The 60,948-nt window shown below is 42.5% G+C and overlaps 2 protein-coding genes across 2 annotated transcripts in view; both read left to right on the top strand.

Annotated features, from left to right (window-relative positions):
- The window catches only part of LOC126236802 (protein snakeskin-like), a 24,106-nt gene extending 7,508 nt beyond the window's left edge, over window positions 1-16,598 (top strand). Inside the window, exons 2-3 of the mRNA XM_049946392.1 lie at window positions 9,925-10,122; window positions 15,463-16,598. Coding sequence (XP_049802349.1) covers window positions 9,925-10,122; window positions 15,463-15,684 — 420 coding nt within the window. The 3' untranslated portion in view covers window positions 15,685-16,598. The remainder of the gene's footprint in view (window positions 1-9,924; window positions 10,123-15,462) is intronic.
- A 17,592-nt stretch (window positions 16,599-34,190) lies between these two features.
- On the top strand, window positions 34,191-59,626 carry LOC126236800 (uncharacterized). Its single transcript, XM_049946390.1, has 4 exons — window positions 34,191-34,288; window positions 47,968-48,109; window positions 54,032-54,199; window positions 59,167-59,626. The coding sequence occupies exons 1-4, from the start codon at window positions 34,191-34,193 to the stop codon at window positions 59,389-59,391; spliced, it is 633 nt and encodes a 210-aa protein (XP_049802347.1). The 3' UTR covers window positions 59,392-59,626.
- The last annotated feature ends 1,322 nt before the right edge of the window (window positions 59,627-60,948 follow it).

The raw sequence follows: 60,948 nt of genomic DNA on the forward strand, positions 1-60,948 counted from the left end.
GACAGCGGAGATATATGCTGCACCTTGATGTAGGTTTTAGATTTTGGAGAGCTTTCCATATTGATGAGAAGTGGCATCACTTTCAGTACACTTTCCTAGACCAGAAACGGCTGCTGCCGTAATTCCTGCAGAATCTTCTGTTGAAACCGCGGCTGAAGTTTCTGCTTAAACTGCTGATGAATCTGCTGCTGCAAAGTCGTTATCATCAAAAACATTGCTTTTAACATGCTCAACTCCAGTCCTTTTGAACCCGTTTACAGCAAACTGTTGCAAATAACCCATACGAATAGTCGAGCATTTCATTTATCTGGAATTGCGTAACAGACTACACAGGATGTTTTCTCTCATCCATGAGTCACAAGATAGATTGTGGATCACACAGAGCTTAAAAAGGCCACATCAAAACGTTGCAGGCGTTGGATAGTATGTGCAGGAAGTGATCTCTTGCCAAGTTGCTGCGACAATTCTGCGGTTAGTCTGTGTAGTGTGCCTATCCAAAAGCAAAACTTTTAATGTGTTTGCCGGCCGCGGTGGTCTAGCGGTTCTAGGCGCTCAGTCAGCAACCGCGCGACTGCTGCGGTCGCAGGTTCGAATCCTGCCTCGGGCATCGATGTGTGTGATGTCCTTAGGTTAGTTAGGTTTAAGTAGTTCTAAGTTCTAGGGGACGTATGACCACAGATGTTGAGTCCCATAGTGCTCAGAGCCATTTGAACCATTTTTTTAAAGTGTTTGGTCGGTTTAATAGTGTTATAAAGTGTTCGAGCCTCTGCACAAAAATTTCACTTGTGATCCAGCCACTTTGTGAGTATGCAAATTAAGTTTCTGGAGGAGCTCTTGCAGATAGCTCAAATTTAAACCGGAGCCTCTGAAACACAAACATAAACATCCCGGCAACACTCATGCAACAAAATGCCGTAGTGTTGCTTCCTCTTTCGCCACTTGTCATCGCACCAACGTGATGTTTTCCCTTACGTGCTAATATTTTATGAGGTTTCTATCAAAACAGGCTGGCATTGTGATATTCAAGGGTGACGAGAGAGAAATTTGTAATACCACTTGCCACCAGCCACCTTCAACTCCCGGTTGAATCTATGGGGTAAGCTGTTCGCTTCCGTTGTTTCAGGTGCTTGGCGTAGAAGATCACGCCTCGTTAGAGCAAAAAAATCTTTCTTCCAACGTTAACAGGTAAATTACCAAGTTTCCCTCTTCTTTTTCAGGAAGATCACCATTTCTTCCAAAAGACTATTTTCTACCGCGTTAATATTAACACCATCAATACGCCTTTTCAAAGCGGCTTTCGGAGCAATGCAAGAGCGAATTGCACAATTCAACCCCATACACCATTTCTGTAGGCAGCCACGGCTCCTTCCATCATTTTTTCCGCCCAGACACCGTTTTTACCCGGTTCAGACATTATCTATAAAACAAGAAAGATAATAACTAGTACCAGCTTCATTGATTACGAAATTGAAGTATAGTTTCAATACTCATAGTAAAAAGTGATTTCAGTATTATTTAGAAAAACGCCAAGTTTGGTTTTAATTTATTTTCCTAAACTGGATCACTCCAAATAAGCAGCCTAATATAGGAAAATACCAGTTAGGACAACAGGCGATTTTTATTTCCACTAAGGACGTACGGATAACAGAGTAGAGTCACAAGGATAAATATGGTATTGCTGTCACTATTAAACACTTTTTACAAAGCGTACAGTACAATTTACCCAATCTGAAGTATACTCGTCTGTTGGCTTAGAAGTAAGGACGAAAATCTATAAAACACAGCTACTTAAAAGAAAAGCATAGAAACAGCACAGCATACGCGTATAATATTGCGGAACGTCCTCCTCGTAACGAAGAGAGTGCAAGCTTCGGTTTAACGGCGCTAGAGGGTTCCATTATTATTCCTACCCCTTTTTTACTGATCAGTTCAATTTAAGAAGGGGTCCAATATAAGAGGTGTTAACCTATGTAAGCGTGAAATGTTTGAAAATGGTGCACTTCACACTAAAATGCAACTCCAGCTTATTTTAGCATCATTGCAAAACTTGGCACGCGTGTTAGTTGACACTTTTTGCTGGCTTGTCAGTACAACTGAAGATGAAATTTAAATGCAGAACGTTAACGACGACTAAAAACAACTTGAAGAGAGCCTATCATTCACTCTTCGGTTATTAACAACTGGAGATGTTTAAGTTAGCAACTGTTTCGCATTTCAATAGCCGCTCTAACTCCAGTAGTTTCTGATATCTGCAGTGATATATGACAAGCACATCGGGGATTTTATTAAAGTACGTATAAGGAAGATAATGTCAATAAAAGTATGATTAATGAAATGTTAAATATACATACAACCTGTCACACAGGCTACTTGATAAAATCTGCTACGTAGTTTGTTATTCGGCAGAAAGCGCGAACCCTGTTAAACGATTTTCATGTATCATCAAAAATCTCTACCGTGACATTGATACACATAATCCACCTAACTGTAACCACAACGAAAGTAAACAACGACAATGACCACATCTCTCGTATATTTTTAATTTCAATCAGGATCACAGAACCATATTTGCATCTATTTATTTTCATGTAAAAATATTGTGCTTTTTTTTCAATAAAAAGAAATCAAGGCTTGTATTTGTTCACGACGTTCCCACCTGATGTAAGCATCTAATGAATTTATCGTCTTTCTCACGCCCCAGTTGGACCTTTGAGTGCTTCGGCAGTTTTCTACCAAGCATATATCGGTTCTTCGGAATTTGTGCTGCGGATCTTTCGGATCCCAACCTGCCTATGACATCTATACCCTTATATTTCCAAACATTACATTCTCTCCAGGCCACTCCATTGCTCATGAAACAAACGGCGGACAAAAGCATTCTGTGCTGCCAGCGTCCAAGCGTAGAGGACGAGAACTTGCTTCAATTACCGAGCGAGGTGGCGCCGTGGTTAGCGCACTGGACGCGCATTCGGGAGGACGACGGTTCAAATCCGCGTCCAGCCATCCTGATTTAAGTTTTCCGTGATTTCCCTAAATCACTTCAGGCAAATGCCGGGATGGTTCCTTTGAAAGGGCACGGTCGACTTCCTTCCCCATCCTTCCCTAATCCGATGGGACCGATAACCTCGCTGTTTGGTCCCCTCCCCCAAATCAACCAAACACGACGAACTGCAATTCGCTCGCGCTCTTTGCCAGTTTTCTCCAGCGCAAACCAGGCTTAACGGGAACTGGGCCGCTTGACAACAATTTCGTACATTAGCGACAATGTTTCCACCTCGGTCATGGCACTGGACTGACGTGTTAGCATGAAGTTACAGCGGTTCGTGATATCACCAATTCAACTTCCTGCTGGAAAAAAATTTATAGCGATATGATTCCGCATCATTAATGAGGTTGCAGGCTGCCTAAAAAGCCTCAACTGAATCATAAATAAGAACCTTGAAAGCCTTGTATTTGATAAAAGGTCTCAAACTTTGCAAGTTAAATGCAAAGGCAAAAGTGCAGTCTCACATTTGAATCTAGCCACTGTTATGGTGGATCAGCTCTGCATGCACACCCGCTTATCTATAAAGATGAACATTAAGCAGAGATAATAGGTAATAATCTAAATAATGGCAAGAAAGATAATCGCGTCTTCTGCAGATTTTGCTTCAAATTCTGGTGCTATTTCACGCGCTTTCTCACGTCGTCTGCACAGTGATACACTGTATAACCAGAGACCGCTGTTGTGACTCCCACTGACTTACATCCACCAAAGTGACACATTGCAATGATTTGTTGCATTTTGTGGTTATGAGCAGCAGCAGCGGGTAGGACGAAGTTCTTATACTGTACGCAATTCAATAACGCAAGAATACACGCCACATATCTCGAGGGGGATCATCACATGGTAACAGTGTGTAACGAGATGGTGGAAGGATATGGTTGACTTTCGGCTAGTACAGTAAGTAGTGTGCGTCAACTTATCCCCCAAAAAATATTAGATACAGGCTCCCAGGTAGATGCCATTTTCCTTTACTTCCGGAAGGCATTCGATACAGTTCTGCAGTGTCGCCTGACAAACAAAGTAAGAGCCTACGGAATATCAGACCAGCTGTGTCGCTGGATTGAAGAGTTTTTAGCAAACAGAACACAGCATGTTGTTCTCAATGGAGAGACGTCTACAGACGTTAAAGTAACCTCTGGCGTGCCACAGGGGAGTGTTATGGGACCATTGCTTTTCACAATATATATAAATGACGTAGTAGATAGTATCGGAAGTTCCATGCGGCTTTTCGCGGATGATGCTGTAATATACAGAGAAGTTACAGCATTAGAAAATTGCAGCGAAATGCAGGAAGATCTGCAGCGGATAGGCACTTATTGCAGGGAGTGGCAACTGACCCTTAACATAGACAAATGTAATGTATTACGAATACATAGAAAGAAGGAGCCTTTATTGTATGATTATATGACAGCGGAACAAACACTGGTAGCAGTTACTTCTGTAACATATCTGGGAGTATGCGTACGGAACGATTTGAAGTGGAATGATCATATAAAATTAATCGTTGGTAAGGCGGGTGCCAGGTTGAGATTCATTGGGAGAGTCCTTAGAAAATGTAGTCCATCAACAAAGGAGGTGGCTTACAAAACACTCGTTCGACCTATACTTGAGTATTGCTCATAAGTGTGGGATCCATACCAGGTCGGGTTGACAGAGGTATCTCCAAAGAAGAGCGGCGCGTTTCGTCACAGGGTTATTTAGTAAGCGTGATAGCGTCACAGAGATGTTTAGCAAACTCAAGTGTCAGACTCTGCAAAAGAGGCGCTCTGCATCGCGGTGTAGCTTGCTGTCCAGGTTTCGAGAGGGTGCGTTTCTGGATGAGGTATCGAATATATTGCTACTTATACCTCCCGAGGAGATCACGAATGAAAAATTAGAGAGATTCGAGCGCGCACGGAGGCTTTCCGGCAGTCGGCAGTCGTTATTCCCGCGAACCATACGCGACTGGAACAGGAAAGGGAGGTAATGACAGTGGCACGTAAAGTGCCCTCCGCCACACACCGTTGGGTGGGTTGCGGAGTATAAATGTAGATTGTAGATGTAGATGAAGAGAGAGAGAGAGAGAGAAAGAGAGACCGTGGCGGATTCTTCAAGAGCGATCTTTACCTGAGTGTGGTATTGCGACAGTGAAATTTGTTTGGCATTCTGCGAGTGTCTGTGGCTACTTTTCCAAGTTAGCGATCTCATTGTTAGTTTTGGACGGTTGGGTAGCTGATGGTGGTGTCGAAACCGTGTTAGTAATAGCGCGCTTCGAACAATGAGCTAACAATTTGCGATTAAGTGTTTTCTTTCTCATCATGATAATGCCTCTGGCAAACAATTACGCACAAATATAGCTCTGTTTTTGTCTAATTGTAATCCCGTTTTTGACTCCTATAAAATATAGTAATGATTTTATAAATTATAATCCTGATTTGTTCCCGCATTTTGTTTCTTACAAAAGCTGTTTACTGTTCTACACATATTCTCAACTTACGTAAGTTAGGATTAATTTATAAGTGGTGCCTCAGTCTACATAATCACAAAGCCTAACTTGTTTTATTGTTAAATTATCATTTTCAAGTTTTATGAGATGCCCACCGACAACTGACATAGTGTTTGTGTTCTTTTGGATGACAAACTGGGCTACCACGGGGTCAAATCTTTCGCCTTCACACACTCATCTGAGCAATAATATGAAGCAGTATCGTATAAGAGCGTCTTAACAAGTAACAAGATGCAGTGCCAGTAAAGCGGCTTACAAAATTATATGTAACAAATACACTTCGCCACCAGTCGATAAAATTTACATTTATTGCACCTGACGCCCTTAGGAGACTTAACGCCCTCTTGAGGTAACAGTGTTTGACTTCTAACTGAGCTCATCTGCTGCAGATGCCTGCTAATTTCATCAAGATAACACACTACATAAACGGGACAAAACTTCAGATATTTCGGCAGCAAGTATCCAAAAGAATCCTATTGTTAATTTATTGTTATTCTACGTTTTTCATTGGGATATCTTTCGCCGACGTGTTAATGGAAGCTACGCTGACGAACTGAAGTCCACGATTGCTAACTGTAAATGAAGCTGTCTTCGAAACACGCCGTGACTGAAACACGTAAGTTTTTGTGACTGGTTACGGAGCGTCCAGTATATGAAAAGTTTCAGCTACAAGCAGCACACCTGCCTACGCGATTTTGCTCAGTCGATGTCTCTTCTACTACCAATTCGCCTCGACTCCGTGCCGAGCGAGATAGTGCAGCGGGTATGGTATTAGACTCGAATGTGGGAGGACTGAGTTTCACATCCCTGTCTGGCGTCCAGATGTGGGTTTTCGGCGGTTTCTCTAAAATACCGGGATGTTTCTTTCGAAAAGGACACGGCTCATTTCCTTCACTATCTATATCCGATCCGTGTGTCAGCTGTCTACAACGATCTTCTCACCTCCATCTAACCGTCCATTTATTGTACATTGCACATCGACAACCTTTTTACAGACTTTTCTGGTATTGCCGCAACTGATGTCACGAACGCGTGCAGTCTTCCTTGTAATCTCAAAGACGCTGAGTAGCCCGTTCTTGAAATTGGCAGCAATGTTAGGGGTCTGCACGACTTCCGCGATAAAATATTAGTGCTGCTGCTGAGTCATAAATGCTGTGTTATCTGCCTTTATTTCACGGGTGACCAGTAGAACTATAGGAGTAAATGTGAAACATTCGGTAACGGTGTGGCATCAATTGTAATGCAGACAACCCACATTATTAGACTCTCTCTTTCAGGTCAACCCTTTTTTATTTTCCCAATGCTTTGTTCTGCAATTTCTTCATGCAGCTGTTACTGTCGGCAATGTAACAAAACGCTTTCCTGGAAATGACTGTCGTGTGTTAAGGCTACACGCCCATGACGTGAAAAAGGCACTTTACACTTTTATGTCTGAAACAGACGACCTTCCCATAGCATTTAAAACCATTACTAACAATAATCTTTCTTTCTGCGGGATAAACGAGGCGTACGAATCTCTCGTAAATAATTCGTAGAAAAAAATGGTCAGACTTCTCTCCCTCACCCTTTAATACTACTCATGTTCAGTGTTCTTTCGCCTCATTTCATTAGACGTTTTAGTTTTCTACAACCGCGTACTCGGCAAGCTATCTTACGGTGTTGAGCGTAATGTATTTCGAAAATCACTATCGCCCACTTCCATTTTCCTCTTCCATTCCTAAACGGTTTTCAGGAAGGACTGCCGGTGAGCGTCTGTGAGAACTCTTATTTCTCTAATTGTCCTGCCATAGTGAGACGCGTTAAAGCGTCACATTGTCACTATTGCCAGGGCTCTCCGACATTAGAAAATCACCCCACGTTGAACGTATAGGGAAAGTCCAGTATTACATGTGATCGTATAGATCTTATACTTAAATTAATCTTATAGTTTAATTATAAGGATAGTGCTCTTGCACATGCAGCAAAGCCTACGCGAGGCGACGCTGTAGTAAGGCACTGGGCTCTCACTTGGGAGGACAACTGTTCAGATCTCGATCCGGCCATTTAGATATACGTTTTACATGGCTTCCATAAGCCGCTTACTGCCAATTCCGGGATAGTTCCCCCACGTCCTTCTCCTACCTGTGCACGTGCTCCGTCTCTAATGACCTCATCGCCGACGAGGCATTAAACGCCAATCTTCCTTCCTTCTTCCTTCTTTGAAATTAACAACATATCACTGAGAAGTTAAATGAAACTGAATCATCACGACTGGTGGTTACTTGAAACTTATGAAACTTATGAACCACTAACATTTTTTTTTTTCGAGATTGCTCAATACGGAACGGCTAACACAAGCTAAAGAAATACACAGAAACACATTTTGACTGTGTTTTGTACAATACGGTGTAACAGTCACTATCTTTGGCCGTGCATCGATGTCGCGTGACTCACTTTAGTTTCGACAGCCACATGAGATTAGCGCAATCAACTACAGATTAGATAAAGTGTGCTGCGTGGATGTCTCAGATAGCTGATAAGCGGAGTTCACCGGGAAACGCGGAATGTCAGTCAAATTCTGCCAAAACACAAATGATTTCCGTGCCGCAGAAGGTTGCACGTGACAACTTCAGTTCGAGTGTCTACGGCTTCTCTCAACCATTTCACACTAATTTTGAAAAAGACGTTCCAAGAAGACGACGACAAATTCCTTGCACAGTCATGGCATCAATTTCTCAGGATTTCTTCTGCCATAGCGTCGTTGCAGTTCAGTAGAATATAAATTATTTTCACTGTGAAGAAGAACAAATTCTCCCTAACGATTTTTTTAATTAGTGTTTGAAAAAAGAGACAGATAATTTGGTACAATTTTATTTCACAGAACGATAATCAGTTTACAGCATTTCTGCTCTCTTACGTAATGGCTCAATAATTTTAAATAGAGAGTATGTTTGGTTAAGCTACTGAAGTTACGTGAAATACCCAAATTATTATGAAGTAGCTCATGAGAAATTTTAAATCAAGAAATTTTAGTTTGATTTCCTTGTTGTACTGGTATCTTGAATGTTTATTAATGTCACCCGCGCCGAGGTATATAAGAATGGTAAATACTTTTATGATTATTATTTTTGGCCTCTAGCGAGTCATTTCTCAATAATTACGATGGTTCTCAAATTTCCTAATTTAAGGAGATGAAGCGATCGTACATACGATCCAAAATATGGAACCGTTGCATAAAATATTTTTTCCTGCACAACCATATGAAGACGTGGACGTATACTTGAACGAGAAGACACTTTCGTCATTGAAATCTGATTGAGGTAAACAGTGTCATTTGGAAGAGATGACAAAATTCTCTCTGCCGTAGTTGTTATTCACAAATTAGGGTTAAACGCTGTCCTTCTCAGAGAGAAGAAAGGGAAGGTCTCCGCTGTTTTGACACAGCTTATCTTCGTGGCTCTTGGAGATATTTTAAATTCGTAGAGTCTACATGGTATTACAGAATGGCGTAAGGCGGCAGCATTCAGCGCAAGTAGTTGTGTGAGAATCTGGAGCGTTTGTCGCCGACTCCGTTGGGCTAGGGTTTGTAACGCAATAACAATGCTGATTCCGAAAAAATTCGCCATTTATTACAATAAATAGTGGCTGAAAAGTGCAAATATGCTACTGCCAAAATACATGTGTGTAGATTACATAAAAAATCTGAAATCAGATGTTTGAGTAAGACTCTATAGCCAATATCATCTCTACTCATTTGATTTTGTCTCCTTAAGATTAAGTCTTTAGTGAGAGAGAGATTCACAAATGCAGTCGCCTAACAGGAAACTCTTCAAGAACAGTGCCGAGTGAGGCAAAAGTATTGGCATAAGAGAAGATAGCTGGTTGCAAAATAACTACTTCATTCACTTCTACCGCTCTACCAGTACTCATGGCGTAGCTCTGCTTTTAATGATGTACAAAATATTTTAAGACATAGTTGTCACATCATACGTGATTGGGTCCTAAAATAGAAAAATTAAATTATAATATATTAGTCACCAAAACTATAATTCTTCTAAAGCTCTTGAAATACGTCTTGATGAAAAGAGACTCCGGAAGTGAAGGAACAAGAGAAAGGAACGCTTAACGTCTTGTTGACGTCGTGGTCGCTGGAGACTGACCTCCGCTCAGCCGTGTAAGAGTAGCTAAATTTATAAAACCAACCAGCATTAGCCTTAATGCTGGCGAGTTAACCAGGGTCACAGAACGGAGATTTGAGCCCCAAATATTTTAGTGACAGTATGACCTCTTCCTAGCAGACACATATCATGAACCGTTAACACTGTCAGTGTCGTTTTTAGATGAACGGACCAGGCCAGGTCAGTTGAGTGGACACAGTCATCGATAGCACTGACGTCACATCTGTCGTTTCCAGGCGCTGAACATCGTGGCGCTGATCCTGTACCGCTCGGGCAACAACGGCGACTTCCTGGGCGTGGGCGGCAGCTGGAACATCAACGACGAGAAGGACCCTGACGCCGAGATGGTCGCCTCTGGGGTGATGGTGGGCTTCTTCATCTACACCTTCTCCGCGCTCGTCGCCAGCTGCCTCGGCCAGAGGAGGACGCTCACGGTGAGCAAATGCGCACAGTACTAGCAAGCTAGCGCCGACTCCCCCTCAGGTGGGACCACGGTCTGTGTGGAAAATGTATCCCTTCACGTAAAAATCCACAACTTTCTCATGTACTTCTTTTGTTACCATCGAAGCATATACTCAACGGGTCAAAGATATGTGCATGAATGTACCATCGATACGTGCGTCAATGTATCGATAAATAACTCTTCCTTTCACCATTATTCCTCACTGTACCTCGATTATAGTCATGAAATTACCACAATGACCGTTTTGAAAGAAACGTGATACATTCTAGCAATACGAGTGTTTGGTGAAAAACTAGGCAAAAAAGAAAAGAAAACGACGAGAAAGGGCAGACTTGCTTCCTGCACTCCTATCAGGCTTGCGCTAACGCCGCTGCTCGACGTCTAGCGCTCTCGCATGCTGTTCAACTAGTTAGGAAAACTTTGAATAATAATTTCTCGAAAAGGTTTGCAAAGTGCATGATACTAGAGCAGCGTTTGTTGCATCTAAGTATGTACCAGAACCACGCGAAATATGAGAAAAATCCATGACCTGGCCCGTGGGATGTATGCTTTCCCTGTCAGTTTTGCTTCTTCCATCTTCCATGTTTGACTCGTCAGCAGCACATCACTAGTCCTGTCTTAAACATCGAGAGTAGTTCATATCGAAGTCCTATTTCCACGTCCCCCTGTATTTAATCAATGCTTCCATTAATTACCAAAACTCCATGTCATAGTCTGGTTACACATACCAGGTATCTTGACCCAAAATGCCACAAAGTCGACAAACGTAGTTTGCTGTTAGTCAGAAAGACTAACAGACTTGTCCTCCACTACTCGTAACAATCAAATGTGGGCCCAATTCGTAGCAGAGTGGTTGCCGGCAACATACATACACTCATGCTCATAAATTAAGGATAATGCTGATACATGCTGAAACAACGCTCTGGTGGGCGGTTTGAGGCTTTAAACCACCTCGGGGTATGACCATGTGGTGTATCTGACCTGCGGTCGTTGCACAGTGGCGCTGGCAGAAGTCCACATATGCACAGGTGTGTTGATGCATGTCAGAGTGCGGTGCAGCGAGTAAGTGTGCAGACGTTTTCAGACATGCTAATGGAGACTGTGTATTGAAAATGGCTCAAAGAACACATATTGATGACGTTATGAGGGGTAGAATACTAGGGAGACTGGAGGCTGGTCAAACACAGCAGGTCGAAACACGGGCCCTCCGTGTGCCACAAAGTCTGATCTCAAGATTATAGCAACCATTCCAGCAGACAGGAAACGTGTCCAGGCGCTACAGTACGGGACGTCCACAGTGTACAACACCACAAGAAGACCGATATCTCACCATCAGTGCCCGCAACGGCCACGGAGTACTGCAGGGAGCCTTGCTCGGGACCTTACTGCAGCCACTGGAACAGTTTTCTCCAGACATACAGTTCAGAGACGACTGAACAGACATGGTTTATTCGCCCGGAGACCCGCAAGGTGCATTTCACTGACCCTGGTCACAGGAGAGCCCGTAAAGCCTAGTGTCAAGAACACAGTACATGGTCATTGAAACAGTGGTCCCAGGTTATATTCACGGACGAGTCCAGGTATAGTCTGAACAGTGATTCTCGCCGGGTTTTCATCTGGCGTGAACCACGAACCAGATACCAACCCCTTAATGTCCTTGAAAGGGACCTGTATGGAGATGGTGGGTTGATGGCGTTGGGGTGGGATTATGACTGGTGCACGTACACCCCTGTATGTCTTTGACAGAGGAACTGTAACAGGTCAAGAGTATTGGGACGTCATTTTGCACCAGTATGTCCGCCTTTTCATGAGTGCAGTGAGTCTCATGTTCCTCCTGATGGATGATAACACACGGCCCCACCGAGCTGCCATCGTCGAGGAGTACCTTGAAACAGAAGATACCAGGCGAATGGAGTGGCCTTCCTGTTCTCCAGACCTAAATCCCATCGAGCACATCTGGGATGCTCTCGGTCGACGTATCGCTGCACGTCTTCAACCCCAACGACACTTCAGGTGCTCCGACAGACAATGGTGCAAGAAAGGGAGGCTACACCCCAGCAGCTGCTCGACCACCTGATCCAGAGCATGCGAACTCGTTGTCCGGCCTGTGTACGTGTGCATGGTGATCATATCCCATATTGATGTCCGGGTACATGCGCAGTAAACAGTGGCGTTTTGTAGCACATGTGTTTCGGGACGGTTTTCTCAACATATCACCAATACTGTGGACTTACAGATCTGTGTCGTGTATGTTCCCTATGTGCCTATGCTATTAGCGCCATTTTTGTGGCACCACATTCTGCAATTATCCTTAATTTACGAGCATGAGTGTATATATACATGACACACACAAAAACATTCAGACGTACTGAATATTCAAGATGAAATCGTGATCTATTTGATCCAAGTTATGGTAGCATCAAAATCTGATTTCGTGACATTGCTTTGACAGGACCGATATTTCAGTGATTTAATTATATCCCAATTATTCATATATGCCCTCAATCGAAACTGCTCTTAGATTATCCCTCGCTGAGCTGCATTATTTTATCCAGTCGTACAATACCGCGAGTGAATAAATCAGTTACTTCACTATATAGAACTTAGATAAACTTACTGATCTGAAACATTTTTACAGCTCAACAGAATCTTCCTTTACATTATGGCATTTGTCGAGTAATGAGAAAGCAGGCGAGAATAATCAGCATCTTTGGGCTGCCTTCGAAACCAGGTCGTGAGTTTCTTTTCTACAGTTGCATCGTCGAAGAAATGTTCACACAAAGTGCAATGTTTCTTTATCTGACACCGCCATTAATTCACAAAAATTTTGGTCAAATACTTTTATGATTGCATACTTTGCTCCTTCCTGTGCGTACGTAACGCTAAGTTGTGAACAGTGGAGGCTATTTTGGTTGGTAGTGTTTTGTAAAGCATGTGTAACCTGTTATCTGTGGCTAACCGTGTGAAGTGCAGTAATATTAAGGTTCACTGGAAAATATTTATTATGTTTTCCAGAAAACAGTGTGCAGCGGCAACCAGCCAACGGAAACCAATAACTGTACATGACTCCCACACCTGTAAATTATCAATAAATATGTACCATCTGATGGACTGTCGAGAGAAACAAGAACAGTTAACGGACCATGGAGTTCGTCCCATCGATCTCCTTGGCGTGCGCAGCAGATGCAACAGCGGGCAGTTAATACTAACAAGGGAAATTCCCCACCGCAACCCCCTCAGATTTAGTGGTAAGATGGTCCACTGGATAGCCCGTCAAAAACTGGACACAGATCAAGCATGAAAACAGGAAGAAGGTGTACTGAACTGTGACAAAAGAAGAAAAACAGAAACAGCGAGTGGTCCAAGCTCAACGTGTGCAACATCGGGCGACTAGCAAAAACCACGACGTCGTGGTTGTGTGGACACAGCGTTGGACTGCAAAGCACGCGATCCGTGTTCAAATTTCCCCTGTGCCCTTTTTTCTCACATATTTATGAACTGTCCGTCCGGTCACTGATGTGTCTGTTCTCCTTCTGTAAACAGTCGTACTATACATTGGTTACATAATATGAGTCATATGGTAAGAACATATTACCGTCGCAAGTAAATGTGATGAATAGTGAGAGCAGGCGAGGTGTCTCATAGAGCTGTCACAGAAACGAGGAAAAAAATAAATAAATAAATTGTCAATATCAGTGAAATTCTCCAACAGCTGTGCAAGTAACATGTTACTTTATTTTATTTTGACGACAACCAGTTCCGTCATTCCACTATGCCATCTTCAAGCGCCATAAGCATCTCTCAAAATAAACGATAATGCCTTACAGTGCCATATAGGCCTATACCTGGATTTCGTGGATTCAAACCGTTTCACAAGTGCTTCATTCGATAATGCCTTACAGTGCCATATAGGCCTATACCTGGATTTCGTGGATTCAAACCGTTTCACAAGTGCTTCATTCGAAGACCTGGTAGCAATGAAACACTTGTGAAACGGTCTGAATTCACGAAATCCAGGGATATATGGCACTGTATGACATTATCGTTTATTTAGAGAGATGATTATAGGGCCTGAAGATGACCTAGTGGAATGCCGAAACTGGTTGTCGTCAAAATAAAATAAAATAACATCTCCGTTGCACAGTTGTTGCAGAATTTCATTGATACTGATAATGACTTAACCAGCTGATGTTCTCTGTCCATGATGGATCAACAGAGATTGAATGTACGACAAATAAAGTTGTGAACTATGTTACAACGAAGGAGTTCAAGAGTCAAAACTTCCAAAACGGAACGCATTAAATGCGGTACTCGTGCAGAACAAATAGGAGGTACGTACCGGTACGTTTGGAGTTCCCTTCGTTAGACGTCGCTCTCGCGAAAGGACGTTACACCACGATACAGACACAAATTTGAATACAGCGAACAGACACCTCTATGGCCGGAAGGGCAGTTCATAATTTTGTTAAAAAAAAAAAAGGATGTCCCCCTTCGCAGTCGAACACTGTGACCACATGACTACGACGCCACGGTCATTCGAAGTCGCTCAATATTGCACATGTTAATCTTGGACCGGTCAGTGTTTCTATTTGGGTTCTTTCTTCCACACGCACAGTACACATACTTCCTGTTTTCATGCTTGATCTGTATTCAGTTTTTGACATGCTCTCCAATGCGCCAGCTTACTACGAAATCTGAACGGAGCGAGGTGGCGCACTGAGCACTGGACTGGTCGAGGGTTCAAACCCGCGTCGGCCATCCTGATTTAAGTTTTCCGTGATTTCCCTAAATGGCTTCAGGCAAATTCCGGGATGGTTCCTCTGAAAGTGCACGGCCGACTTCCTTCCCCATCCTTCCCTTATCCGATGGGATCGATGACCTCGCTGTTTGGCCCCTTCTCCAAACCAAACAACCAACCAACCAAATCTGAGGATAGCGCGATGGGGAGCTTCCCTCGTTAATATCTGACGTGATTTTGAACCTGACACATCAGCCTGTTTCTGAGAAAAAGAGGTCGTGACAGACGGACGGACGGACAGACAAGAGGGCGACAAACCGATCCTCATAAAGATTCCGTTCTAACCGATTGAGGTACGGAACAAACAAATAACTTAAGAGACTCTACAGAGAGAAATACCGTACATGAATTTCAGATTTTTCATACGATTTTTGTGGGAGAGCTATTTTCTGTCACCGTGGAGGGCAGCACGTTGTGGTGGCTGGCTGCAGACTATTTGTGGCGACCTTAAACGTCAGACTGCGGCTGACAAATCAGACTAGAGACACGCGTGTGCATGGGTGTGTGTTGCAGGACGCGCTGCTCAACTTCGCGGGCACGTTCCTGTGGGTGGCGGTGGGCGCGACGGCGCTGCACTACTGGGTGCGTTACCAGAGCGAGTACCAGTACCAGTTCCTGGAGGTCAGCGCCGAGAAGAAGGTGGGGATCGCCCTGGGCGCGCTCTGCGTCTTCAACGGCGTCGGCTACCTGCTCGACACCGGCGTCGAGTCCTACGTCTACTTCAAGGAGATGTAGCTGCTCCAGAGAGTCTAAACCAAAGCCTCCCAGAGGGAATAAGCGTGTCAACGCGACTACTTACTGACTGCTAACAAGCATACTGTGTCAGACAAATGCAGGCAACACTGTTGCTCTTTCTCTAACACGTGTGTGTGTGTGTGTGTGTGTGTGTGTGTGTGTGTGTGTGTGTGTGAGTGAGTGAGTGAGTGTGTGTGTCTGTCTGTCCAAAATTTCATTTCATTAGCATTAGATTAGGAACATATTAAATGCAACAAATTCCAGTGGTTGGAGATTTTGCCCAGTTCAACATACAATTCATTAGTGTAGTATGTGTTAGAAAACACATAGTTCATAAACACACAGTGAAACTGGTAGAGTAACAAGAGCTGTGACATGTGAGAAACAATATTTCCGAGTATCGCCTGCAACTTTAGGACGGTGCTCTCACATGAAAACGAGACATGGAATTCTTATCTAGTTGTTTCGAAAATCCACTTCACTGTCTTAATTGATTTTTTAATCCCCACAGCTCGCTATAAGTACACTACTCCATGTACGAAGTATTGTTGTTATCTAGCATACGAAACATCAAACGAAAGGTCGTAGTCTGGACTAACATGAAATGAGCAGCTCGCAGTCTCGAATATTTCAGCCTGTACTCAGATAAATAAAAACTGTAAACTTCCAACAATTCAGAGTGGTAAGAACATGACACACCAGTAGATACAGTATATAGATCCAGATTTCTTAGGAAATCTACTGACATCCTTAATAAATTTCTCCATTACAATATATGTTAAGAAACAATATGCTGACTGCTAATATAACGAAAAAATTTTTTTGTATAAGACAGAATCTAATTGAAGATATATACGAGATGTGTAGCTGTACCAGTGTACGTTTTTGATAATAAAACATTTATTTATACAATACCTTTACAGCGTATAATATGAATGATCTCGCCATATACAAAGAGTGAAATATAATGCATCAATCTAAGCTCCACTGAATTTGGTAAGTCACCAATATTACAGCGACTACCATAACTCTTTCACTAATATGCGTTAATAAATACACAGCTGAGATAACAACTCTTAGCGGATATATGCAACGATTAACATTTTTGTAGCGAGTTAAAACATCGTCTCTGATTGAGACTCAAACCTGCAACCTCCATATTCGCCTAAAACTTTAAATACTGAATTTTTTCCTTCGTTCTCGTCATGGTTTCAATGCCTCCTCGCGGACTCTTACCAGTTATTGCTGTGAGGCCTTGTGTACAGGGCCTTAACAAAACATTCACGTTGGTAGTTACTGACCCCGATGTGGATGCAGTACGAGATTAGACAGGCACAAAGTTGTACACGCGCGAAATGGCCCACTCTTTGTTGTCAGTTGTCACGAAGGGGGAGACCGGGCATTTTGAGGATTACACCGCGGACAGGGTGACGAAACTCAGCGCCAAGATCCGCAGGTTTAGGTTAGCGACAACAGCACTCTGTATCTCTAAAACTGATAGAGTCGAACTAGAACCCGAAAGCGCATCAATTCATTTGTTTACCTTTACAAAAAAAATGTGTGTGTGTGAATTCCTATGGGACCAAACTGCTGAGTCATTGGTCCCTAAACTCACACACTACTTAAACTAACATACGCTAAGAACAACACACACAAACACACGCGCTCGAGGGAGGACTCGAACTTCCGACGGGAGGGGCCCCCTCAAACCGCGCGGCCACTCCGTGTGGCTTACCTTTACAGATCGCACAGATATCAGACATAGAAAAGAAGTAATTATGTACAGAGAAGAGAACGAACACCCGAGGAAGTAAGAAAATGTCTAGCATTCACAAAGAGATCGCCAATATCGATAATATTTTTGTTGCCCAACAACGTAAGTCAAGTATTAATCGACGTTCGGAATAAAGTTGGTAATACTGCTTTTCAAGGTAGTCGTTCTGTGTGTGTTTCGTTCAAATGGATAAACTGGACGTCCCAAAACTGCACCACAAAGAAGACGTCTAGAAAGTGCACAATACATTTGTGAAAGATGGGCGCCGCGTTTGTTGAACGACGCCGGCAAGCACAAATGCTAAAACGACTTTCTCAGCGATGTCTGTACCCGGCCCAAGACACTACAGTAGATAATGTGCACTGTTTTGTTTATGTGTAACGGAATATAGATCCACCACTACACGTCAGACGAAACAATAACTGAAGCAATGGGAAAAAGCCAATGGCAAAAAGGTAGTCGGCCTGTCTGCCGGAAAGGGCAGAACCAGTATTTTCAACGATGTAAAAAGATTCATTTTACAGATTATCTTGCAAATGCCAACCAAATAACTAGTACTTCCGAAAATATTTTGGGAAAACTAGCAATAGATTCTCAAAACTTTACTTACAAAAACAGTCTGCAGTTGACTGCATTCGGAAGCTTCTGCAGTTCTTCCTCCGTGGGTCCGTCTTTCCACATCAACTTTGAAGTACGGTCTGAAGATGGTCCACCATTGGGCAGAAACCGGACACCCGCAAATATAATGTTTGCGATCTACACTGTTTTCGGAAGTACAAAAATAACCAGTAAATAATAAGAAGGCCTCCGGACAAAATAAACGAAAAAATACGTGAGAAAAGCCCTGGCTTGCAAAAGGGTGATTCGAACGCACCTACGCTCAACTTAATTTGATTCTACAATATCAAAATTACTGCCACTCCCGAAACTCTTTCGTTGAAATGTACATAACTGAGATAAAAAATACTGTTAGCAGAGAATGCGTTACGATTAACTTTTTTTTTTGCCAATTTCAATATACCTTCATACAAAACTCACTGACTATAATACATCTGAGCTATTTGCAGTACGAGTGCTTGTAACCCTGTTCATCAGATTTAGCCCTTCTCACTTCCACTTCCAGCTACGCTCTGCCGTAAATGGGTATTTTGCAGTCACTCTTCAAATTAATCACTGCAAAAATGTTGGAAAGTGCATGGATCTAAATGTGGACTACGTCGAATAGTAAGTTCACTTTTGGCAAAAAAAGGCTTATCATTAATAATACACAGAATCATATATTTAATCTCTTATCTGGTGGAGGTGCATCAAACGAGACTTCAGGAGAGTTGTTTATTAGACCATACGCCATGTTCCGGGTAGGTTCCGCATTTTCTGTGTGGTTTATCAATTGGTTAGCAGTAATTTCGATGTAGGTTGTCCTTCGAAAAGTACCTGTCCCATGCCTGCTTCGCGGAGGCCATCAAATATAATTTTACTGTTTTCTAGCGGATAATAAACTTCCAGCTAATTAGCCAACTATCTTCACAACTTTTTATTAACTCTTCTGGTGTAGTGAGAACATGACATTGTAGTAACAGATGGCAGTTTCCCCTTTTTTTCAGATAGTAAGAATTTTACACTGTGGAAGAACAACGCAGATCGTGTGCAGGGACATTAGTTTGTGTAGAAACATTCCTACTGAGGTTATTTTTGGCTAAGGAGTATAAAGTTTGCAGACGTAAAATATTCAACGCTCTTCACAAAAATTTCCAACCAAATTTCTCGTACACCATTAGGTAAAGAATGGAATGTGTTGAACCCAAAGTAAAAATAGTGCCCAATGATAAATCGCCCACTGCTGAAACGCAAATTGCCCGCTAATCGGCTGGTAGTAGCACAGTATCAGGAGAAGTATTAGCTATTATGCCAAACATTTAAAACGATTTGATCGATTCACCTGTGCCGACCTCACGGTGAGGAACTTCTTAGTGCAGAGAGATACTTGGAGTATCAGTCACGCCGTTGATAGAGACGAGTCTCTATTATGGGGTGGTGTGGGATCAGAGAATCCTGCATGGCGTAAAATCAGTGCACATGCACTTTACTAAACAACTGTTATGCACACAAATAAGATTATCGAAGTTATCTGGAATGAAAACGGTGCAACTGCACAGATAGTAAAACTTCCACATTATTTTAGAGCTTTGTTGTATTCGATTCAGCACTGATTGACTACATTGTTGACATCTTTAAAATAAAACAGTTGTTATACAATTATTACTCAGTTACGACCCTGAAATTAACCTCAGTCACAGGACGTGAAAGTAATATGTCTGGCTCTGAGCGTCAGTCAGGACGGAATATGAGCAACGATAATAACCGGAAATGTATGCAGCACAAGTAAACTGCAGAGCGTAGTTCTTGGAACGCTAGCAAAAAATGAATACGTTGCCAACATTGTATTAATGTCCGTACCAACGCTAGGGGTGGGCAGTTCCTGGAAAACACGCTCGTTCTTTCCGCTTATTGGCATCAGTCGTTAACTGCTGTTGAACAGTTTTCCATAACTTCTAGCAACATACCAATTTCCAGTTACCCGCTACAAGCGAGGACTCAAACGTTATCACACATTCCAATTTCAATCACTCTCTTCGGATTGTCAGACTTCTGAACATTCACAAATGGACAAATAACGACTTTCACCGCCAGCAAGGACGAACGACAGTTCAAAACAGCCATTTATGTTTCGTGAACTATCAACCACTTATAACAATTTCGACTCTTTCACGTCTTATTCTCCTTTTTATTCGTGTCCAACGATCCAGCTTTAGGTCTTCTGTGATTTCCCTAAATCGATCCAGATAAATGCCGGGATGGTTCCTTTGAAAGGACACGGCCGATTTCCTTCCATACCCTTGAAATAATCGTAGGTTCTGCTTCGTCTCTAATAACTTCGATGTCGATGGGAAGTTAAACGCTGATCTTCCTTTATTCTTCTTCTTCTTCTTACTTCTCCCTGACATAAATCTAGGGCTCAAAAATAAATTAAATTTAGATCTGGAAGTTCGTTGATGATGCTGTGATAATAATAATAATAATAATAATAATAATAACAATGATCAGATTCGTGTAATAATAAAAAATAACAGGATACCCCAGTCAGAATTAGAAAACATCAAACAACAAGTACAACAAATACTGGAACAAAATAATGTGCAATTAGAAGAAGAAGAAAATACAGTAATGGACTCAAACATCCCAGAGCAAACAAACAAAGAACAACACGCATCAATTAAACAATCAGAGGAAAATGAAATCTTAAGACAGCCACCAGCACAAGCACAAATAGAACACGAAGTGACACACATGTTAGATATAGAAGAAAAATTTCAGTTGACATATATAGAATACAAAGACACAAATACAGACATTAGACCATTCTTACATAGACCACCAAATAGCCCACAAGTCGAAACAACAATAAAAACTATCAACACAATCATACACAACAAAATAAATGAATACACAACTATGGAAGAGTTACAACTACTGGTTTATGTAGGAGCACTCACTACACTAAATATACACACTAGGCAGATATCAGAACCAACCAACACACAGAAGAAACCCACAAAACCAGCATGGCAACACAGGCTACAGATCAGAATAGAAAAACTGAGAAAAGACATCGGACAGCTAACACAATTTATAAGAAATCAAATATCAGACAAAAAACGAAAAAGGTTAGGTAAAATCTCACAACAAGAAGCAATAGAGCAATTAGATGAAAAGAAGCAAAAATTACAAGCTTTGGCGAAACGACTTAGAAGATACAAAAAGAGTGAAAATAGAAGGAAACAAAACCAAACATTCAACACAAACCAAAAGAAATTTTACCAAACAATAGATAACACACACATAAAAATAGACAATCCACCAAACATAAGAGACATGGAACACTTCTGGAGCAGCATATGGTCAAACCCGGTACAACATAACAGGCATGCACGGTGGATACAAGCAGAAACAGATACATACAAGATGATACCACAAATGCCTGAAGTGATAATTTTGCAACATGAAGTATCCCGAGCAATTAATTCTACGCACAATTGGAAAGCCCCTGGAAATGATAAAATAGCAAATTTCTGGCTAAAGAAGTTCACCTCAACACATTCACATCTAACTAAATTATTTAACAGTTACATTGCAGACCCATACATATTCCCTGATACACTTACACATGGAATAACTTATCTGAAACCTAAAGATCAAGCAGACACAGCAAACCCAGCTAAATATCGCCCCATAACATGCCTACCAACAATCTACAAAATATTAACTTCAGTCATTACACAGAAATTAATGACACATACAACACAGAACAAAATTATAAATGAAGAACAAAAAGGCTGCTGCAAAGGAGCGCGAGGATGTAAAGAGCAACTGATAATAGATGCAGAGGTGACATATCAAGCTAAAACTAAACAAAGGTCTCTACACTACGCATACATTGATTACCAAAAAGCTTTTGATAGTGTACCCCACTCATGGTTACTACAAATATTGGAAATATACAAAGTAGATCCTAAATTGATACAGTTCCTAAACATAGTAATGAAAAACTGGAAAACCACACTTAATATCCAAACAAATTCAGATAATATCACATCACAGCCAATACAGATTAAGCGTGGAATATACCAAGGAGACTCATTAAGTCCTTTCTGGTTCTGTCTTGCTCTGAACTCACTATCCAACATGCTAAATAATTCAAATTATGGATATAATATTACTGGAACATACCCACACAAAATCACACATTTGCTATACATGGATGATCTAAAACTACTGGCAGCAACCAATCAACAACTCAACCAATTATTAAAGATAACAGAAGTATTCAGCAATGATATAAATATGGCTTTTGGAACAGACAAATGTAAGAAAAATAGCATAGTCAAGGGAAAACACACTAAACAAGAAGATTACATACTTGATAACCACAGCGACTGCATAGAAGCGATGGAAAAGACAGATGCCTATAAATACCTAGGATACAGACAAAAAATAGGAATAGATAATACAAATATTAGGGAAGAACTAAAAGAAAAATATAGACAAAGACTAACAAAAATACTGAAAACAGATTTGACAGCAAGAAACAAGACAAAAGCTATAAATACTTACGCTATACCAATATTGACCTACTCATTTGGAGTAGTGAAATGGAGTAACACAGACCTAGAAGCACTCAATACACTTACACGATCACAATGCCACAAATATAGAATACATCACATACATTCAGCAACAGAAAGATTCACATTAAGCAGAAAGGAAGGAGGAAGGGGATTCATCGACATAAAAAACCTACATTATGGACAGGTAGACAATTTAAGAAAATTCTTTCTAGAACGCGCAGAAACTAGCAAAATACACAAAGCAATTACTCATATAAATACATCGGCTACACCACTGCAATTTCATAACCACTTCTACAACCCTTTAGATCACATAACATCAACAGATACGAAGAAAGTAAATTGGAAAAAGAAAACACTTCATGGCAAGCACCCGTATCATCTAACACAGCCACACATCGATCAAGACGCATCCAACACATGGCTAAGAAAAGGCAATATATACAGTGAGACAGAAGGATTCATGATTGCAATACAGGATCAAACAATAAACACCAGGTATTACAGCAAGCATATTATTAAAGATCCCAATACCACAACAGATAAATGCAGACTTTGTAAACAACAAATAGAAACAGTAGATCACATCACAAGCGGATGTACAATACTAGCAAATACAGAATACCCTAGAAGACATGACAATGTCGCAAAAATAATACATCAACAGCTTGCCTTACAACATAAACTTATAAAACAACACGTTCCTACATACAAGTATGCACCACAAAATGTACTGGAGAATGATGAATACAAATTATACTGGAACAGAACCATTATAACAGATAAAACAACGCCACATAACAAACCTGACATCATACTCACCAATAAAAAGAAGAAATTAACACAACTAATCGAAATATCCATACCCAATACAACAAATATACAAAAGAAAACAGGAGAAAAAATTGAAAAATACATCCAACTGGCTGAGGAAGTCAAAGACATGTGGCATCAGGATAAAGTTGACATCATACCAATTATACTATCAACTACAGGAGTCATACCACACAATATCCACCAGTACATCAATGCAATAGAGCTACATCCAAACGTATATATACAACTACAGAAATCAGTAATTATTGATACATGTTCAATTACCCGAAAGTTCCTAAATGCAATATAACACATACCATACAGTTAAAAGGAAGTGACGCCTGATCAAGGTCCGCGTCACTTTTCATTTTTAACCAGACTTAACGTCTGAGAAAGTAAAGAATAACAATGATAATAATTTCGTTGTGCAAGTCTTTCAATCGGACGCCACGTCAGCGACTTGCATGTACCTGTCCTACTTCAGTAATCCTACTCGGAAAGGGGCCATAGAGTGTAACTTGGCATTCTAAACATGTGTCGTTTATGGCGAATCTCCATATCATTGAGAGTTGAATGTTACGTTAAAGAGCCGACTGCAAAATCAGTAGTCCACCCTGGATACGATCACGTGGTCTTCCCGTTTCCAAGAATCCGCTTTACCGGTAGACTGCCAGGCCCGACACGCTGTTGATTAAAGCGAATAAAATAGCTGAAAAATTGTATAGCTGAGGTTTCTACAGAAAGCGTGGTTCATGCACCCGGAAAATAATGATAATCTGCTGCTAGAAACACCCAAAATGGGCAGATAAACCTTAAAGGGATCATACAATGACACTTGTTAAGTTGTTCATTTCAAAATGATAGTGTAGCCAAACAATCTCGTAAGAACAAGGATCTTATGGGTGCTCAATGGCGAGGTTATCAGCGTCGTACGAAGTGCAGCAGCGTCAATACGAAAGAAGCGTAAATCGATTGTTTTAAGAGCGGCGTACAAACTGTCGTACTTGAATGGCTTATTCTTACCCCTTTTTAAAGACAGCGGCTGGTGTTAGTTACAGGTGGCCCCTACATCACGTTTTTTTCTTCTCATCTTCTTTCCCATCCGCTTACCTGAAAAAAAAAAGTCTGGATGAGTAAATCTGCAAAAAACCATGAAGCAAGTAAGGAAGTGTGCATTTCGCGCCTAAGAGAGAGATCATCGTCCTCAAGTACACGATCATAGTAATTAAACTTTCTGTACATGAGCCAGTGTAGACGGAAAACTATTTAGCGTATGGCTACCCAGCTTCATATGAATGATTTTCAGGCGGTGCGCAGCAGGATTTGCGTTGTTAGTAGCGTCAGTGTCAAGACTTGCCGTCAGGCGCCGGTACTGGTACGGCGACAACGTAGGCTACTTCATTCTGGTCATTGTACTGTGTTGTCTGTGATTCATGCAACGTGCAGCTGTATCGTTATCTCGGCATATATGCTGTGCCCTGTCAGTCAACTATCGTTTATCACTCGCTAAGGCTTTCCAAGGTGCTAAAAAGTGTAAGGAAACGATGTGTTTCAAAAAATTCCGTATATCACATGAGAGGAGGCTGGCCTACCGAAGATGTGGCGAGGTTCGATAGCATGACGTCCACTGCTGCGAAGGAACGCAATTTCACACATGACAGCAAAGCGGGCTGCAGATGTGGGAGACGATCGGTCGAGTAACCACTCAGAATGACTCTCTTGTGTGCATACATTTCTAGATCTGATTCTAAGCTCTCATTGTGTGAGGGACAGTTAGTACGTTTGTAGCGCCATACCGTTGAACCGCAATATTACATACAAAATGCCATCCAATTATGTCACTTGCCCAAAACTGGAAATAGTTTTAACTGTTCTCCTTAGCAAGAAAGGAGACAAACAATGGATAAAAATCTGTAGACTCATTGGCTTCTTTTCCGTAATATACGCCGCACGGGATTAGCCGAGTGGTCTATGGGCGCTGCAGTCATGGACTGTGCGGCTGGTTCCGGCAGAGGTTCGAGTCATCCCTCGGGCATGGGTGTGTGTGTTTGTCCTTAGGATAATTTAGGTTAAGTAGTGTGTAAGCTTAGGGACTGATGATTTTAGCAGTTAAGTCCCATAAGATTCCACACACACACCGTAATGTACAAGACATTCACTTAAATCATTAGTAGCCGCACAGAACAAAGAATAGATATAATCAAGTGTAGTAACAAGCTTGCATTAAAAGTGGTACATCGCACCAGACCAATGTAAGTCATAAATGAAATTACAGAACGAATTCATAGATTCACAGACGTTGAGAAATTTTTTTGACGCAATTTCGTCAATATCTGCCTTAACAGTAACTGAGAAACAGAGGCACTGATTCAGTCAATGTTAGTACACTAAAGAACATATGTGTCAGTTAACAAGAATATGATAAAACCAGCTCATGAATTTTTGTATTTGGAGCAATCAAAGACGTCGATAGCATGGAAATAAAAATAGAAGTAGAAGAACCAAAATGGCCTGGGGGCTCAAAAATTGTTCAAATGGCTCTGAGCACTATGGGACTTAACTTCTGAGGTCATCAGTCCCCTAGAACTTAGAACTAATTAAACCTAACTAGCCTAAGGACATCACACACATATATGCCCGAGGCAGGATTCGAACCTGCGACCGTAGCCGTCGCGCTGTTCCAGATTGTAGCGCCCAGAACCGCTCGGCCATCCCGGCCGGCGCCTGGGGGCTTTTGGTAAACTGAACAGAGTTATCAAACCGGTGGCAATGATGCGCGGACCTCTGTTAGCTGTTTACTTCATTCGTCGACAATAAACAGGACAACTTGGTACGATATGGAATTTGTCAGTAGGTTTACACATCAAACACTGTTCTCAGTGAAACTATGGCTACATGCTGCCCATTTACATAAGTGGATTTTTAATTTAATTTTGCTCTACAAATAAGTGTAATTATTTTGTCCCAATCACACACAGATATTATCTATTTAGAAAGTAATATTTAGAGCAAGGTAAGTTAACAAACAGAAAAAATTTCAATTTGTTTTTAAAACTTTTTATTGTTCGCCAGTACCTCTAATACGCAAAGAAGGTGCTTAAATTTGGGATTTGTAACGTTACAATCTTTCTTTCTCCAAATGTCATGATATTAGTAAATCGTAGTGATCAAACGTTAAGGTCCATATTCATTAATCTTACGGCAGCTGCATTGTGATACGCGCAGAACATGAAATAAGATGAAACATTTTTGGTTTGACACTGAAAGACTGTTCTCTATGTCAAAACTTTGCCTCTTTTTCATTTAATCGCCTTTAGGAGTACATATACATTTACATCTATACTCAGCAAACTAGCGTGAGGTGCGTGGCAGAGGGTACGCCCCATTGAACCAGTTATTAAGATTTCTTCTCGTTCCATTCACGTATCGACCGCGGAAAGAATGATTGTTTGAATGCCTTTGTGCATGCAGTAATTATTATGATCCTCACGACCTTTGTGTCAGCGATATGTACAAGACTGTAACACATCCCTAGAGTCATCATTTAAAGCCGCTTCTTGTAACTTTGCTAGTACGCGTTCTCGGAATAGTTTACGTCTGTCTTCAAGAATCTTCCCATTCAGTTCCTTCAGTATCTCTATGGCATTCTCCCTTGGATAGAACAAACAAGTGACCATTCGTGCTGCCCTTCTCTGTATACGTTCAATATCCCCTCTTAGTTCTATCTGGTACGGGTCCCACACCCTTGAGCGATATTCTAGAACCGGTCGTATGAGTGACTTGTTAGCAATCTCCTTTGTAGATTGACTGCACTTCCCTAGTATTCTACCAATAAACCGAAGTTTACCATCCGCTTCACCCATGACTGAACCTATGAGATAATTCCATTTGATATCCCTACAAAGTGTTACACCCAGGCATTTGTACGAGTTGGCCGATTCCAGCTGTGATTCATTGATATTATAGTCATAGGACACTTCATTTCTTCGTTTTGTGAAGTGCAAAATTTTACATTTCTGAAGATTTAAAGCAAGTTACCAATCTCTGCACCACTTTTAAATCTTATCAAGTTCTGACTGAATATTTATGCAGCTTCTTTCAGATAGTACTTCATTATAGACAACTGCATCATCTGCAAAAAGCCTGATGTGCTAGTAATATTGTCTGCAAGATCATTAATATCCAAGATGAACAGCAAGGGTCCTAACACATTCCCCTGGGACACACTCGAAGTTACTTCTTTATATGACAATGACTCTCCATTGAAGATAACACGCTGTGTCCTCTCTACCAAAAAGTCCTCAATCCAGTCACATGTTTCACTTGATATCCCATATGATCGTACTATTGACAATAAACGTAGATGAGGTACTGAGTCAAATGCGTTTCGGAAATAAAGAAACACTGCATACACCTGGTTGTCTTGATCCAAAGCTTTAACTATGTCATGTGAAAAAAGTGCGAGTTGGATTTTACATGACCAATGTTTTCGATAACCATGCTGGTTGGCATTGAGGAGGTCATTCTGTTCAAGACACCTCATTGTGTTTGAGCTCAGAATATGTTCTAAGATTCTACAACAAATCTATGTCAAGGATACTGGACGGTAGTTTTGTTGATCAATTCTACTACCCTTCTTGTAGGCAGGTCGATGCACTTGTCGAACGTTTCACTGTAAGGTCTGACGAAAACCCACCAAATATTTCCGAGTCACAAAATTCTTTACAAGTGTTAATATGTGGAAGTCATAGGGGCCCAAGTCTAAATATGCTGGATGCTCCATCGATATGTACCGAATATATCTCAGTTTTCCGATTACAAACACACCATTGAGGGCAAGTGTACTACGGTGATAAGATTTACTTTAAATTTCCTTCTGTACTTTTTTCATCACTTGGTCCATGGGATCGGTGTGATGTTGACAATTAATTGTTTTCACCTTTAAAAGGTTATCAATAAGAAGGCTACTTCTTGTTCCCGACAGTACCGACTACAGATGGTAGATGAGATCGACTTCCTGTCTTCGTTGCAGAGCTACAAGCTTTCACTCAGTGCTTTTCTCGCTGTTTCGTTTCTGACGTGAAGCGTCATCGGACAAAGTCAGTTGGATTATATTTTCAGTCTGTCCATTGATTCGTTTTGCATTTGCTTTGGTCTTAATTCAACAATTGCGACACACCTCTTGTACTGAGCTGCCTCACGGTCAGTTCTTCATGCAGAATGTACCGTACTCTTTCTTCATAGAAGCCTGTGGCATAATTATTTCACACCTCTTTTATTCCCGGTAGTACAAACCAAGTAGTATACATTGTCAACGTTTCAATCTGCGGTTACAGTTAGGGCACCTTTCACGTGAACTGCCTATCAAAGAAGTATTGCTGTGTTTGACTTTAGCCACGTATTTCTTAATTTGTCAAGAGCTCAGGAAGAATTGTTGCAAATTTTTATCGTCTTTGTATGAATTTATGTAGTCGATTAACCGAACAAAATAAAAAAAAATATGTTGACACAATATTCCAATATATTCATGTAAACGGAACGTACAAAACTAGCTTCAAAAGCAGGGCAAACAAAATCAGTTCTCCGATGTAGTTGGCGCTTAAATTGCATTATTTGTAAACACGTGCCAGTATAAGAGGAACGCCTATAATATCCCAAAATATCAACGTCATGTCTGTGCCTGGCCGACAACTGTTCACTTTGCCACTGAGTTAATAAAAATGGTTCAAATGGCTCTGAGCACTATGGGACTTAACATCTGAGGTCATCAGTCCCCTAGAACTTAGAACTACTTAAACCTCCCCTAGAACTTAGAGCTACTTAAACCTAACTAACCTAAGGACATCACACATATCCATGCCCGAGGCAGGATTCGAACCTGCGACCGTAGCAGTCGCGCGGTTCCGGACTGAAGCGCCTAGAACTGCTCGACCACCGCGGCCGGCTTGAATTAATAAATTTTGATATTAGGAGAAGAGTAAAGTGGGGGGGGGGGGGGGGGAGAAGGGCGCTTCTGGTACGAGGCAAGTACGCCCCCCTTCTCCCCCCCCCCCCCCCCCCGACGCAAAATGAGGTCTTTGTAATCAGTTAGGCAGCTTCACAATGAGGACGACGCAATGACCCCTTAAAAGGTTTGATTCATTAACTTTGTGTTTATAAAATTATCCGTAGTAAAAGTACGACATAACGTTTGATATTTGCGTAGTCTCAGCGGACGGACAGCTCGTTTCAGTAATGTGAGACGTTTACGAAAGTCTAGTTGTGTATCTTGGGGCGGCGGGCTAGTATATATGTATGAGCAGTGAGTTGTGGCTCTACGCTCAACCGCCCTCTCACACGCATGACGCCACAGCTGCGGCGATACCAAGACCTGCAGCACAGCCCAGAAGGGAGGACGTCGAAACGCCGAGAACGCCGTGTCCGAGCGCGCTGCGCCTCCACTACAGTGTCTGCACCGTCTCCCTACAGAGGCAGTTACACAAGTCACACTCCCTTTGCTGAATGTGAATGACTTCCTTTTTACAAATTACATTTCTTAATAAATTTTTATGTTGATAAAAGAATGGCAATAAAAATAAAAAATAAAAAGACATTCAAAGCATAATACTCGTCTTCAAGTTTTCATTAAGTTTCAAAGTAATTAGGATAACTGAGTCAGAAAAGTTAAGCTGTGCAACTATTTCACAATATGAAGAAATTATTTATTTACGGTTTGATTTTTACACCATTCCAGACTGTAGAAACTAACTAATGAAAAAGACAAAATAATGTTAGCAGCACATACACGATGTTTCAGGTATAATTTTTTCGGTACAATTTACAAAGTAATAAGTCAGACGACATTTATTTACATGGCATATGCCCCAAACTTTTCGTGATTTAAATACAAAAATCTTCAACTGAGCCTGGTAGTGGATTTTATTCAACATAGCCTTATATTTTTAGAAAAATACCTCGTTGCTATAATTGTCCGGAACACATCTAAATAAGACACGAGGGCGTGCTGAAAAGTAATGCCCCCGAAATTTGTATGTAAATCTCTTTAAGGTGTTCGAAGTTCGAAGTAAAATAAGCGTTATGGCATTCAACATATTTATTCTTCACGACTACACATTTGCAGCCCTCTGCCGCTAGAGGACACCGAATTGAAGCGTCTAACGTGTCAGTGCGTAACTTAACAATGTCCGTGCGTGAGAAATAGCGCGCTGTAATCGAGTTTCCAATTCGAAGAGTTCATCCGCATATCGAGCAGCCTCTCCTTCAATACGGCAACGCCAGGCCATACGCGAGCGCTGCGACATCTGCAACAATCCGATGCCTTTGGTTCATTGTCATCGATCATCCTCCATACAGTCCCGACTTGGCCCCATCCAATTTTCACGTTTCCAAAACTTAAGGAACACGTTCGAGGTTTCGACTTCGATAATGACGATGCAAGCAAAGCCAAGATTGTGGCCCCGTCATCAAACACTGTACAGTGACGGTATCAACAAACTGGTCTTTCGTTGATAGAATTGTGTTCGTCGTCAGAGTGTCTATGTTGAGAAATAAGTATGTAGTCATGAGGAATAAACATGTGGAATGTTAATTAGGTTTGTTTTATTTTAAATGCTTGAACAGTTTTCACACAAAAAAATCGGAGGCATTACTTTTAAGCACACCATTCTATGAGTTCGTAATTCCATAAGAAGCGAAACGTTTCTCTATCTTCGTAAATATTTGGAGAAAACCAACGTGATAATAAGGTTAGAGTAAACTTCCCAAATATCCACAGGTAGGAATTGCACCGTTATGGAGCTATGTCCGCAATATCAGAGCCAATGCGTGGCAAGAGCGCAGAAGTGCGTCCGCTAAGAGGACGAGTGTTGAGCCATGCGCTTTTGTCCAACTAAGCTGCTGATATGTCACGCTGTTGTGGTTGAGCTGCGTTGCATTTGATGGCGTGTGTTGCACAGCGCTGGTGTTTGCAATATTTGATGTCAAAAAAAATAAAAACAATGTATAAAAATTAATTTACGTTTTCTTTTCCAACGTGCTCTCTGCATATAAACGAAATTTAAAACATGTAGCCTTTAGTTTTCATTGAATAATATCTTACAATATCAGTTTTCTGCAGTAGTATTTCTGCATTATAGCTTATTACTTAACAAAGTAATGGCATTCCAATACGTTTAGCCTAGCTGATTTAATAGTCATGCATTATTCAGGTAACATCACAGCACATTCGTGTCTAACGTAACCAGTCACGGATAGGAACTTAAAGTTCATCTTTCTTTGATTGTTGAGATGAAACCATTATCTTCTGTTAATTTAGTCACTGATTTCATTAGCATACAGGTATTAGCTGGGCAAGTTGGTTCACATTCCCACAGTTCAATGCACTTGTCGCTGATGTGGCTGTGTTTCCATGGACGTAGTTCCTCGACGGTGCAGGGCATGAGCTGTGATTATCTGGGAAATATTATGTAGGCGGCAGCGCGCGAGCGCGCGCGCACACACACACACACACACACACACACACACACACACACACACAAAGAGAATTATACAGGGCGACTTTTCGATGTGCAGAAACTGAAACGACAAACGACATACAGATAATGGTAAAAGTAAACGAAAAGTTTTCTCCTATTTTTCACGCAAACGAATATTTAGAGAGGTATGGTTCCTTTCCCATACTTCAAACGCGACTGGTCAGAACAACATAAAACTAATTCATTTGTAAAATGTTCAGCACTGTTCAACTAGATGAATGTGGGAAATTCCCAAAACTACTCTCAAATTGAACAGAATGGAACCAAGACGGTTCTTGCCACTTCAATCTGACACACATTCTTGCAGCCATTCCAACTGGGTTGTAGAATTCATAGCTGTATGATAGGATACCCGACTGTGTTCCATTCCATAGAATTCGAGAAGATACCTACTTCTGAAGCAGACTATTTCTGCGACACTAAAATTTATGAATTTTCTTCATTTTTCTAGAGCAGAAAATATTTTTTTCTCTTTATAACTATAACATTTGAGTCCAGATGAGCCAACTACAGAATAAAAAGGCAGTGTTTACAAAAATTTCTCTGTCATACAAAACTGGATACAGTCTCATCTAGGCATTACAGTTACTTTATCCTTTTTTTTTTTTCTCGCACGGGTGAAACGGGAATTACTTGTTTGGTTACGTTGTGCAGTAATTATAGGACGGGGGCAGTGTGAGGTGGAGGTGGCGGATGGGGAGTTCTTACGGCAACTGGGGACAAATGTTCGACCATGCACCCAACAGCCACATTTATGTTCGTTTTATTGATTTTAACGTGTTTCCTTGCTGCAATGTAGTTTATTTGCTTTTCCTTTTACATAAAGGCATCTTCAGTAAATTTAATTCGGATATTATCTGTAGTTCTAGAAAACTCACCCCTGCTTGCTGTATCTCGTCCAGCAACACTGCAGATGATTTAACATCACTAATAAGCATTGCAGAGATTTTTACCGAAATACCATACCCAGCAGTGGGCATATGACGCAACTTTCTTACCATAGTACGAGGGGCGTTGAATGAGTAATGCAACACATTTTTTTTCTCGGCTTAATTCGGTTGAAAAAGGGCGGAATTTATTGTGGGACATGGTGGAATATTCCCGATTCAGCCCTTTAGTTTCATAAATTTCCTACGTGTGGTGGCGCTGTACCTAGCCTCCAAAACGGCATCTGTAAAGGAGATGTGTTCCAAGCAGAGAGCTGTCATTTTCTTCTGGAGGAAAACCAGAGCATCGCATATATTCATAGGCGCCTGCAGAATGTCTACGCAGAGCTGGCAGTGAACTAAAGCACGGTGAGTCGTTGGGCGAGGCATCTGCCATCATCGCAGTAATGTCGTGCAAACCTGTCCGACTTCCTGTGTGCCAGCGGGCCGCACTCAGCTGTGACTCCTGCAGAGCTGGAACGTGCGGACACACTCATTCGAGGCGACCGGTGGATCACAATCTACCACCCCGTTAAACAACAGGACGTCTTTATTGGCAGTGCTGACACGCTCGTCGAACAAAGGGGCATGCCCGCTGGGTTCCCCGTGTACCCTACAGCCCAGAACTCGTACCTTCCGAGTTCCCATCTGGTTGGCTCAATGAAGAACGCACTCCGCGGAAACAGTGCGTAGATGATGGGGAGGTTATTGATGCAGCAAGACATTGGCTCCGACTTTAACCAGTAGGGTGGTACTATGCGGGCATACAGGCCCTTCCAGTAAGGAGACGTAAGGCTGTCGCACTGAAGAACGATTGAGTTGAAAAATAGTGTTTTGTAGCCAAAAGAGTAGGGAATAATATGGTGTCTTGGAATCCTAAATAAAACCAACGTGCTTTCAGAAAACAGAATGTGTTGCATCAGTTACTAAACCCCCTCCTATCGTGGGTTTTTCAAAAGCTATCACTCTGTTGATCTCACGTTTTGATGCCATGCCCAACCAACACTTTTGCTACCAGTACACTTCAGATTGTCAGTTGCGGTGAATAGCAGCAGCTTCACGTTGATGTTGCACGAAGATAGCGAGTGAATGGTCGGTGAAGGTCTTCAGACGTTCCGACGATCGAAGATACCCGCTGAGAGGTCCCAAACACGGACGATTCGGGTAGCACGTGCAGAGCCGCTGACTGGAGTTTTCCAGAGCGCTGGCAGGAAGCGGCGTGCGGGCTGCAGGAAGCCGTCGTCGGCTGGCCCGGCCAGTGGTGTCCGGGATGTCGCTGCCGGCGGTCGCCGAGGAGGACTGCGCCGGCTCTGCAGCGGCGGCGGCCGCGGCGCGCTCGCCCTACCGCATGCTCATGCGATCCATCAGGTACTCCGCCACACCGACCCGCAGCGCGCGCTCTCACCTGAACTGTCTCGACAGTTTTACATCCGACACGAGCTCACTATGCGGTGTTCCTGGTTAATTGCGGAGTTTTTTTTATATTACCTGAATGAAAGATGTAGAACTCTACTAATTTGGAGCTGTAGAATAAGAATCTTCTACTAACTTTTTATCAGCTCCCGTCTTGGAGATATTCAATAACAGAGTGTCAGTGAGACGCAACAATATGAAACTAGTAAAAAGTGTCTGAACGTAACTTTTAAAAATGAAAATAAGATCGAAACATACTATACTTAACTACACAAACATACCGCGTGGTTATAATTTGAAGTGCAGCTACTCACAGAGGGCCAGTGAGGGCTGTAAATATCATACGGCAGCGGAACTTGGTATATATTATAATGCATTATTGCGGAACCTATTTACGCTGAACAAAAAAAATAGTTCCACTTTTGGCCACCAGGTGCAAATCTGGCGCTGTACTCTATATGTATGACGGTATAACACCGACGCTTTCATTTGAGAAGCTGGCTCTGAGCACTATGGGACTCAACTGCTGTGGTCATCAGTCCCCTAGAACTTAGAACTACTTAAACCTAACTAACCTAAGGACATCACACACATCCATGCCCGAGGCAGGATTCGAACCTGCGACCGTAGCGGTCGTGCGGTTCCAGACTGTAGCGCCTTTAACCGCTCGGCCACTCCGGCCGGCTTTGAGAAGCCATAACGTGAGTAAACATTACGGCTATCGAGAAGGCAGACCGTGCGCGGTTAGTGAAACTGCTTTATGTGAACGGCAGCAATTACAGTGCTGCACCGAGAGAGTATCGCCGACTAAAAGTTCTGAGAAGATCCCCAGTGTCTTTAAATAGTTTTAAGTGGTGTAAATAAGATGATAAAGAATTCGAAAACATGGTTGAGCTTGATGTTGTGTAACGGACCATGCAGCACGTGCCCCGAGTAGTGCTAGTGCTCCTGCAGTGTAATGAGAATTGTCCATCCCATGGACATTTCAACCGAAAGTTTTCCGTCTATTTTACACTGGTACCCTTACAAGATCCGCAGCAACGTTCTGGATTTGCTCTTCCATTTCTAGCATGGATCGAAGCTGATGGCATGCGACCGGGCAATATTCTATAGAGTGACGACGCATATTTTACTCTACAGGGTGTAGAGAATACATAGAACTACCGAATTTTGGGTTCTGTTAAACCGCATGTTGTGCACGAAGAGCCACTGCACTCGACGTATGTGACTGTATGGTGCAGTTTCACAAGCAGCTTTATTCTCGGTCCGTTCTTCTTGGAAGAGAATACATCCAGAGATCCTGTCAAGCCTACCGTGACGTCTTCACGTTACCGAGACTTCCTCGTATGGTATATGATTCCCGCTTTGGAAAAGCGCAACTGTGTGGAAGGGACTGTTTTCATGCAAGATGGTGCAGCACCAAATGTCGCTCGCCCAGTGAACGATCTGCTTAACACAAGCTCCCACGAACGTCTTAACTAAAATAACGCATTTACTAGAGCACGATCAGTCTACCTGATCTGCTGGGCAGCGTAGAGGAACACGTTACTCAGATTCCAGCGGAACTACTGCAGGAAACTGTTAATCACAAATACCGAGCGAGGTGGCGCAGTGGCTAGCACACTGGACTCGCATTCGGGAGGACGACGGTTCAATCCCGTCTCCAGCCATCCTGATTTAGGTTTTCCGTGATTTCCCTAAATCGCTTCAGGCAAATGCCGGGATGGTTCCTTTGAAAGGGCACGGCCGATTTCCTTCCCAATCCTTCCCTAACCCGAGCATGAGCTCCGTCTCTAATGACCTCGTTGTTGACGGGACGTTAAACACTAACCACCACCACCACTGTTAATCACAAAGTTTTACGGATGCAGCATCTCGTCGACATCTCCGATGCTCATAGTGAACAAATTGTGTAAGCTGCGATTAATAATAAAATGAACATTATGCCCTACTTACTTGTTTGACCTTTTCTGCCACCTAATTCGTTAGATATCGGAACATTTCTATACGTCGTTCTTGCATTCAAAGCGCCATATTTGCACCTGGTGGCCAGAAGCGGATCTATTTTTTCCCAGCGTAAATCGATTCCGCAATGACGCATAAGCATATCTACCAAGTTTCACTGCCATACAATAATTAAGCCCACAATGGAACTTCGTGAATAACTGCACTTTAATTATTACCAACCTGTACATGAATACAAAACGAGACATCAAACACAGACGTGTGCTCCTGTAGGGGAGGGCACTGCGTCTTTGCTTGTCTACTGTGATCCTGTTCCTAAGCATCTCGAAACAATATACAACCGTAGTCTGTAACCAGAGAACAATTCCACCGACAGTGATATCTTCGTTGCGCTATTAACACATCTTCTTGGAACCGTTCACCGTGCTCATCACTCCGCGGCTTCGCAGACAAAAGTCTAAATGTGAGTCAAGAAAGTGCATTTTGAGCGACATGTTGCAGCGTAGGCGACGATACTTGTCCAGCAGGTTGTTCACCAGCTCAACAGAATTTCCAGCCCTTCTGTCACACAAGATGTCATGCACAACAATTTTAAATGATTCCCAAGCTTGTTTCTCACTCCCCTGGAGGACTAAGTCAGTGTTTTGATACACAAGAATTATAGAGATTTCAGGAGCAGTGTAGAACCCTTCCTTCCATTTCATCTCACTCAGCTGTGGAAATGTGTCTCTCACGTACTTGGAAGCGTCTCCACGCTCGTTCATTCCCTTTACAAAGTTCTTGAGGCTGAGTGATGTGTAAGGGCGGCTGAATAATTTTATTTCAATCTACCAGCGAACTGTGCTGGACATTCTTATAAGCGGGTCGCAGAATTTCCCATGAGACCAGTGTTTTCCGTTGTAGTCTGCAAATCGATCCCGACTGTCCCACTCACACAGCAATAGTAGTATTTTGTGCATCTCACCTGCACGCCCACCAATACTGCAGTCACTCTGACGTATCCACATATCTGTCAGTTGCGGCTTTTCTACTAGTTGGTTCCACAAGAAAAATTCACATTGGTATATGTTTCCTTTATATGGATAGCATACCTACAGGAACTGAAGGCATATAATTCCTATTATGTAGCAACACAGCTTTCAAAATAAGCTCTGATGCATCTACGAACAGCCTCATCCATCTCGTCCCTGTACCATATCGAAAGCTGTCTTCAAACCATTCACGTCACAGCATACATTTTAGTTAGTTTCCTGTTAAAATATTGAATGAAATCTTTCTCCCGTGTGCTATAGATTGACAAATTAGTATGCGGTTTCACTCGTAGAAGACTACATTGTTTCAGCGTAGAACTTACAAACTCAATTTCATTTTTTGGAAGACCTAGGTCTCGAACGAAATAAATTAGATCACCTAGAATTATTTATTCAGCTGCAAAATCAAGATTCTGTGATGTTGAAGCAAAGTGTATTATATCAGATGTTTTCCCATTTTGGCTTCATCGGCATCTGCCTCTAGTATGTAATCCCCTGGCGGATTCGGTAAAGGCAAGTCATCTCCATGCGGAACTGCGCGGATAGCAGACGTGATGATGGGGTATGTGATTTTCAATCTCTTTTTTCATGACAGACCTTTGTGAATAGCATCTACTATGCAGAAACTGCAATAATGTACATGACTAGTCGTCTCCATCGAAATCATATGGATGGCAAACGGGACTGGACGCCCACTTTTAATGGTCCAGCCACGCAAATCGGCAAAACAGAAATTGCAGCAAACATGAGGTGCCCACAGTTTGTCTTGATCACTGAACTTCACCCCAAAATAATAGGATGTGCTGCTGCATTACTGAAGTAACATGATGTTTCTGGCTCGCACATATCACATCCCACAGATATAGTAGAATCGGTCTGGGTCGCTTACGCAGTGAAGTGATATTATCTTTTTTTTTTATCTGAGTCTGCTGACGAACTGAAACTGAGAGAACAAAAGGACACTTCTAGTTTCACTATAAATAATTTGCAAACAAATAATTCAAACAAACAAATTACGATGGCTCTTCTGTAAGTAATGCAACACATTTTTTTATGAAAGCAGACTGGTTTCTTTCAGGATTCCAATACACCATATTATTCTCAACTTTTTGGGCTACAAAACCTTACTTTTCACCTTCAAGCGACGGCCTTACGCCATCTCACTGGCAGGTTCTTTATGCCCAGACGGTACCATTCTCCTGATCGACGTCGGACCAACGTCTTGTTGCATCAGTAACCTCCTCATCATCTACGTACTGCTTCCCGCGCAGCGCATCCTTCATGGAGCCAAACAGGTGGAAGTCGGACGGTGCACCATCTGGGCTATAGGGTGAACGAGGGCCAACGAAGTGCGCAGACTTGTGTGAGGACAGGTGAGCTGCGAGGTGTTTGATTGTGCTCTGCCGATCACCTCGAATGAGAGTTACCGCACCTTTCAACACTGCGGGAGAGACAGACAGCCGTGTGAATCGGCCGGCACGCGGGAGATCGGACAGGTTTGCGCGACTTCGTTGCGGTGATGTCAAATGTTTCGCTCTACGACTGACCATGGTTTTGTTCACTGCTAGGCATCCACTGACATCCTGCAAGCACCTATGGATATCTGCGATACTATGGTTTTCCGCCAAGAGAAACCCATTGATAGCTCTCTGCTTGGAAAGCATTACCGTTACAGATACCATTATGAAGGCTAATAGCGCCAGCGTCTATCGGAGCTTCAAGAAACTATAGGGCTGAAGCGGGAACATTCGATGATGTCCCACAACAGATTACGCATTTCTTCAACCGAAATTAGCAGAGAAAAAAATGTAGTGCATTGTTTATTGAACGCCCCTCATATATGCATGGTGATTCATCTGCCACTACCAATATCGTTTTATGCAGCCCACAATGTTGTATCTGGCCTTCATAAACCACGCGCGAGATTTGTATATTCTCTTGATTGTTACGCGCGAACTACTAGTTCTACAGAACAAATGAACAGAACCTTTTTCTAGTAAATTTAATGTAGTTACATTTTGTACGGGCATACATTTTCGCTAGAGGCGATAGTTACCGGATTATTTAAGAATAACGTACAAAAATGACCTTCAGACGAACCTCTTTTACCACTTTCATCTCTCACCCGTCACGATTTCTAGTTTTCTGTTCATGGCACTATCTCCTACCACTGTACAAGAATTTGCGATTGCACGAATTTTATTTTCCACATTCGACCTTTCTTGGTCTTTAGTGACTGGCATATTACGCCATCGGCGTAGTCAAGCACTTCCAAATTGTAAAACTGACGTTTATGAAAAATTTCAGCTAGCAATTTTGTGTATTTTAACAGCTGAAAGTAAAAAATTACTTAGTTGTTTCCGCAGGCTTTCTGAATAAGACACTACTGTGTTTGTAACGGTTTACTTTAGACAGAATTCTAAACGTAACTAGTTTTAGAGTAAGATTTACAAAAGACGTTTGTCTTTGATTATTCTCAGGAGCACGTTTAAATTGATGATGTTAACGAAATAGTCAACTACGCTGGTGGCGTAGTAACCCAATCAACAGATACCAAAGAAGGTCGAACATCGGGAGTAGTACATGCTGTCGGAAATTCTTGTGCAGTGGTAGGAGGGAGTGCCACGATCAACAAACTAGATATCTTGACTGGTGAGGGATGGGCATTGAGATGCGTTTGAAGGCCATTTTTGTATGTTTTTCTTGAATAACTAGAAAATTGTGACCTTCAGCGAAAACGCATCGCAATACAATATTTAAGAACATTAAATTTCCTACAAAAAGATCCCGTTCATTTTTTTCTGTACAACTAATATCTCGCACGTAGCGAGCGAGAAAGTATGAAAATCTCGCGCGTGGTTTCTGAAGGCCAGATATGAAATCGTGGGTTCCGTAAAACGACATTGGTAGAGGCAGCAGAATCAACCTGTATGATGAACTAAAAAAGCTGTACATTGGTATTTTAACGTCATGTAGCGCCTCACGCTTACTTATTATAAAAACAGAGTTTTGTACTGTATCTGTCAAGTAAGACCTAAAGACGAATTTTAAATGTCAAATTCGTTTTTTTTTTTTTTTACAGCTCAAAATACATAGGAAATTGCTGTTTTCTACTGTCACATTTTAACTGTTGACCTGTGTTATTTATCCCTGTCTTTCATCAGACAGGGAGAGGAAAGTAGCATCTGTACAACGAGTAGTCATAAAATTTTAACTACAACAACGAAAGATCAAGCTGCGGCTACGAAACTTGCTGATGGCGTTAGTCCTCCTCTGTATACTCATGCTTCAATGCGACGCATTTTTTTTCGCAACTTTCGATGACTTGGCGGAGACCTTGGTTATAGAATTCTGCATTTTGTCCCTTAAGGAAACATTTTATCTACAATATTCCCCTCTTCGTCATTCCGGAAAAGCCTGCTATTCAATGGTTGCTTCATCCGAGGAGAGAGGAAGAAGTCACTGGATGCCATGTCCGGACACCATGTGGTGTGAGGTATATTTCAAAGTCCAAAGAAGCGGCAAGTGTGACTACGTCCTGTGCAGAATGAGCTGAGGCCTTGTCATGGAGCAAAATCCCCCCTTTTGAACAGTTTCCTGGAATGCTTCGTCTTCACAACCTCCCGTAATCTCGTCAGCATATTTCCGTTGTATGCTCCTGTGACATTTTGCTCCTTACGAGCATCATCTGTTAGCACCACACCATGGCTGTTCCACAAAAAGCATAGCACCATTTTCTCCAAAGATGATGCTGAAACCACACGTTTCCAATGCTTGTTTTGTCTCAGGGCCATTACACTCCTTCATTGTGGGTCGGCCTGAAACAGGTCCATCCCTTCCGCTGTTGCCTCAGTTCGGTGCGTTTCCTGAATGGGTGTGAAGCAGTTGCGGATCCCAACGGGCGGCGACCTTTGACATATCAAAATGTCAAGCGAGCTGCTGACAATTGATGCATGATTGATTCTCACATTGTCCATTATTGCCTCAATTGTGTTACTCCGGTCTTCAGCCATTACCGGTTCTTCTCAGAGAGATGGTCTTCCACTTCCACTTGTCCGGGCGAAGCCGAAAACTTTGCACCCCACGTTCCTAGCTCACATAGGAACCGAGCATCAAGACCCCCCCCCCCCCCCCCTCCTGCCGCGGGCGGGTGAACTTCTGTGTTGTAACGATTTACGCACGTTTGATTGCTGCCAGTAGAAAGTTATACGTCATATTAACATAAAAATAGCGATCAGCAAGAGTATATACAGTGCTTGGGCAAAAATACGAGAACACCGCCAGAAATGTTTGCCTGAACATAATGCAGGTACTAACAACGTCTATGCGTTGCGCTCTTGTGTTTGACGAAGAACGGCACCCGTGCAACTTCCTCAATATGCTGAAACTGTCAGACGTAGTCAGAACAGTGTTCTGTGTGGTTGTGAGTGCAGTGTGTCGGAGCTAAGAAACTGCGAACAAAGACCAATTGTTGGCGTTCGTATGGTGGATGCTTTCTTAATCAAGGTAGCGTAAGTGTCTGGTGTTTCAAGAGGCACCGTATCGAAGATTTATACTGCGTATAGGGAAAGCGGAGAAACATTATCCGACAAGTAACACCACGGTCGGATGTGTACTAAGTGATCGTGACAGACAGTCACGGAAGAAGATTGTGATGAAAAATAGCACGACGACAGCTGCAAAAGTCACTCCAGAACTGAATGTCGCGTTCGCAAACTCTGTCAGCTCCTACACAATATGAAGGGAGCACCATAAGCAGGGAGTTACAGGGCTAAATGGAATTACATAACTACTCATCAGTTATGCCAATACCGGTGACAGGAAAACGTCGTGCCGAATACGTAAAACCTGTATTATGAAGCAACAGAAAACAGTCTTTTGGTCGAGTGAATCTCGTTTCACACTGTTTACAGCTTCTGATCGAGCTTACGTCCCAAGAGTGAAACATGGTGGGCGTTCGGTGATAATTTGGGCAGTCATACCGTGGTATACCATGGGAACCATGGTTACTCTGCAAGTTCACATTACTGCCAAGGATTATGTGACAATTGTGGCTGATCAGGTCCACCCCATAGTAGAATGTTTGTTACAAGACGATAGGGCCCCTGCTCACACAATTCACATCGTCGGCTGGTTTCGTGAGCACGAGGATGAACCGTCGCATCTCTCTTGGACACCAAAGTCACCAGATCTCAATATTACTGAGTTTTTGTGGTCTACTTTTCAAAGAACGGTGTGTCATCGCTATCGACTTCCATCATCGTCACCTAACTTTGCCTCTGTTTTGCAAGAAGAATGGTATAAGATTCCCTCGCGAATCATACACCACCTGTATTTCCCGATTCCGTTTACGCCTTTAAGCTGCTTTGAATGCCAGCTGTTTTTCTACGTCGTATTAGGCTTAGTAATGTGTTGTGTTTGTGGTGTTTCCATACTTTTCTCCACTCCCTCTATGTACATATTTTGCTCACATAAAACACGATTATTGGTTTCAGACTTGAAAATTTCCTCTTCACTCATCTACTATTTTAGTGCTTGAGTGCATCTACAGAACACGACAGTCATTGTAATAGTGAAATGTCTGGCAAAAAACTGTCATGTAAGTATTATCTGATTTACACTGAAGCACCACAGAAACAGATATAGGCATGCGTATTCAAATACCGAGATATGTAAAAAGGCAGAATACGCCGCTAGTGTCCGGCGCAGATCGATTACTGCTGCTACAATGGCAGGTTATCAATATTTAAGTGAGTTTGAATGTTGTTATAGCCGGCGCATGAGCGATGGGACACAGCATCTCTGACGTAGCAATAAAGTGGGGATTTTCCGTACTACCATTTCACGAGTGTATCGTGAATATCAGGAATTCGATATAACATCAAATATCTGCCATCGCTGCGGCCGGAAAAGGATACTGCAAGAACGGGACCAACGACGACTGAGGATAATCGTTCAACGAAACAGAAGTGCAACTTTCCGCAAATTGTGCAGAATTCAATGCCGGGTCGTCAACAAGTGTCAGAGGTGTGAACCATTCAACGGAACATCATAGATGCGGGATTTCGGAGCCGAAGGCCCACTCGTGTACCCTTTATGACTGCACGACACAAAGATTTACGCTTCGCCTGGGCCCGTCAACACCGACATTGGATCGTTGATGACTAGAAACATGTTGCCTGCTGAACTAATCTCGTTTCAAATTGCGTCGAACGGATGGCGGTATGGAAACAACCTTATGAGTCCGTGGACCCTGCATGTCAGGAGGGAACTGTTCAAGCTGGTGGAGGCTCTGTAATGGTGTGGGGTGTGTGCAGTTGGAGTGATACGGGATCCCTGACACGTCTAGATACGACTCTGCCAGGTGCTACGTACGTAAGCGTCCTGTCTGATCACCTGCATCCATGCATGCCCATTGTGCAGTCCGACAAACTTCGGCAATCCCAGCAGGACAATGCGACGCCCCACACGTCCAGAATTGCTACAGAGTGGCTCCAGGAACACTCGTCTGAGTTCAAACACTTCCGCTAGCCACCAATCTACACAGTCATGAACATTATTGAGCATATGTGGGATACCTTGAAATGTGCTGTTCACCCCCTCGCACTCCTACGGAGTTATGGACAGCGCTGCAGGATTCATGTTGTCAATTCCCTCCAGCACTATTTCAGACAGTAGTCGAGTCCATTCCACGTCGTGCTGCACACTTCTGCGTGCTCGCGGGGGCCCACCACGATATTAGGCAAGTGTAAGAGTTTCTTTGGCTCTTCCGTGTATTAATGACTCACTTGAGCGAAACGTTCTCCTGAACTACGAAATTATCTTTGTAATAGCGGTCTCGCACTTTTTAATTGTTTCAAGTATTTTATCATATTGAACTGGCATAACATCAAAAATTGGACTCTCAAGGATAGTGAATGTGATGTATCAGAGAGAAAAATACAAGCGCTGAGGAAAGTAAATATTGCAGAACAAAATACGTCATCGCTACCACAAGACTCACAAACAGAAAATAGGAAAAAATGGTTCAAATGGCTCTGAGCACTATGGGACTTAACATCTGAGGTCATCAGTCTCCTAGAACTTAGAACTACTTAAACCTAACCAACCTAAGGACATCACACACATCCATGCCCCAGGCAGGATTCGAACCTGCGACCGTAGCGGTCACGCGGTTCCAGACTGAAGCGCCTAGAACCGCACGGCCACACCGGCCGGCGAAAATAGGAAACACAGAAGTAATATTACATAATAAAACAGAGTATACGAATTGAAATGTACAGGAAATAAATGGTCTATGAAACTCATTTACTTTTGAGTGGATGTAATACCTATAAACCTTATAAGTAGTATCAGTATGTCAATTTTTATTTATTTACTCGAGTGAGAAGCAATACAAAACTGTATACATGTCATTGATAAATTATAACAGTTACAGAACACACAGGGAGTGAATTAAAATTCATTCTGTAAGGAGCACGCTGTGTTACTGTTATGAAATTGGAATTCTGGAAGCTGATTCGTATAGCGGACACTGCTATTATTTAGAGACAGAAATCAAAGTTTAGTTGCCGGCCGCTGGTGGCCGAGCGGTTCTGGCGCTTCAGTCTGGAACCGCGCGACCGCTACGGTCGCAGGTTCGAATCCTGCCTCGGGCGTGGATGTGTGTGTTGTCCTTAGGTTAGTTAGGTTTAAGTAGTTCTAAGTTCTAGGGGACTTATGACCTCAGCAGTTGAGTCCCATAGTGCTCAGAGCCATTTGACAGAAATCAAAGTTTAGTCCTTAAATTAAAGATTATGTGTTTTCAAACTTAAAAACTGATGACTGTGTTTCTTTCAGTGAAAGACATAAACCTAATTTATGACTGATTGATACGTATGGCTTAAAACTCTGTGACATCGTACTAGAAATGAGTGGACAGCGTGATTTAATGACCGAGAAGCAAATCAGTCGGACCTCAAACTGAACAATGTGAGTGACAGAAAACTGAACTGGAAAGAAACTTACAGACAAAATAAAAGATGAATAATCACTCAAATAATTGTGGAAGAGAACTGTATGAAATACTCAATCGGCTGGAAGCGTTGACGATGATGTAGGACGACTTTTAATAATTTCCAATCCTGATGAAAGTAGTAGAGCGTATTATTTTTTAAAAATGAAAAAAGAGTAAGACTTAATGTCCCGTACACGACGAGGTGATCAGAGATGGACGTTGTAATCCGATTCAGGTAGGTTGGGAAAGCAAAATGGTGATGACATTTTAAAAGGAACCATACCAGCAACTGCCTTGAGCGTTTTAGGGAAAGCACTGAAAACGTATATCTGGATGGGTGGACGGGGAAAAGAACCAGCGTCTCCCAGAAAGTGGGTCCTGTGTTTTACGAATGCGCCACCTCGCATGGTACTACTATTGAAGAGTCGAGAAATCAGGAAGAATCTGAAAGAGACAGTGAACTAGCGATCTAAATGTAGAAAAGGAGAAAACGTACGACGTATAGAATTGTACTGATAAGAATGACTAAAGAAAGATAATAGAGACGGACGTTGTATTTGTGGAAATGAAACATACAAAGCTTAACGAGACCCTGCAATGACAAAAAAATTGTGAAGTAATCTCTTTAACTTTTGTTGCCCTGTCATCCGAAGTTGCGTGTGATAAAATGCTGATAATTATTACTTCAGATCCGTCTAATTACAACAGAATGGAACAAATTTTTCTTACTATACGCATTTCGCCATTATTATTTGCAAGGTATCCCCAGTGACATGAAATTATACATATTTGTGTTTACACCATTTTGTTTTACATATTGAACATCATACTGTTAGGTTATAAACAGTTCTGGCACTTTCTGCCTTTCTATGACACTAATTATAATTTAATATCTACTGAAAAATTTCCCAGATGCTGTTGCACGTTTTATTTTTCATTGCCAACTTTTGAATGTGTGTTCGTGATATCAGCAGTCTCTCTCTCTCTCTCTCTCTCTCTCTCTCTCTCTCTCTCTGTGTGTGTGTGTGTGTGTGTGTGTGTGTGTGTGTGTGTGTGTGTGTTTTAGTAGTAATATCAAATAATGAGAGTATTAGTACAAACTGACTCTGCACAAATTCAGTGTGGTAATACGATCATTGTAATCTGAAGTAGTGCTGGAGGGAATTGACAACATGAATCCTGCAGGGCTGTCCGTAGCTCCTTAGGAGTACGAGGGGATTGAGATCTCTTGTGAATAGCGCGTTGCAAGGCATCCCAGATATGCTCAATAATGTTTATATCTGCGGAGCTAGAAGGCCAGCAGAAGTGTTTAAACTCAGATGAGCGTTCCTGGAGCCACTCTGTAGCAATTCTGGGCGTGTGGAATTTCGCACTGTCCTGCTGGAATTGCCGAAGTGCGTCGGAATGCGCAATGGGCATGAATAGATGCTGGTGATCAGACAGGACACTTACGTACGTGTCATCTGCCAGTGTCGTATCTAGATGTATCAGAGGTCGCATATCACTCCATGCGCCTCCACCAGCTTGAACAGTCCCCTTCTGACATGCAGGGTCCATGGATTCATGAGGTTGTCTCCATACCTGTACGAGGCCATTCACAAGCGATGCAATTTGAAACGACACTCGTCCGACCGGGAAACATGTTTCCAGTCATCAACAGTCCAATGTCGGTGTTGACGGACCCAGGCGAGGCGTAAAGGTTTGTGTCATGCAGTCATCAAGGATACACGAGTGAGCCTTCGGCTCCGAAAGCCTGTATGGATGATGTTTCGTTGAATGGGTCGCTCGGTGACGTTTGTTGATGGCCGATCACTGAAATCTGCAGCAGTTTGCGGAAGGTTGCATTTCTGTCACGCTGAACGATTCTCTGCAGTCGGTGTTGGTCCCATTCTCGCAGGATCTTTTTCCAGCCGCAGCGATGTCGGCGATTTGATGTCTTACCGGATTTGTAATATTCACGGTACACTCGTGAAATGGTCGTATGGGAAAATCCCCGCTTCATCGCTACGTCGGAGATGGCTCTGAGCACTATGGGACTTAACTTCTGAGGTCATCAGTCCCCTAGAACTTAGAACTACTTACACCTAACTAACCTAAGGACATCACACACATCCATTCCCGAGGTAGGATTCGAACCTGCGACCGTAGCCGTCGCGCGGTTCCGGACTGTAGCGCCTAGAACCGCTCGGCCAGCCCGGCCGGCACGTCGGAGATGCTGTGTCTCGTCGCTCGTGTGCCGACTATAACATGACGTTCAAACTCGCTTAAATCTTGGTAAGCTGGCGTTGTAGCAGCAGTAACCAACCTAACTAGTGCGCCAGACACTTGTTGCTTTATAAAAGAATTGCCGACCGCAGCGCCGTATCCGTCTGTTTACATCTCTCTGTATTTGAATAAGCATACCTATACCAGCTCTTGCGCTTCGGTGTATTTATTGTGTATTCTTGTTCTTTTAACATGTTCTACATCTCGAAAGATGTTCCGTGTGTCAATTGGATCGAAAAGTACATCTAATCTAATATTTATAGGAGAGAACCGACGGGATGGCTCTGAGGTACGGCTGCATGATTTCAGGATGGCGTTCGCTTGCAGACTTGAATGTTGCGATGTTACAGCGTGTCTCGGCGCCGTCTGTGTTGCAGTGACGAGCCGACGAGCGAGTCGCCGTACGCGACCGGCTACCGCCGCGTCTCCGTCTCCGCGGCCCTGCACCGAGCAGACCCGCCGCCCAAGTACGCCACCAGCCTCTGCTCGGCTGCCTTCCTGCTCAAGCTGCTGCAGCTGGTAACCTCCGCTCACAGCTAACGCGCATATAAATAAAACACTCTCAGCTGCCAAGTCTTTTTTTATTTACTCTCTGTATCTCCCCATTTCAATCTGGATATACCTCACTATTGTCATTTGTTTACCCCAGGCCAATCTGACAATGCCCTATAAGACGAAACGCGTCATTTCCTGTAAATAAAAACGATTTTGCAACAGGGACTGTGCCGGCCGCGGTGGTCTAGCGGTTCTAGGCGCTCAGTCCGGAACCGCGCGACTGCTACGGTCGCAGGTTCGAATCCTGCCTCGGGCATGGATGTGTGTGATGTCCTTAGGTTAGTTAGGTTTAAGTAGTTCTAAGTTCTAGGGGACTGATGACCACAGATGTTAAGTCCCATAGTGCTCAGAGCCATTTGAACCATTTTTCAGGCGAAACTCCTTTCGTCTTGCCCCAACATTACCTGCTCTGGGAGAAGGTTGATCGTATTACAACACATGAAATACTAGTTCACTTCATTACTTCACTGAATAAAAAATTTACCTTACCTCTGACACACTTGCTTGCCACAGGAGTACTGTGGAATAGAAAGGTATCATCTGACGCACTAAGTAACAAACTGTTTCCTTGAGGTAGAATGTTCAACAATGACAAAAGTGTATATCGATCTGAAACCTTAACTGTCACTGTCCTACTAGATGATGTTGACTGCTGTGGCCGACGTCTGGAACTGGACGAGCCTGCAAGATCCCCTCGCTGCTAAACTGAAACTGTTATTACTCAGCTTAGCCGCGAGTCCGTAGAAGGTGATATATGTGACGTACAGTATAACTGATTAGCATTTCCACCCGGACTTTGCGAGTGTAAGCCGGACCTTCCTTGATCCGCCTTGGTGGGTCGTGTCGTCGTATTTCCTCCTACCTGTGCGCGGTGCAGCTCTCGTAAATGTCGTCCCGTGCAGATTCTTCATTGACGCATTGGATGCCTCTGTCCGGTGGAAGCTAATTATCTGAAATTCCTGTCGATCAACTTTGGGGTATCTATTTACTCGAAATTAACATTCAGAATGCCGTAATATCACTTTTATTCCTATTAAATCAATAATGAAACACTCATGTCACAAACTACTCGTAACCGAGAGCATGCCTACCATCGAACAAGACAGGAAGAGCTCTTTTTTTTAACGCAGACTGCCGACTTTGGTGCGCAGTCCGTATCTCTTATTAGTTTCGTCACAGTCCGTGGATTTCCGATCAAGTTCGTACTTACTAAGATATGCATTTGTTAATGAACGGGTGTGAATTTTAACGAGGCAAAATTATGATAAATAGTTTTAAACGTCCAGAGGCTCCTCCTAGTATTCATTTTGTCATAAATGACTTTAATTATTAAATACAAATAACCAAAATCGGTGACTTTGGGGCCAAGATGGCGGTACTAGCCGTCATGTATATTTGTCAGGCTGACGCTTGTTGCTACGGTCCAGCGCCGAGCCCCACCCCACTACGCGCGACATATGGTCGCTTCGTCACCTAGCCAGCCAGCGTGGGAAATACTCTCCAACTCATGGCCGGCTACGGACTACAGCACTTGCTAACTATCGTGAATACATCAATAAGAGACAATAATTTATTAACACTGGTAAAAATGTCTTCCTCACGTACGAGGCACCTTACAAGCTCTGGAATGCTCGATACTATACTGACCCCAACGTGGAGTCGCTTGCAGAGCTGACAGGCGCACTGCAGCGAGCCCTCGTTGATGTCTGTGTATCGCTTCGCGTTGTCAACTCTGTTGTGGTATCGCGATCTCTGGACGACATCAAAAAAACAGCATCAGCGCTAACCTAATACAATGGTATTCAAAACCAATCTGAATCCTCCTTCGGGTCGACGAATACGAATTCTGAGACGTGGTTAGTGAATTTTTTACGTTTCCTTGCACAACTGAAAATAAATAATAAAAATATCGTCAAATTCCTTGAGAGGTACTGGATACCGGAAATTGACAATTATTTGTCAGCGATTGACAACAATGATTCCACAATATTCACACGCTGAGGGCCTGTTATCGATACTAACATGCAAAGGGAAAACGTTATTAGCAAAAATCTCGAGAGATTCCTGACCGACTTACTTCAAATTTTTACACGAAATTCTACTAAACAATCGAACAACACTTCATTCTCCGTCGATGTTTGGCAGAATGTGACAGTAACAAGAAAAAATAAAGACCTCCATGATTTTTTTGCAATTATTATCTCTTTGCTCACAGCCCGTTTTTAAACTTCTTGGGGTATCACTATATGTCAACTGAATGTCGCAATCCAAGATCAAATGTGTGACTTACAGAGATATTAGCGAAACACAGATACAGTTTTTGCAAAGGAACGCGGAAAATTAAAATATAAAAACGCTATCTTTACATTTTTAAATGAATAATAAAACTGATCGCACTATTGCAACCTGGTTCTGTCATATACAAATAGATGAATTTTTTTTAAACATTTCAGCTTTCGGCTGTTGACTATAAAGTTTTATTCTTCAGTGGAGTATTGCAGTTTCGACACTGTTCCCGCCGGATTGTGTATTTTATTTTCTGACACTGCGCTGATGACACAGAGAGAAACCTGTTTGATAGCATTTTCATTTAAGATCAATTATGATGCCACTCAGGTTCTTGTGGCAAAGGCCAAGCATATCTCGGTGTTCGCATAATGGCCATATATTTTTTAACTATGCAAAGGCGCTGTTTTAAGCACTTTAAAATGCCCTAAGTGACGAAATTGCAATTGTATATTAAAAAATAAAAAATTATAGTCAACGGCGAAAAGATTGCGTCCTTTAAAAGATTCATTTTGACTGCGGACCCAAAGCTCCAGCACATTCTGTGTCATTAGGTTTATTGATTTCAAATGTTTCCAGTGGTGTCATCTTACCGTTTTTCGTAATAGTATGTTGAACATCTCACTATCCAAAATATGGAGAATTTACTGTTAAAATACATTCCACTAAGATAGAACCTGCCTTTTATACACTCAGCTTTTCCCATATTCCGAGAACCTAATTGCCAAAGTCTTCCTGGCAAACCAATATATATTTTTCAAAGTGCTTGCAAGGGATTGTACACACTCCACTTAGCAACCAGGTTTGATTGTACTTTTACTACTGAATACTGCTTTAGTTGAGTATTGTTATTGTAAAACGAAGATGGGTCGGTGTGAGATGAACTCGGAGCGTTTGAAAGCCAATTGGAGTATGGCAGAATTTACAATATAGGCTTGTCCAAACAGGTGAATTATCAACCTTACAAGGACTCTACCAATTTTGCGGCACCAATCACAGTGCGTATTCCACGACTCTCGACTGAAAGGAGGTCAGATAAAGCAGATCTCAGTATCAAGAGAATTTTAGACAACAGCCATGATCCCACTCGAGGTGCTATGTCTTTGACTTTCTTCGACCGTTTCACTAATGTAAACAACCAGTTAGAGGAGGGCCATAGTTCAACGTGGACTGCGAACCACGATGCAGATTACCATTTCTCACACATACGCGTTACTGTCAGAGGAGAAAGCAGCAACAAATCATGAAGAAAGGTACTAGGACCGACTGTGTATTGAACTCACGGCTTTTATATTTTTTGTCTGACACATAGTGTACCCTCTTAGCCACCAACCCACTAGAGAGGTGTCTTTAAACGAGTTACAGGTTTCACATTTCCAGAGTTCACCCCTTCGCAAACAGTACTATTTCTCTTCAAAAATCGGTGGCCGAGAAGTGTTCATTCCTTCCAACAATCCCTAATTTTCAAATCAACTTCCGCATTATATGATTTATCGATCAATAATTCGTCCACCTCGGTCTGACGTGATTTGTCAGCAGTAAACAGTTCCTCAAACAATATGGCACACTTGCAGTTATCGTTCGCAATGCAAAATGAAGGTATTTCCTTATAAATTCGTTTTTTTAAAATGGTATTTCTGCATCAATAAATATACAGTCTAAAGAGTTTAGTTCGTTTCTTGTAAGAATGAGTAAACATGAAGACATTAATAACATGTTTCCTGACTACAGTCATAATATTTTAATTGTCCAGTCTTCAATGTACAACTAACAGTTACAGAAGATCCATGAAATGCAATTTTCTCATGTCGAAGAATCTTCCTTAAAATTTTAGTTACTAAAAGCATGCCGGTGGACAAAATCAGGGAAATGAAAGAAAACACTGAGCAATCTGCATGTCAAAAGTGAACTGCACATTTCCAATAATTTGATTCTCTTCTGTTCTGATTTTGCCACAGTCCATGTTTTATGCTGCGTTCGAAAATTTACAGTCTCAGAAATTTCTTCCTCAAATTTAGGCCTATGTGTGATACTTCTCACGGCCAGGAAAGCCCCTTTTCCCAGTGGTAGTCTGCTTTTTATGTCCTCCTTGCACTGTCCGCAATGCTTTATTATGCCGCCTAGGTAGCAAAATTCCTTAACTTGATCTACTCCGTGATCACCAAACCTGATGTTAAGTTTCTCGCTGTTCTCATTTCTGTTACTTCACATTACTTTCGTGTGTCCTCGATTTACTCTCGAGTCGATTCTGTACTTATTACACTTCATTCAATTCAGCAGATCTGGTAATTCTTCTTCAGCTCCACTGAGGATAGTAATGTTATGAGCGAATCTTATCACTGATATCATTTCACGTTGAGTTTTAATTCGACTCTTCAACGTTTCTATAGTTTCCATCATTGCTTCTTTGATGTGTAGATTGAATAGCAGGGGCGAAGAACTACATCCGTGTCTTACACCCTTTTTGTTACGTATGAGGTGGAACTATTGGCCTCATGGAAATTTGACTCTTAGTCTGATCACGAGATGTGGCCATTAATTGCACGCGTTGATCACGTAGGCTGACGTGACGATCAATGAACTATACTTGACGGGATGTATCTGGAACATCTTAGTTGATTAGAAGGTTAGTAGACAGCAATACAACTAAATACTTAGTTTTAGTTCAGCATCAGCGGTGAACGTCGATCTTGACTTTGTACAATAATATTTACAAGTGCAGTTACAGACTGAACTGCGAATACTTCTTTACAATTCTGATTGCTTCACACATATAGATCAATTGTGATTGCATAAATTGTATGTGGTGCCTGGCTAGGTCGTAGCTACTGACTCAGCTGAAGGCTATGCTAACTAGCGTCTCTGCAAATGAGATTTCTGAAGCTATAACAAGTGAACCATTCTTCTTAAAGTCGGCTGTAGAACTGGCCAGTGCTCTAGCTTGTCTCGTAAGACCAGCCGAGTGGCGGCGCTCGGTCTGCTAGCGTCGACAGTGGCAACTCGTGGGTCCGATGTGTACTGACGGACCGCGGCCGATTTGAAGCCTACAACCTAGCAAGTGTGGTGCCTCGCGGTGACACCACACTTTTTAATCCGAGCACTTCGTTTTTGGTCGTCCACTCTTATTATTCCCTCTTGGTTCTTGTACATACTGTAAATTACCCGTCTTTCCCTATAGCTTACCCCTCTTTTTCTCAGAATTACGAAAATTTTGCACCATTTGACATTGATGAACGCTTTTTCCAGGTCGACAAATCCTATGAACGTGTCCTGATTTTTCTTTAGTCTTGCCTGTATTATCAACCGCGACGTCAAAATTGCCTCCCTGGTGCCTTTAAATTTCCTAAAGCCAAACTGATCGTCATCTAACTTCTACTCGGCGAATAGCTCTTAACATCCGTTGTCGCCCACTAAATTACGTGGAGGAAGAAGATCATTTGCTGACAGCATATAAAGGGACTCGAGAGTCAGAGCCGACTGTTTCTAAGTAGAATTCAGCGTTTTGTGCTTTGCTTATCAACCAGAAAGGCCCTTAAACAGCCTAAAGAGCAGGTAACGAAGTGGAGGAGTGCAGAGGTGACGCGTGTGTCTGGCCGGCAGGTGCTGACGACTGCGGCGGCGGCGCTGCTGGCCGAGGGCAACGGGCTGCTGCACGTGCCCGCCAGCCCCAAGCTCATCTTCCCGCACGTCGCCTACACCGCCTACATCGTCATCCCCAGCGTCATCGTGCTCAGCTACCTGCTCGGACAGAAGATGCACGAGATGCTGGTCAGTACCACGGCTCGGCCGCTTTAACAGCTAGCCTCAGCTCCACCACCTAATCAGCAGACTGCCGTTATACCATCTCCTACCTTAGCAATACAAAGGCATTTTTCACAACGCGCATTAGTAGGGGAAGGGGGAGATACTTTACTGCCACTCTAAAAACAAGTTTTAGACAATCTTCAATTGTTGCTGAATTATATTACCATCAAACTTTAACCTTAGCAATACCCAGGCATTTTTCATTACGCGCACCAGCAGGGTATGGGGGATGGGGTACTTTATGCCCACTCGGAAAAAAAATTAAGAAATAGTTAACTGTTGTTGAATTATATTAACAGAGTACTTTTTACATAAGTACTTATACGTAAGTAGGGTCCAGTATCTGAAAATACCATTTAGCGCACTCTTAGCAATATCAACACACTTTCAATTACGTGTATCACCGACTTTGCGACCACCACAAAAAATTTTAAAAATGCAAATTTCGTTCATTGTTGTTGACTTTTACTCTCAACATACTTTTTAAGGAGCTACTGGTGTCTAAGTAAGTCCCTGAATCTGGCAAAATTGAATACCACATTCACTGGGGAACGTGATATCCGTCTACTACTGACTATTAAACTTTTGGGTTAAGTTCAACTGAAAGTTCAAAAGTTATATGCACTCTGGCAGAGGAACTTATTAAAAACCATAAACATTTTTACAAAATTTTAAAATATGAAGTAACTGACTAGATTACAATATTTTCAGAAGATGGGCATGAAGTACCCCCGGCCGGTACTGTAGGGATTAATTCCCTCAGTCATCTGCTTCCATTCAAAACCTGCCGAAAACATGTTCTTAGTACGAATCATCAGTGTTGTTTTTACCTGGATGTTTAAATATCAAACACTTTAATACCTCCAGTCGTTTGGTTCTTCTATGAGCATCCTCACGGCATATCACGGATACGAGTCCCACAACCGCATATATAAACTCTAAATTTTTTGTATTCACGTGGACACGAAACAAATTCACGAAAAGCTTGTCTCAGCAGGCGTTTAACGAGGACACGCACTCAATTTGCTTTGTGTTACATGGAAAGCTTCTGGTTCCCAACATTGATGTTTAATCGGTTAAAGAATAAAATGGAAACATAAAATGTGAGCCTCACTGTAAACTGGACTAAAAATTTTCCCAGTAATGGAAACTGTGGTATCTGTGAGGGAAAAGAGTGCTTAGTCTCTTGGTGAAGTTGGCAAGTTAATGCCACGAAGGAGCTATTTAGTTTCTGTTCTGCAGATAGAATCATCGGATGCAGTTCTCGGGTGCCTGATAGATCGGATCTAAGAATTCCTTGCGGTGTTTGGTTAATTACTAAACAGGTACAGTATCGAAGTACGAAGCAAAGAGATTCAAGGAATAACTTCACTAACGGATGCCATAGCTTGATAATACAAATTCTGAGAAATCAAGGGATACTTACTTTGGTAATGAAAAGAAATGTGTGGGGTAAAAATTAGAGAGGAACACCTAGGTTTGAATACAGTAAGCACAAATGCAAGTGGGCTACAGTAAACCTACAGAGTTGAAAATACGCTCTAAAAGAAACAAACAAAAACACCATCACGAAGTAATTATCCGAATGCGGCCTGTACATATCAGTCACATCTACTTATTTCCGTCCCAATCGGATAATTTCTGCGTGGTTGGTTTCTTAATTTTTTTATGCTTAGAATGTATATCGGCTGTTAGGTCCTGAATCGATTCTCAGAGATGGTCACATGTTCCTTAAGCTCATATTTTTGTCATGAAGCAACAAGACGAAACTGTCGGATGTCTTCAGAATACAAGGCACACAGCATTAAAATGGGCGCCGTTAGCTTCTGCCTTCTGACAGCATCGATAAAGAAAGCGGCCTGATCTTCACACTATCGCTGTTCGCGCAATGCACGCGAGCATCAAAATTTTCCATTATTATAAAGTAAATTGACGTCAGTGACGTAAATCTATAGTCATGCGCATCTGTTTGGCAGTGAAAGTACTTCGGACGTGTTAATACAATCTTAAGGCTGCGGATCCAGTTTATAGCGCAGCTATTGTGTCTGCTAAGGAAAATTGTTTCACAGGGTTTGTCGACCTAGAAAAAACCTTCCACGACTTAAAATGCGGCAATTTGTCTCAGTTGTAACTGTAAGCTATAGGAAAAGATGAGTAATATGCAATATGCATGAGAATTAAAAGGGAAAAATGAGTGTGATAAACAAAGACACAAATGTTTGAATTAAAAAGGAAATCAGGCAGGGATGCAGTGTTCTTTAACATTTACATCAAAGAAACACGGGCGTAACTGAAACAAAGGTTCAGGAGTGGGTTTAAAATTCAGGATGAAAGCATATCAATGATAAGATTTGCTGATGACACTGGTGGTGTCAGTGAATTTGAGAAAGAGTTACAACACCTGTTGAATGGAATGAACAGTGTAACGGATACAGAATATGGGTTGAGGGGAAAGTGAAGAAAGATGAAAATAAAGAGCGGTAGCAACAATAACATTAGCAAGAAACTTAACGTCAGAACTGACGACCACAAAGTAGACGAAGTTAAGAAAATATGCCGTCTTGGAAACAAAATAACACATGACGGAGGACGAACGAGAACATAAAAAGCAGGCTGGCACAGACAATGTGGCGTTCCTGGTCAAGGGAAGTCTACTAGTATCAAACATAGGCGTTAATCTGAGGAAGAAATTTTTGAGAATCTACTTTTGGAGTACGGCATTGTATAGTTGTGAATTATCGACTCTGGGAATATCGGAACGGAAGAGAATCGAAGCGTTTGAGATATGATGCTACAGAAGGACGTTGAAAGTTAGATGGAATGATAAAAAACGAGGAGGCCCTTTGCAGAATCGGCGAAGAAGAGAACGTATGAAAAATACTGTCTAGAAGAAAAGTTAGGATAAAGCGCATATGTTAAAACAACAGGGAATAATATCCACGATAACAGAAAGAGCTATAGAGGACAAAATACACAGATGTGAGAAAAGTCATGGAATACATCCTAATATCGTACATCCTAATATCGTATCAGCCCAGCGTAGTGCAGCAACGCGACGTGGCATGGCCTCAAAAAGCTTGGAAGCCCCCAACACAAATACTGAGTCATACTGCCTCTACAGCCGTGAATAATTACGTGAGTGTTGGCAATGCAGGATGTTGTGCACGAACTGACTTCTTGATTATGTCCCATAAATTTTCGATGGGACTGATGTAGGAAGATCTGGGTGGCCAAATCATTCGCTCGAATTATCCAGAATGTTATTCAAGCCAATCGCGAACAATTGTGGCCCTGCGATATGGCGCATTGTCATCAATAAAAATTTCATCGTTGTTTGGGAACATGAAGTCTATGAATAGCTGCGAATGATATCCAAGTAGCCGAACATGACCATTTCTAGTCAATGATCGGTTCTGTTGGGCCAGAGGACCAAGTCCATTCCACGTGAACACAGTCCTCTCCATCGTAGAGCCACCACCAGCTTGCATAGTGCCTTGTTGATAACTTGTGTTCATCGTTTCACGGGGTCCCCACCACCCTCAAACCCTACCAGCAGCTCTTACCAACTGAATTCTGGACTAATCCGACCACGCAACGGTCTTCCATCCGTCTAGGGTCGAAACAATATGGTCACGAACCCACGAGAGGCAGTGCAAGCGATGTCGAGCTATTATCAAAGGCACTCGCGTCTTCTGCCATAGCCCATTAACGCCAAATTTCGCCGCAGTGTCCTAACGGAAACGTTCATCGAACATCCCACATTGATTTCTGTCGTTATTTCACACAGTGTTGCTTGTCTGTTAGCACTAACAACTCTACACGAACGCCGCTTCTCTCGGCCGTTAAGTGAAGGTTGTCGGCCACTGGGTTGTCCGTGGTGAGAGATAATGCCTGAAATTTGACGATCTCGGCTCACTCTTGGCACTGTGAGCCTCGGATACTGAATTCTCAAATGACTTCCGAAGCAGAATGTCTCATGTGTCTAGCTCCAACCAACACTGCGCACTAAGATTGTGTTGATTCCCATCGTGCGACCGCAATCACATCGGACTCTTTTTCACATACCGGGTGATCAAAAAGTCAGTATAAATTTGAAAACTGAATAAATCACGGAATAATGTAGATAGAGAGGTACAAATTGACACACGTGGTTGGAATGACAAGGGGTTTTATTAGAAACAAAAAAAATACAAAAGTTCATAAAATGTCCGACAGATGGCGCTTCATCTGTTCAGAATAGCTATAATTAGCATAACAAAGTAAGACAAAGCAAATATGTTCTTTAAGGGAAATGCTCAATATGTCCACCATCATTGCTCAACAATACCTGTAGTCGAGGAATAATGTTGTGAACAGCACTGTAAAGCATGTCCGGAGTTACGGTGAGGCATTGGCGTCGGATGTTGTCTTTCGGCATCCCTAGAGATGTCGGTCGATCACGATACACTTGCGACTTCAGGTAACCCCAAAGCCAATAATCGCACGGACTGAGGTCTGGGGACCTGGGAGGCCAAGCATGACGAAAGTGGCGGCTGAGCACACGATCATCACCAAACGACGCTCGCAAGTGATCTTTCACGCGTCTAGCAATACTTTTTTTTTTTGTTCTAATAAAACCCCATGTTATTCCAAGCATGTGCGTCAATTTTTACCTCTCTATCTACATTATTCCGGATTTATTCAGTTTTCAAATTTGTACTGACTTCTTGATAACCCGGTAAATCGCCTGAAGACAAATGACAACTCTGCCGATGCACTGCCTTTTTATGTCTTGTGTACGCGATACTACTGTCATCTGTATATGTACGTATCGGTATCCCATGACTTTTGCCACCTCAATGTATGTCGACTGCTGTGTGACAGTATGTACTTGTATCTGTGCTGCACACACGGTGGAGAACTCGTACGAAGCGAGAGGCGTGGTGTTGCAGATCCGCCTGGTGCTGGCTGCGGGCATCGTGATGCACGTGTCGGCAGCGGTGTGCGCAGGCGCGGAGCTGCGGCCCAACTGGGAGCAGTGGTCGGAGGGGAGCCTGCACCTGGGCAGGTGGCTGTGGGTGCTGGAGGCGCTCATGGCGCTCGCCGCCGCCGCCGTCCAGGCCGCTGACCTCGCCACCTCCATCACCCTCTCCTACCGGCGCGCCGCCTCCCTCTGAAGCCGCACCGACGCACTACTCCTCTGAACAAGAACAGACTGAAGTGCAGGCATACTGTATGAGCGACACTATCTTTGGACATGCTAACAGTTTCACTTGTGCGCAATTACACGATTCCTAATGTCGTTAAATGTAAATACACCTAGGTATGACAATAATTCTAACTGTTGTCCCCCTTATTTTAAGAGCTGCTATTTTATAAAAACACAGCAAATAAAATTAGCGTATGCATTTACTGACAAGAAGGTATACACCGTCCTTCCACATAGTTTTGAGGCTATTTTATTCCAGGCGTATAAGCGATATCACAGAAAATAAGTGTTGCATTACTTACTGAAGACCTCTCACACTTCAAATTTACTCAAGAAACTCTGCCGCCTGATTCTTTTTCTAGATCAGGGATTGCGCTGAGCCGTATGTGGACTGGCTTGTCATGAGGAATGAAAACTATTTTACTGATCTCTCCACACCTGTTGTTTTGTATTGCATAAGGCCCTGCAATACGAATTAATTCTGTTATCAATAGGTAAAAAATCTAGTAACATGAACCGCTGCTTAACTCAGAAAACAGTGAACATTAATTTCCGGACTGGAACTGTTTGTTTAAACTTCACTCTCTTTGATTACGTTCAATGCCTCCATTTCATTTCACCTGTTACTGAAGTTTTGCATCATCATTATGCACCATGTCTTCAGTGACGGCAGATGGTTGGGCACTTCGCACTTCATCATAACCATTAATTTTGTGTTTGTAGCCTGGCGTAATCTAGATAGGTTCCTGCCGTGAAACACGTTTATAGCGTGTGGAAACCAAGATCGACGCCAAGTTAATAACCAAAACGCAGTAGAGAGTGAGCATCACACCTGAAAATAATGTGAGGCCGAATCAGAAACGATTAACAAAACACGAATCGTCTTACAACACACTATCAGAGTTCCAAATCAATGGCCACGTCCGAAGGCGATGTAATAGTTGTATTTTCCAATCGGTACCAATACCGGCAGACACGACTACTGGGTCACGTATTTATTTCCAGTAGCCGGCTACCGACCATGCGCCTGAGACATGTTTGACGCGACTCCTAGAGCGGCGGTGGCGGAAAGGGGAACTACCAGCTACACAGATAACTTTTTCGCCATTCTCTATCTGCCACGCAGATAACTTCGCCGACATTCACCGAGACTGCCTCCATAACGATGAAGTGGCGCGATATTGGAAGCAGCATGTCCATCTTTCAACGCTGTAACATACTGTCATACGATTCCGTCGCTCGTTGTGCTTATAATTATTCGCGGTACAGAAACATGCTTCCATAGGGCGGGAGTCCACTTCGCCTTGCCTACCAGGACGGCATTTCTACTGAACAAAGCTTGAAGTCTATAGCCCTTAGTTCGAAATCACATACATTTCACGCCAAAAATGGAAGACGCCGAGAGGACACACAAGCAGCAATACCCTTTGGTACTACGAGGGCTGTTCGGAAATAAACGTCCGGTCGTGCCTGAAATGAGAACCACAGTGAAAATATGATGAAGCTTTGCACAGATGTGTTGGGC

The sequence above is a fragment of the Schistocerca nitens genome, chromosome 2 (genome assembly GCF_023898315.1).
Source record: "Schistocerca nitens isolate TAMUIC-IGC-003100 chromosome 2, iqSchNite1.1, whole genome shotgun sequence".
Classification (NCBI taxonomy): Eukaryota; Metazoa; Arthropoda; class Insecta; order Orthoptera; family Acrididae; genus Schistocerca; species Schistocerca nitens.

Excerpts from the sequence above, each read along its gene's own strand:
- LOC126236800 (XM_049946390.1), top strand. The coding sequence starts at position 34,191 with ATGTCGCTGCCGGCGGTCGCCGAGGAGGACTGCGCCGGCTCTGCAGCG. Across the intron at positions 34,289-47,967 it reads ATGCTCATGCGATCCATCAG|TGACGAGCCGACGAGCGAGT; the intron begins GTACTCCGCCAC and ends TCTGTGTTGCAG. Across the intron at positions 54,200-59,166 it reads AGAAGATGCACGAGATGCTG|ATCCGCCTGGTGCTGGCTGC; the intron begins GTCAGTACCACG and ends GTGGTGTTGCAG.